General features: G+C 34.7%; 1 protein-coding gene across 1 annotated transcript; it reads right to left on the bottom strand.

The window, feature by feature from the left end:
- Positions 1-26,507: 26,507 nt before the first annotated feature.
- LOC124356769 (elongation of very long chain fatty acids protein 6) lies at positions 26,508-36,404 on the bottom strand. Its single transcript, XM_046807958.1, has 2 exons — positions 35,677-36,404; positions 26,508-28,945 (listed from the first exon to the last, which is right to left on the bottom strand). Exons 1-2 carry the CDS (start codon positions 35,997-35,999, stop codon positions 28,393-28,395), a joined length of 876 nt encoding a protein of 291 aa, XP_046663914.1. The 5' UTR covers positions 36,000-36,404; the 3' UTR covers positions 26,508-28,392.
- Between the last annotated feature and the right edge of the window lie 35,685 nt (positions 36,405-72,089).

Here is a 72,089-nt window from a genome sequence, read left to right as displayed (position 1 = left end):
CTCCCCCCTGATAACTTTCTTATGAATATAAATGGAGTGATTTACTTTGAGGGATGATTATATGACTAACTAAGGAGTTTTTTGAAGTATGAATTTTTTGAACTCCCCTCCCCCAAATACCCCATTTCTAGAGTGTCAAACATTTTAAACAGGAACCCCTAGCAAGTGACATCTCATTTTAAAGGTATTATAAAAAGAACAAGAATGGCGCAAACTAAACGACTATAATGTTACTCTATCAAACTTTGTGACCAGTTAAAGTTTTTTAATAAAACCACTATAGTTTAAATTACATTTAAAGTTATTGTACGGCAAATAACATTCACGTTATTGTTTACCAGTTAGTATGTTAAACGCAATCAGACCACTTTGACACAGTAACTGGACTAAATGTGTATACAATAACAGTAAGAGATGACATAGCAACATCAGCTACTGGTATTCCCAGGACTTCCTAATGGCTTCGGCTAGACCAAACAAAACATAATAAATCTATGTTAATCTTAGTTGTTAATGTTTGTTGATTCTTGTAATAACTTGTTTTATGATTTTGTGTCCTCAGTTTATAAAATAACTAGTGAGTGAGTGTTTTATCTGCTTTACAATAACTTTAAATGTAACTTAAAATGTGGGAGTTTTGTAAATAATGCAAACAAAATTTGATTGAGTAACATTACAGACCTCTAGTTTGTGTTATTATTCTTCTTTTTTTAATACCTTTAAAACGAGGTGTCACTTGTTAGAGATTCATATTTAAACATTTTGGCTTGCCCCAAAATACCCCATTGGGGGAGGAGGGGGGAGTATGAATATTTATGAAGTATTTCATGTACGACATTTTTACAATTCTCATACATAAAAAGTTTCCTCAGTTGGTCATATGAAGATTCCCCAAAGTAAATCACTCCATCATTTCTATTCATAAGAAAGTTAATAGGGGTGGGTGGTACTTTAAAGACACCCGTTATACCTGTTGACTGAAGTGAATAACACAAGAGAAGGAAAACACGAATTAAGTTTTTCGTTATTTACGTAATATTAGGTTACGTTATTTATTGTCCTCTCATTACACATAAGGTATTAATATTCTCTATTTACAAACTATATTTATTTTGTCTTGGGCATTTTTTATGCTATCGTCAGTTTTATTAAATTTTGATTAGCAAATTTTGAAAGGCCACAATTTTGAAACTATTAGGGATAGATAAATTTCTTTTAGCAAAAAGTAACATCCTAATTACAAAATACAAATGTGGAAATTATAACGCCTAATTATATTTTTCATTAAAAACACACACATAATAAATACGTAACATAAAAAACACGACTGTGAATTAGCCAATTTAAAACAATACAATTTGTTTCCCTGCCGTAATTTACTTGAAAGCCTCGTTAATCAGCGAGTTTTCCAGAATACTGAGAGGTTCACACTTAATATGACATGATTATATCCATTATGTCAGAATTTTACCCGCAAACCCCATGCGAGTCATGTTAAAGGTGTACAAAAACACGACAATAGCCGCCCTGTATTTGCATAATAAAAGCCACAATTTGCATGTAACCGGTATAATTTTGACTTAATTTGACACTTTTTGACACGTGAAATTGATGTATCACTCGGCCTTCGCGAACGGGAAGAGCTCGGGTGGGTCACCCACCTAGACCGTACAAGGACTGCGACTGTTGGATATCAATGCCGTTCAGTGCTACGTTGATAAGGCCACGGCAAGTTTCGTTCGCTCTTTAGATTCTTTCCGCATTCACTACGACAAGTCCTATTAAATGGCAACTTACAGATGGGTTACATAAGCGTTCTATTTGGTACAAACAAGTACTAACGTAAGTAGCCTTGAAGAATTACGTCTAACAAAATAGGGATAGAGCAGATAATACAATGAGAATGAGGGCCTGTGTTAGAAGTTGTATTGTATTATTAACTCGTGCGGTACAATCCGGAATTTTTGTGCTTACTTTGAACAGCACAATAGTGTGAAAGTATACCATAGATGTCGCGACCATCGTGCGTTCTATAGCACCTGCATGCGCAGCGTTCTGCGATTCCCGGAAGTCTGCAAGACACCGTCTCCTCTAAATATAATAATCCAACATAAAAATTAAGAAAGAAAGAAAGAATTTATTTTCTCACTCCAACACAATACAAAGATAAGAGTATTAATATATCACACATATGATTGTTGTACATTACACTAACAATGACTAGACTAAATATCCATAATTATAAACAATTAACATAAATATTTATTTAAAACTGAAAAATACAACATATAATAAAACTAAAAGATTATCACTATATTTAACCTATTTTCACAGTTAGATGAGACAATTTAGGGCCTAAAAGGCTAAGTCTGATTTGAGGTTCGGTATATAACCATTAGGTTTAAAAAAATATATTAGCGCTCAAAATGGAAGTTATTATACAAATTTGATAATTAATACGCTACTTTAACAGTTCTAGCCAAACAAAAGGTGTTACCCATTTTATGATGATTTAATAGGATTAATCAAATAATACAAATTAACTTAAAAATGTGAAGTGCAAATCAAAAAAGAAAAAGAAAAATTAAATATTATATGAGTAGTGCTTGAACCAAATATATGACATATCAGTCTTAGGACTCAATGGCAACATATTCCAAATCTTCAACTTGTAAAAGTCAAAATTTTTTACGCATTCTACAAAATTTTGATGGTATATTGTTTGTGCATTTGAGGTGATCAGGCAGTTTATTGTAAATTTAAGCGCTAAGAAGTTAACGAGAGGTAATTTAAATTTATTGTTGGAATAGATATTAATTGGCTACATCTACTACGAATAATCCGTGACTTGATGATATCCACGGATGGTATAGTTATAGGCTAGGAAGAAAAGGTTACTTACACAAATAAACAATTGACAGTTCCTACAGTGCTATTTGCCATAATGTTCGTAATAGTTCTCTTTCTTCAAGGTCATATGTGGATTTATTCTAGTTTTTCCAACATGCGCATTACTATTATGTGATTTCTGTTCTGCTATTCTGCGAGTCCTGATGACCACAAGATCATCAGCGTAGCAGGATTGTAATCACGCAAAAGGTCAAAACTAAGCGGATGTTTTGTACCAGATGTTTTGTTAATTCTACTTCCATTAGGTAAACCCACTGCTATCCGTACCAACAGAAGTCGGACTTGCAAGATTTTTCGGCTGCAGTATAATAAGCGGCCACCGCCACAATCGAATCAAATCAGATTTTTATTGCTGGAACATTATATAAAGCAAGGCAAAAGTCAACATTATACTTTTACTTACTAACATTTTTGTCATACACACCACAAGAAATCTCGTTCAAACATACAGTTTGCAAACTTACATACATCCATTTATTTACCAATTATTCCCACTTCCAGCGACGAATTCAGTCTGTCTTGCTCGTCTACATTATAAAATGTTTGTGACAATAAAAGCGTTTCAAACGGGTTTTTAACATATTGAGCGTTGGAGTGTGTTTTATTGAATCTGGTAATTTGTTGACGAAATGAGCACCTGCCTATGAAGACGCAAGCGTTCATAAACCACCGTTCTGTGTCTACCAGTTCGGTAGTTATCTCTGCCTCTAGTCTCCTACACATGTATGTCTCGGCCATTCGTCATGGCACATGCTTATTATCACCATTTTAACTATCAATACTATCGAATACAACTTTGACCCATAGATTCTAGCCTATTGTAATTTTATTGTATTAATAATTTGTATTGTAATTATTTAATGTAAGTTTAATGCCTTATTCTTCTTGACTTTCTTATAAATATTGTATTTGTATATTTTAAGTAACAATAATGTACCACTGACGTTTGTCATACATGTAATACATGTCTACGACAGTAAAAAGATTGAAATTGAAGGTATTCATAATTAATCATTGCCGCTCATTTAGTGAGTAGGTCAGTGAAAACGATAAGATCAACGATAAGACCTGCGACAAACCCAACATCGCTCGGCTATGGCGGGTGGACTGCCTCAAAATTCAGGGGCTAGGTTTTTTGGAAGCTCCTCAGTCATTTAAAAATATAACAAAAAAAACAATTCTTAAAAAAACAACTAAAAGAATACCTATTAGAGGGTTGTTTTTATTCGGTTGAGGAGTTTCTAGCCTAAACTCTATCTTATTAATCATTTGTATTCTTTTATTATTTAATGTAAAATTAGTTCTTACTCAGATTGACTTTCATACAAATATTGTATTTTATATGTTAATTATTAATAATGTAGGTACTACTGACTTTTGTCATACATATAATACATGTCTATGACAATAAAAAGATTGAAATTGAAATTGAAATCAACGGCGATGAATGCGTAGATGTTGGCCCAAAAATGTATTTTTAAACATTGAACAATGCTTTAAATACAAACCCTTTACATCCACTAACTTCTGCAAACACTCAAACTATAGAATTTAATCAGAGAGCTACAAAGAAATCCTTTAAAACTGGTGTCAGAAGTGACTAGATTACTGATCATATCGACCAGAAGTAAAGATTATTGGTGGTGATCCATTCAAGGATTTTTAATGCCATCACACATGTCTACCCTACGGTTACTGAAGTAATCGTAAGTACTTCAGTTAGTAACTTACCTTACCCTGTAGCGCTACGTGATACATGTTGCTTTCTAGCGCGACTTGCCGCCAGTTTTCTCTGTCAGACATTCTTTGTCTTCAGTTTCAACTGCTCTCAGGATGTTGGTAATATTTATTTTACGGTTTATACAGTGAAACTGTTGTTTATTATAAATAATTTGAAATACAGTCGCCTCTGATTATGGTTTATTTGAGTAAAAATATGTACGGTACCTAAATAAAAAGTAAAATTTTATACACACTTCGTTAATTAAAGAAACGAAAAATTAATAAGACAGTTTTAGGATCAGCTTGAGATAACACAATAACTAGCTGTATGGACCCAGGTAAATGTTCTAATTGTTATGTTCTAAAGATATGTTTTATCCTAGGAGAAGGTAACGGTATTATAGTTTGTGAGTGCATTGAACACGATACACAAAAGAAAAAAACAAATATAAAAAAGAAGTTAACAGACAAGTATCTTCTGTAAAGTATGCGAAAGAAGATTTGAACGCTATACGCGCGTTCAACAGAAATGATACTGTTAATAAAATATAATGGCAGTGTAGGCCGACAATCATTTACATTAATTAAGAAATTTCAAATTGGAAGAAAAGGCAATCGTAATTTTTGCGATAAAAACAATGGTTAAAATGTTAAACTAAAGACAATGAAGATTAAATATGACCTTGCTGTTGTTGACCAAGCTTCTCCCGTCTGTAAATATTTTACCTAGTGCTATTGATTATGATGACGCGGATGCAATGTTTGCAGTACTAATGCTGTCACAAGGATCTTTCCTCCAAGCCTTCTGTAAACTGTGTTGTAGACCTTGAGAACGGAGGTTAAATTGTGCTTTAAATTCTGACGGATTTCCAAATAGTGCTGATACATGTGCTAGTACAGTGTTCCGTACTAATTATTGATCTGTAAATGTTCTATGTACGCCTGTCCAAAATTATATTTAGTTTCTTTCAATTACTCTATATTTACACATATGTACCAGATCACACGTCAGCTATTTATATAAGAACAGTATGATCTACAACCTACAAGTACATTTATACCCACAAAATAAAGTATTGGCTATCCCATAAAACTAAGTTTATTTTTGACGATAAAAGGTTGCGAAGGAAACAGGAATTCGTCTGCATTCGTCTACCAACCACCTACGACCTATCAGTGGTTGGTAGACGAATACAGACGTATTCAAACCTGTATTCAATAGTTCAGTTTAATGATTAGTGTTCTGTATAGTTTTTTATTAAGTGCTTGTTTTAGAGATAGTGAAGTTGACACACAACATGGTGGTTGTGATTCCTGACTTAGGCGCGTCACAACGTTTTGTTATCATTTGTTTATTTTAAACTGGTTTGTAATTATGTAGTAGGTTAGTTATTTACCTGAAGAAGAGATCAGGTTGCAGATCTCGAAACGTAGTGTTACTGATTTTTGTTTCACTGAACGATGGAAAATGTCCGGAAAAAATCCTGTTTCCTCCATAACACTAGTTTGAACTGTTTCAGTTTACATGGAGTTCTTGAAACAGAGTTCGAATGTGAAAAGTTCAAATATATCTAACCAAATCGGTTAATTGCAGTCAACAATACATTCACCTTGCATATTGACGTGGCATAGCAAACGGCAATACATTGTTAAAGCTAAAATTGTTGTACTCATCCCACATCAAGGCCACATTCAAATTTACAACATTGAAACATTCGCTATTCATTCCATGCCAATTACATCCACATCCAGCGCTGGAGTCAGTTTCCTTATTGCGTGGTCTCCTAGTTGAATGCCAGAAACTAATCAACAATGTAAAAAGCGTTTGACGTCAGATAGAGTTTACATAGGAGTTTTAACACCTTGGGCGATAAGGCATTTTGGTATCAATTTACAAAATCGTGACCATGGAAAGGTATGTTAATTTTTTTTTTCCTGAAAACTACAATTTTTCCTGAAAACAATAGTGAAGAAAAAATTCGTCGGCAACGAAAATCAAAGGAGTTACAATTTTTTGAAATCCTCTGAAAACTCTGTTTTTGACAGTACCTCTGGCAATTTTACTGAAATGATGACGTTAATCCTGTCAACGATGCCTGCCCGCTGCGCAGTGCTTCGCACTGCTTGCTCTTTTAGAAAAAAAATTAACTCGAGCTTGCAAAAGTCGAATCCCAGATCACGTGATGCCCCTGATCCTTAACCCTCCAAGTGTTGTTCGACAAAATTTTGTCGGTTATTTACCATCCTTAATGCAATAATGGCCGAAAGGCATCAATATAATACAATGATATACTTTCCCCCCAGTTTATATGCACCTGTGATAATAATACTTGGCTATAAATGCCCAACCCATGAAAAAAAGTCCATTTTTCATGGTCACGGTATTGTAAATAAATACCGGCATTTTTAACTGAGTTTGGCAATTTTTAAAAAAAATAACACCTGACTGTGAAGGCAAATGTTCATAAACCACCGATCTGTGCTTTCCGGATCGGTAGGCCTAATGATCTCTGGTCTCTTGTCTCATATTCGTGTATTCTGTCTCGTCCTTTGTCCCTTGTCTCGTCCTCTGGTTAAGATACATTTAAAAAACAAAATAAGGTTGTTTCTAAGATGTAGAGACATGGCAGTGACCTATATCAAACATATATGTAAATATAGGTCAAGTGATGCATAATTTAATTAAAACACGTTTTAAGCAAAACATTTTAAGACTAGTATTACGCATTTGTTTTTATGCGTTTCAAAATGACTGCCAAAAAATAACGTTTTTTACTTTAAAAATCCTTAAATTATTGTGGACTTACTATTATAATAACTCACAAGGCAGGATTATCAAACGGTCCAGACTCAGTCCCATAACCAAATTTTGAAAAGCCTGAATTTATGTAATACATGTAAATTGAAACAGTCAAAACCAATTTTATCGGACCGCCAATCGTTCACGCAAATATAATATTTATTATTTAGTGGTTCATAGTAGCTCATACCGTTCTCCTTAACTAAAGACGAGTGATTTGGGATATTGTATATGTATACATACATATCCAGTTAGATTGCTGTTGAATGATTCAGAAACAACCATGGATACTCTACAAAAACTAGCCTAATATCAGAGTAGCAATCGTCTACTAAAACTATCGAACGGAAACAGATACATTTTACGGGTACAATGGCTCAGAACCGGAAATATGTCATATATCTTCACGAGGTCACTTCCAGAAGAACTTAACTAATCATGTGATAATGTCGTGCTGACCTCAGATGGATTTTCATATAACTTTGTGATTATTCAATATAAACGTCGGTTATGAGTAAGCTGACTTACTCAAGTAAGCAACCAAATCCATCACCCCAGTTGAGTACACATGCTTGTTTGCTCCGTAAATAACTGAATTGGCACAAATGTTTTGCAGGAAGTATACTCGCTCATAAATTATTGTCAGGTGAATAATTAATTGCCAGGCAGCTGTTAGTAGTTTCCACGTTATTAATTTATAACCTTGAAACCTTCTAGGCTATATTATTAAATAGACTGTGTCAGAAGTAGACATAACATTATATATTCCACGAGCTATTAAATATTAGTTTATTTAAACGTGACTGTCGGGGCCTTTGGTATTCTATTGTATCAGTTTATTTAGTATACGTCTTTAGTTTCCAGATGTCTCTATTTCTGAAAAGTGTTGTTAGTTTGGCGTGGATATCAAAATCGAGTCGGGATAAAATAGGGTGGGCACGGTGTGGATATCAAGGTCTAATATGGACCAAATAGGGTGGGATCGGTGTGGATATCGAGGTCTAATATAGGCCAAATAGGGCGCGCTCGATGTGGATATCAAGGTCTAATATGGACTAAATAGGGTGAACCCAGTGCGGATATCAAGGTCTAATATGGACCAAATAGGATGAGATCGGCGTGGATATCTAGGTCTAATATAGGCCAAATAGGGCGCGCTCGATGTGGATATCAAGGTCTAATATGGACTAAATAGGGTGAACCCGGTGCGGATATCAAGGTCTAATATGGACCAAATAGGATGAGATCGGCGTGGATATCGAGGTCTAATATAGGCCAAATAGGGCGCGCTCGATGTGGATATCAAGGTCTAATATGGACTAAATAGGGTGAACCCGGTGCGGATATCAAGGTCTAATATGGACCTAATAGGATGGGTTCGGCGTGGAGATCAAGTCTAGTCAGGACTATATAAGGTGTGTGGAAACATTCACTTATATCTTGAATAATGAAGGTTCTATTTATATCCTGGCAGCGCAGGAAATGACGCCTTCTTTTTTCAGTACCGACTGGGATAAGAAAACATACTATACCAAACAAAAACATTATTTATCGTTTTGTACATACTTCACTTCTTCAACGTCTATCACTGGCAAAGACTACGACATTGGGCTATATGCCCTTCTCTAGCTTTCACCATTGCAGGTTGGATGATTGACAAGCTTCATAACTCTGTTAATCTTCCTCCCCGTACGTTACAGTGACAGTGAATCTCGTAAAATGTTGGTGTTGAGATATTTACCTCTAATTTCCACCGTGATTCCTAGGATGGTTCATTTCTGGATGGGTTATATCTCCCAGTTGAACCTACACTGGATACGGGAAAACCCGAGTTGTCACTTACATCTGGGCAAGCCGATGCCCAGGAGTGGCACACCACTGTCATGTATTAGAGTAAAAGGATTGATTGATAGGAGCAGTTCACAGGGAAGGATGACGGTTAGAGTGGGCGAAGAACACTTAGTGTTCAAGGTATTTGGAAGGTTAAACATAAGGAAGTACCTTTCCCTGTCCAATTTGATCAGATGGGGCTAGAACATAGCTAGCCTCCCTTTCTTTGAAGGGGACATGACAGATCACTAACCTACCACAATGTGGATGTAAAAGGATCTCGATAAGAGGCGACCACTACCCCAATCCTTATTTACTCATCCTGAATATCCTGTCACTCCGTAAGCATCGTAAATTTCCTTTGAAGACCAGGTGCAGGAAGGTGTCATCTCATCTCAGCTTCTTGTCCTAAGTAAAACCATATTCTCAGAAACAGCCTGTGATTATTTAAGCGTGTACACTCAAATAACGTTTCTTCCCAAACAGTATAAAATTTGGTTTTCTCATAAAACGAATCTGTTCACTGTGAAAAATGTTACCCGAAGTATAGAATTTTTAAGGTACAAACATTGTAGTGTTAATTTAGGATATGAAAAATCTTTAAAAAAACTTCACTTGTACACAATTAAACCGAATTTGAATTAGTGTACAACATGCATGTTCACGCAGTTGCAAATAGTCTATAAAAATAAATTGATAACGACAAATACAAGTTTATTCCACATTTATTGGATGAATCGGCCAACTAGTTTCAAGACGGCAGTGGAAACATTTTCCAATTTCCTGGATCTTTCATAAACTTGCAATAGTCACAGAAAGATTCAGAGATTATTGTCGATGGTAGGCCATTATCGACAGTTTTAGGATGCCAAGGGGAACAATGATATAAAACAATAATATTAATTTATTATTTTACCTTTAATGAAAAAACGTGACACAGATACAAATCTGATTAAATTAAAATTAACAAACTATATACAGTGTGTTTGAAAAGTATGGGTACGGCTTAATATTTTAAAAACCATAGGAGATAACATCTATAAACTTTGCACAGTGTCATATGAATATGTAAATGATTTTTTTCTTGCTATTACCATGACATGCCAACCATGGGGGGACGGCCCACAGAGGAAAACATGGAAATCTTAAATTGAAGCATGGGTCGAGTGATACCTCAATTGAAAGAGCTCACTTAGTAGAGTTGAATGCCGCAAACCGCATCTCAAAAGGTTTATCCAATCAGAAATGGCGGGTTGTTTTAGGTACATATTGTGAAGTACATTATGCGCTGCCATTTCTGACTGGATCGTCGTATTCTGATGCGGTAGGCGGCGTTTCACTCTACTAACCAATGTGTTTTCACTAACTTTTTTCAACTAGCAAATTATGTCATAAATTTATAACACACAATAAATAAAACACAATAAATACCGATGTTTTTTAGTTTTAGTGAATAGCAAGAAAAAATCATTTACATAGCCATATGACACTGTGCAAAGTTTATAGATGTTATATCCTATGGTTTTTAAAATATTAAGCCGTACCCATACTTTTCAAACACCCTGTATACTAATTAATTTGAAAACAAACACTCCAATAATACACTTTTTATTTTTTTTGAGGCCTTTAGTGTTGAAGGAACACATCATCAGACCCATCACCGTGTTCCTTGAATACGAAAGGACTCACAAAAATAAAAAGTGTATTTTTGGAGAGTCTGTTCTCAAATTAATTAGTATATAGGTTGTTAATTTTAATGTACTCAGACTTTTATCTGTGCTACGCCTTTATTAAAGGTAAAATTTTAAACTTTAGTTTTAATTTTTCCGCTTGACATCCAATAATAGTTGATAGTGGCCTACCATCTACACCAATCGCTGCGACTATTGTAAGTTTATAAAGAATTCAGGAAATTGGAAAATGTTTCCACTGCCGTCTTGAAACTTGTTGACTGATTCATCAAATAAATGTGGAATAAAAGTTTTTAAATTTATTAAGAGTTCCGATAAGAAGAGAGCTTCAAGAATGTAACCTATGTAATGTATACTTTCAATTTGGAACATGACTTAGAAATTTAAAAAACGGTATACCTTTCATATAAAGTTAAAGAACTTCTAGTTCTAAACGACCTTTGAGTTACAAACACTCATAAACCATCTCTTGTTACTTGGAAAATGCAGTAAAGAAGATGACGTTGAATTGATTGTAATGGGTTTTCCAATAATTACACCCAGTTGACCTTAGTTGACTTCCACAATTTGTTGCAAGATATGAACCTCGCCTTGTGACGGTCGGCCGCAGGAGACAAGAAGGTACGCACGGGGACTGCTGGACTGGTTGTTGTGAAGCACTTGCCAAGGCAGTCTACACGTCCATCACGAGAACGTGTGAAGTGGTGGGATTGGACCATGCTCGACGGTTCCATTACATCTAATTGCGCATTTTTGCCGTCGACATCACCGAATTACAGGTCTTGGTCATTTATCTGAAGGCCTCCATTTAATGAATGTTTATTGCTTTGAGGATCGCACGAACATTGGCGTTACATCGTAGCTACAATGTTATACGGTCATGGGACATCCTAATCTTCTCCTGTGTGTGTGCGTGTGTGCGTGTGCGTGTGCGTGTGCGTGTGCGTGTGCGTGTGCGTGTGCGTGTGCGTGTGCGTGTGTGTGTGTGTGTGTGTGTGTGTGTGTGTGTGTGTGTGTGTGTGTGTGTGTGTGTGTGTGTGTGTGTGTGTGTGTACATATATAGTATGTACATACATACATATTATATAAATAAATAAATAAATATTATAAAAAAGTACTTGTTTCGACGGGACTTGAACTCGGATCTTTCACTTGCCGGGTGAGTGCGCTACCACTACACCACAGAGTCCTTACTTTTACGATTCAATACAAGAGAATTCACGTTTTTAATGTTCATTTTTTACGTTTTTGACGTAGAATACTTCTAGTGCGATTTTGAACACATTAAGAATTGTTGAAACTTTAATATTGCCACTAGGGTCTCACACATAAGTCCTATAGTTACGCAAAAGACAGGTTTTTTGTGTTTTCAAAAAAAATATCCGCATTACTTTTAAAGACAATTTTTATAATCACGAAATCTCAGAAATTACACAACGGATTTTCGACTTTGCACAGTTGTTAGTCTTATCTCCTTGCGCGCTAAGAATCGGATTTGAAAATATCGCAATATCATTGACATATTATAATGACTAACAAAGATTTTAGCGATGCTGATGTTTAGGAACATGCTGACGCCGATGTAAAGGTCCCTGCCAATCCTACATTTGGAACCGAATAATTATGCCTCTAATCCAGTTAATTGTAAAACGTAATTATTAATACTTAGATGCGGTAAGTGGCTATTATGTGCGTAAATACTTGTGCAAGTCTCTTACAACTCATTGTACCATTGTCATCGTTTGTGGATTATATAGAGCAGACTGGAGAGAGATTCTTCAGTTAGTAATCAAACAATTTCACGAATTTGGCTAAGAATGTCATATATGTATATAATAATTTTCAATCTAATTGTTATAATCCTTGCAAAAAACACTTCCGACACTAATACCTTACAGGGATATATGTATACAAATTAATTCGTCTTTAAACATGGGAAAGAAATTATCTTAAAATACTTTAGCTACACAACTTCTGACGTAATAGTCTTTGCCGAGTAAGTATATAACTTATTTTGGCTAACAGACAGATAGACAAACAATCAGACAGGAAAGAAATGTTTACATTTAATGGCAGACAAAAGAGAAATTGTGTCAACGTACTCAATGATAGGCTTCAATGACGCTCAGCCAAATCCCACGGATACACATACACTATCGTATAACTCATTCTTGCCTATGTAGAAATGAGGTTTCATGCCAAATTTAAAGCCTACAAATAAAATATTTCTCGAGATAGACTATTTTACGAAAAGAGGCTACACTAATATATAACAGGTAAAAATATACTAAATTCTCTTTACACACTTATTCTGCGATTTTCTCGTTACCATCATGGTTACCCATAAGACCAATGTCAAGTTGTTCGCTAACGCTCAGCCAAATCCCATGGAGTGTCAAGCACCATCATTGAACTCGATGTCGCATTTATAAAAATTTCAAGTTTATAGGTAAATTCGTCAGTCAACACATATAGCTTATGCGTAAAAGATGAATGCAATAGCCTACTCAAGAACGTAGGCAGGAAAAATTTGGGGGCTCTAGACAACAGATATTTTCCCGTAATGGACAGAGTTAATCTCCATTTTGTTCCTTAAAAAGTTCTTGACCCTATTTTTGTTGAGAATGACCATTCAGTAGGATATGTCAGTAATACTAAACTTTTTAAAATAATAATTATCATTTACTAATAAAGTAATTGAACAAAATTTTAATTTTGGGGGGTCCGGACCCCTTGCCCCCCCCGCTGGCTACGTCCTTGGTAGTACTGTGTTTGCTAACGTTTTTGTTCAACACATTTAAACTGAAAAAGTCATCAGGATTGGAGTCAACAGGAAGGAAATGCTAGCGTTATGGTTAGTCAGACTTGATGACACAGGCCCTATGTTCAGTGACATATACATACAAGAATGGCGTGATCAGTGAAATTGGTTGCAACTTTAATAAGTCGATCGAGATGTACTAAAAATAAACAAATATTACAGTAATATAACTGTAAATTTTATACAGTAACTATTTGTATTATTAAAACATAGAATGGAATAATATTTTTTCGACCGCGTCCGTTTCAAGGTTTCAGTGTTATACTATAAGTCGTGTAGTAATAAACAACATTGTCAAGAAGAAAAAAACCGTTAACACAACAGGTTTGGCGTTATTTATTATGATTCGGCAAGGACTATCCGGCAAAATGCATTTAACTATATTCATTTTGATCTATCTATCCTTTTTATACAAAAAATGTAGCTATTTCATTACTCATTTTTCATATAACGATAACAAAAGTCACTCGCAAGTATAATAGGGGTTGGGACATTTGCTATCATTAATACGTTAAAAATGTGTAAAGCAAATATTCGGACATAGGCCATCGTTATATGTTACAAAATGTGTAACAATAATAGGGTTTCGGACATTTGCCATCGTTATATGTTACAAAATGTATAACAATAATAGGGTTTCGGACATTTTCCATCGTTATATGCTTCAAAATGTACAACACTAGGGTAACATATAACGATTCCAATTGTCTGAAACGCTATTATTATTTTATATATTGTAACATACAACGATGGCAAATGTCCGTAGCCCTATTATCCTTTCAATCCTTCCATCGTCATTAACAAACTTTTTAGCACAACCATATACTTATCTAGATATATGGTTCGTGGTCTTGTTTAAATGGTCATATTTCTAAGTGAAATTCTTCAGAAACAATGGTATGAGAGAAATAGCAATGGGAAATTACAAATATTTAAGCCTATTTACACAGATTTTGAGTTAAGAGAGTTTAAACAGAAAACACAAATACGCAAAAGCTGAACATAACCGAGGCAGGAAACATATATAACATCGTATATGTATGTGGTACATGTAAGCGAAATAACGACCAAGATACTGGGTAAGGATAATTCATTTCACCACTTTGCGGTAGTAGGCTACCAACGTCCGCAGAGGCAATACTACGTTTTCTGCACCGTATCAAGTAGGAGGGGATATAGAATTACCTGGGTGGCGAGTGGTTTTTGCGGTTTGGTGGCAGGCAAAAAGAAGCACAGACAAACTTGAAGCAGCGCGTGCAAATTTAAATATCCGTGGTCGTTATTTGCAAGTAATTTATTATTTGTTAGTTATAGTTAGCGATTAAAATTTTATACTGTTTAAACATTATGCAAAACTTCCCAGACGCCACATGTTGGAACTCCGTAGACCTTTTCGCCTTCCACGAGAGATGTAAAGGAATATTCCCTGTTAGAGTCAACAGTGAGCCAAGTGTAATAAATATTTGAACCTCGAACAAATTTTGTACGCTGCACTTATTGTTACATTTTTAGCCTACATAACATTTAATGTTTCCTCTTTGTTTCTTTCCCTCACAGAGAAAAAGCAGTTTCTTCGCAGTAGCGTAGGGGCAAGACATTGTCTCTTTAAGAGGGAGGTCACAGGGTACTACTCATTGCAAGTGGGGTTGACCGTTTTCCCATAAGCGTTTAGTACCACCACTCGAAATGGCATTGATCTTGAAACCCCCTTGGGAAAAAACAAAAAAAATGTCGTAAATACTGGCGGGAATCGATTTTAATCCCTTAAGATCAATGTTAAACTTAAAACACTGATACACCCTTATCTACAGTCGCAGATTTATGTGAAGTGTCTCACTTTTAAGATATAATTCATACGCATCAAAACACTATTTGTTTTGACATTTTTATCGTTTACTCAGAAAGAATTTGAAAACTATATGTAATTCATTGTATATTCAAAAAGTTAACAGTTAATACAATTTTCTAAACGGATCTCCCATAAATCTTGGACCAAAATAATGTCGTAAAGCTGTTTTAAAATTTAACACTGTTATTATGGGTAAAACTCAAGTACTGTAGCTTATAATTTATGAATATAAAGAACAGACTAAGAACGAACTGTAGAACTTCTATGCATACGAACACTCAATGCGAAATATTTCACCAAGGTCAAAATCGTATGATCATAAGGAATCCAAGACTAATCACCGTTTCAAATGGTTGTGTCGTCGATGACGAAGGGAACAAGGCCACGTTATCAACACAGCTGGTAATTGGCGAGATTCATCTCGATATACGATTACACCCATAATCTCATTTGGCGTAGATTTTATGTATTCGCGGAACTAGGTTAAAACGACAGGTTATCGTGTTCTAGGGAGAGAAAATGTGAGAAGTCAATTGTGTTCTTGGAACTGCAACTGCACAGTGCCGCGTGGGCTAATGACGTCACGACCGCCGACTCCATATTTCATTCGGCCGGCGAGGCGCGGTGGAATGATGACGCGGGTGGAAATTTGCGGACACCGGACGGTGGAGAGCGAGCAAGTCACAATAAACACTCGGAGAGTCCTTGACTGCGACACTCGGCTCTCGGCAGTCGGTCATTATTGCGAGAGGTCAGGTGATCGACCTCTTCGTCACTCTACAACGCGACGCGCCCACGAGATAAGCCATGACAGATCTGTTTGGCTTTTATCGTATTTTAACAAATCATGTTGGAGTGGAATGCTTGATCTCAGCATTATCGTATTTACGATACTTGATTACGAGCCTCGGTTTTAGAGGTCTTCATTAAATTCAGGGTCTCACACTCCTCCTCCCTTTCAAACATTAGCACAGTGCACAATACATCATTCAAATACTTTCAAATTTATCGAAATGTCAATTATATACAATTGATTGTACATTAAATTAGTATTCTATCCATACCAGTTTTTCGAATCTGTCGAAATAAATCATTAAAAGAATTAATTGCAGTCGTAGTAAAATGCTAGAAAGCTGGTTATTATTGTAAATACGAGAACTATTGAAAATACGTAATTTCTCTACACGCCCTACAGGAATTACAGGCATTGGCGTTAAGTAATTTTGTAATCAGATAAAAAGAGGCTTAGGATTAAAATGTAAACTGTTGTACGGTATGTATAAACGTATACGTTCAGGAAGTGACACGCTTTAAATTGATTTATGACTTAAGGAAAGATTGTTGAAATTAAATGTAATGTTTTTGCACCATTACTACGGAATTTTATTTACATAAAGAAACACGTCATTCCCTTCATTCATTATTCATACACATATTATACAAAAATCCATGTCCTTGACTTTTACAGTTTTTTATGGTCTGACTAGAAGATGCTCGTGAAAACTACTTGACCATGCCATGACAACTTTAAATGGTTTCAACTCCTCTTGGTAAGGTCAAAATAGTGTTCCACTGTCTCTGTCTCCAGGAGAGGCCTCTATGGAGTTGTGACAAAATCCTTTTCGAAAAAGTATCCTAGCTGAACACCGACTGTACCATCGCAAATTTCGTGATCCCGCTCACGAATTACCGGTGGTAAACTCACGAGAGTTTCCTCCTTGTATAACCACCCATTTCCTGTGTTACGAGGAAGATGTTGCAGAGTACAATTAGTAACATAGCTCAGCAATTCTTATCTCCGCTGGGGAAAATTATTCTTAGGCACGATAGATTGTAAAAACTGGAGATAATTTCATTTAAGATTACAAAAGCGAAATTTTCTTACCGAGAATCTTTTACATGACAGTAAAATGAAGACTATTTTGAAAGTTATTGAAATCGAAGTCATTGGTACTCAATTGCTTAACAACAAATAAGTACATAAAGATTGTATAACAATGTCCGCGGCTAAATAAATGGATCTGGAAACCCTAATTAAACTGAAAAATAAAATCTTCATTGCAAAGATTCGATTAAAACCCCTTTTAGATGATTAAAAATTGCACAAGATTGTTTTAAAAGGGTGTACCAAGGCTTATGACATTGTTACTAAGTCTAATTCATTGAGGTTCTAGCTTCTCAATGGTTTTAATTTGTTTTCATAATTGTAAAAATTTGGAAAGATCGCCATATCTTTTTTAGAAAACTGTACATAATAGCTATATGAAAAATAACCAATTGTTTAGAAAAACAACATCATTAGTGATTTTACAACAAAGTGAACGTTATCACATATAACATTTAATACGAAACTAAGAAAATTGCTATATTACAAGAAGATTTACTGTGACAAGACATGGCCCACATTGAGAACTACCCTTTATTCAGTTTTTGTATTGTTGGCTATTCCCTGAGAACTTCAATGTGCGCCATATCACAGTAAATCTGCTCTAAATCAGTTATTTATTATCCGATTTAAATAGTTTTGGTGTCATTAGATTTGTGACAAAATCCTCTAAAAACTGCCAGTCTTGTAATTCTTGAGGAAAATTCCTGGTTTCTAAGATATTCAAAGTTTAAAAGAGTTAATGGCCGCCATTTTGAGATATCGGCCATTACCTTTTAGGTAATTTAGTGTTATGTTTTTCAGTAACTGGCCTTGTTATCATAAACATTTGAGCCAAATTTGCTATAATTTAATTTATTAGTTTTTAAATATTAATTTTTTATAAAAAACACATACAGACAGATAGATGGGACACTGAGCATCGGAAACACATGTTCATATGGTGAAATATGTTTGTCTTGACCTGAGCAATAACGTGGTATACCTTTGTCCAGAAAGTTACGGGACACTCTATGTAATGTTATCTTATCAATTGGCTATTTAATTTTTAAGCTAATCTAATTTTTCTGTACAAAGTAAAGCATTTGATATCAATATACGAATGTTAAACCAGAGTGGTCAGCAAAACAAAGCAACAAAACGTGATACACTCTTGCTAAAGAAAGAGCACAGCGGTGATTAGCACTGATGAAAAATAGCAGCCAATCACTTGAGTGCTTATTGCGAGCAGGTCAACTTGTCCGGCTGTATCACTGCTATCACTTATCCGTGTTATCACTCAAGTGTCATGTTATCAGCTGACCCGTGCATGTCAAGTGAAGGTTATAAACCTGCTAATGTTTATTCTATCTTTAGCGAAAGATAAAAAACTGTTTAGCTCAGCAAAAATAACGTAAAGGCTGCACACCGATAAGGACTGTTTGTTTTATGCATGTACATTTCCATTCATCAGCATTCTCTTAGATGTGCAGTTGTAGCATGAGTGCCTATAAAAAGAACTGACAAAACACAGGTGTTTTGTTTTTTGTATCTTATGACTACAAGAATCGCAATATTAGAATTTAACATGGCACAACACTAATAATCACGAGCAAACATAACTTAGTTTGTTAATACAGCACAATGTTTAAAACTACACATTTTACACATCGTTTTCGAAGAGAGTAAAATGTTGATGAAGACTCATTAAAATTTACTAACCCGACGTGTACACAAGTGTAAATAAATGCTGAACAATGGTAGATGCTTTGTTTGAAGTTTATTTTTGACGATGGAAGGATTGTGAAGGAAACAGGATTTTTTCCGGACATTGCCATTGTTCAGTGAAAAAATACAAAACAGCAACACTATGTTTCGAGATCTGCAATCTGATCTCTTCTTCAGGTAAAGTCGTATGTGGTTGGTCGCCGAATGCAGACGTATTGTGACCTGTATTCTGTAGTTCAGTTGTAATAATTAATGTTGTGTTTAGTTTTTGATTAATTGCATATTTTAGAGTAAGTGAAGTTGACACACAACATGGTGTTTGTGATTTTTCTGACTTAGGCGTGTCACAACGACCTGGTATGATTTGTTTATTTTAACCCAGTTATGTAATTATGTTTTAGGTTAGTTATTTACCTGAAGAAGAGATCAGATTGCAGATCTCGAAACGTAGTGTTACTGGGTTTTTTGTAACACTGAACGATGGTAAATGTCCGGAAAATCCTGTTTTCTTCACAATGGTAGATACGTCTCACTTAGGAGCATTATGCAATTTTTCCAACTGATGAGTAGGTTGGGTTGTTGTTACTACAGACATGGACATGCACAGGACTCATCGTGTTTAGATACTACATCGATGTTAGAGCCATAGAGAAACAATGTTATATAATACTGTTCCTCCATGGAAGAGCTACAATGAAGGAAGAGAAGACAAGCACAACACGCCACGTCCGTGCGCACGCACTTTCTCAAAATCGCTGTCAAGGCCGGGCCGGGCATTTCAACATAGAAAGCTCTACCTTCTTCACCGTGCCCGACAAGTTCCCTTCTAACACTGGAGTGTCAAGTGACTTGAACTGTATAAACACGCACGGCCACCGAACATTTTTCGGAGTTAAACTACATTGAGTCCGAAAGAGAGCAAAACATAATTTTAAAATACTCCATATTTTTAAAAAATATTTTATTATGTGCAAGTAGAGTTTAGAGTCTGTAAAACGTACAAGAAGGCAAAATATGTAGTTTCCGAAGTGGGTTTTGACATATAATGATGCCAAAATTATCAGGATTCCTTCATCCATCAACAATAATGAACTCTAAATTCAGCCTGCACTCAAAAAGGATTTTCACAACATGAGACAATCTACCACTCCAGCTGGCATGCACATAAGGATTTGTCCTGAGGTTAATAATCTAAGCCATCACATTGTTGACATATTCCCATCTGCCTATGCCATTCAACCGTCACTCAATCAGTTAATTCCGATTGCTCTGTAACCAAGAGGTCCGTATGTCTCTCTACCTCTCTCTCTTGCAGTCCACTACGGAAGACGCATGAATATTTCGTTAAATAAATTGTTTATATGCTTAGGAAAGAATATATTGCTTTACATTATTATACCTAGGCATCCTCAAATAAACCATACACATAAAATTGCAGCTACACATTTTTTCTAGAGAGGACAAGTCATGATATTACCACCATTTTCCACCAATCAACTCCATTACTTAAAAATTACAGTATGTAAATAATCCAAAAGTAATTAATAATAATTATTATGATACAGTTAAAGCTTATACTTTGTTTACTAAAAATATGAGGAAAAGCCAAAACAATTTTATACACGTAACTTTTTGTATCTGCATTTAAATTACGTACTTTTTCGAAATTATAAAATATTGATAATGCCATAATTATATGTTAGGACACTGAAATTAATTACTTACGGCTTACTATTTTAAAATGGTAAAATAGAACCAATAGAAAATATTTTAAAACCAATAGAAAACCCAACTTAAAATTTTCATACAAGGAATAGACAACACTTTTTATAAAAAAGCACTCTTAACTCTACCTGGAAACTTTATCATAAATTAACACATCATGATAAAAAAGAATGAACATTATTTCTGAACATAATACAATTTAACTTTTCAAGATTTTTGGCTGCAAGTATATTGATTATGTTAAATTAAATTTTTAAGCTCTTTGATGGTTTTGTGTCGATTGACATAGTGCTTACATTTTTTAGCTTTTCTAGATATCTAGCTGCAAATATATTGATTACGTCAAATGAGATTTTTATATAAAATACAGTAATACACCTTTTGACACTTTCTTATCGATTTTATTGTGTACAAACAATAAAATCGATCAAAAAGTGTATTATTGTATATTATATATCAAACGCTTTTCGAGGCTACATCTCTAAAAATAAGATTTGTTATACTCTTTAATGTTAAATTTGATACGATACTTAAAAGTTGTTCACCTGTTTCTTAATGCTTCTTAAATAATTTTTAATTAACTTCAGCTTGCTCTCAACCAAACCGACAAAGACTGAAAGAGTAAGTAATACTTGGAATTACGATTAGGTAACCATTTCTAAGTAACGAATAATCATTTTAAACGTCGATTGAGGTGTAACATTTCTTAAATTGTCATTCATTTTAAAGCCATGCCAATTAAAACCTTCTATTTTTTTGCCAGTTTTTCTTTTTTATATCTTCTAGATAACTATCAGCCGATGTCGTTGCTTTGATTTTTAAGCCCTTTCTTTCATTTAAGAGCAGTGACGTAGCTAAACAAAACGTCGAGAATTTCCAAACGCGCGGTCACGAGCGGAAGGATGGAGCTCCTTGTGCTGGACGCACACTGGAGGAACACACCGCAGAGAGCAAGTGTTCAGTCTTCGTCGAAAGCATTTTGCCAGTTAGCTCCTCCAGTGTACTATAGGATGCGACAGAGATACGTTTTGAGTCGAGAGGTAAACTATAACAAGGGTTTTTTCATCTCGTTTAAGCCTCAGCGTCTTAGCTATGCTGGCTTTGATGTGCACTGGTTTTTGTTGTCAAAGTACATGATTGGACCTCCCAGGGATTTGAACCCGTGATCTCTCGGTTAGAGAGCCGAGACTATAACCGTTAGTCTACGGAGGAGGACAGAAATAACTAGTTGCTTGTGAAACCTTCAGCGTAAATAAACAAAAACAGCTTAACGTTACAGAGAGTGCCTATGGCAGTTTGTCCACATGTTGGATGTTTCATCCTGGTTGTGATGATCTTTTCTAGTGATGTCGTATAGCACTAATATTGCTTCTACCATTACCAAAAGTTTGTTCTCGTATTTTGTTCATAAATTCTTCTGACATTTTGTAAAGAACACGTGATAGAAAACAACACAACCCATACGGTGCACGCGACTAAAGTAAGGTTGGGTTAATTTGCCGCATGGGTGAACATTTTCTCTCCGGTGGATGTCGTGAGACATGAAATTTGACTTAGGCGACAGACTGTTTCAAATGGCCCTCTCCGTCCTGTGGTTTAGATTCAGACGATTCTTCCGTGTGAGGCGGCCCATTCGAATACATGAAGAAGTCGGTGTCTGACAAAATTGTACGGGCAAACTGACTTGTTACAATTGCTTCCAACAGTTTGCTCCTCCAATGTGCGTCCAACCCTAGTGTTACAGCCAGTCTAGCTTTAACATAAAAGGAAGAGCACAACTACCCGATTTGGCTGATGCAGAGCTGCAGCCTCCACGTTTCTTGACAGGAGGAAAACGCCTGTATCTCAGAGGTACGCCCCTATCCCCAAGCGTAAGGTCTTTTGGACTAAGAATAATGAGAAGTTTCTTAACTTCTCCTATGATAACATATTTATAGTTAAGGTTAAACATTTTAAGAAACATAAAGAAGTAAACCTAAACTATTTTTAAAATGTTACTCCTTCACTATAAATATGAACACAATATTTTTAATTTACATTCTACGAGCTTCTTCTAATTGATGATACTTAATTTATGTATTTCAGTTATGTGGGTATGACGTTGTGTTCTTTGGACACGAAAGGCTCCACAAAAATAAAAATTTAATAACTAAAAATTAAGTATTTTAAATTTGTTGAAAAATGAATTACACTACTTTTATTTACATTATTTTTTAATATATATTTAAAAAAAATATAATGGACATATTGATGACGGTTAAATAACGAAACACGTGTCAGGAAATAAAATAATTAAAAAAGGGATGTAATTGACTATTTATTATACTGATAAGAGATAACGTGTAATGTAAATTATAATATTAGAGTTAATAATATTACAAAAATAATATCTCAATATTATAGAGTACTAGCGGGCCCGGCGCGCTTTGCTGCGCATTTCAATAATTTTTTGCAAAAGTTGCCCGCGGCTTCGCACGCAATTTCCCGTTGAAAACAGTACACTATATTCACTTATTCTTTTTCTATCACATTCTAAACATTGCTGAGATAATTGATAGTCGTTCCATCGTGAGCCTCTTGGGCGTATTATGAAGGTATGTACCATATTCCTGCCTCTATCTAGCTGTTACCCACGGCTTCGCACGCAAATCTTAAGAACCGAAGTCCTTATATTACTTAGTAAATTTTTTTTTTACTATAATAAATTTTAGATTAAATTAGTTATATCTCCGATGCCACGATTGAGCTTGCTTTGTTGTCTCGATCGAGAGAATATGTACACACGGAGTTTTGAGAACCATACTTCTGTCAAAAAAAACAACTAAGGTTGATTTTATAACATTCTTTATATTTGTAGCCAACGTAAGATAGTAATTATGATATCTGCATTACTCTTCTGATCAAGCATGAGCATGGTTTATATTAAATAAATATTGCAGTTAAAGGTGAATTTTTACGTCAAATTTGAATTGTATTATCTGGATAGTAAAGTCTATGTTTAACAGTGATTGCAAAAACAGTTTAAACAAAATTTGTCGTTTCTCTTAAGCTTACTCTATGCTTTAAAACTATAAGTGTAATATATGTTTACAAAGAACAGCTGATTAAAAATTTGAAAAGACGTTAACATATGTTTGCTGCAATGCATTTCTTATGGGTATTTCTGTAACCAGTGGGGCGGAATCCTGAATCGGGAAAGGGATGGGCATAGCTTATAAACCTTCTCCGTGGAAAAATACATATACGTACAAATTTTCATCATGATCGGTCCAATAGTTCACGATTCCATAAAGGACAAACATACAAACATTCATTTTTATATATATAGATTAGTCATGGAATGAAAAAACTAATGAAAACTACCCTGGGCCTACATTCTTCTAAAATAAACAAAATCTTTAGTACAGAATATTCTTATAACTGTTTTTAAAATATTATTTGTACTATAAAAATATTATGCTTGTAACTTTGTAGAACAGTAATTAACGTATATAGTTGATATTATTATTTTTGTTTATTGTAATTTTATTGTCATGTTGTTGCAGAAAACCAACTTTAGCTTTAAATAGACTACCTCTGAATCTTTTGATTGTTTTTGTGTTTTTGTTTGCTCATGTTTATCATCGTTGATCTTATTTTATTATGTACTTCTTGACAACGTTTCGGAAATTATGGCTCGGGTAAAAAAAGTTACTTCAGCTAGTGGGGGGAATCTAAATAGTGACTAATTAGGAAAACAGCGTACGTCACAAAGTGCTGGTGAATGGTCCGGGCCAGTCCCAGCAACACGGATCAGGAGACAAGTCACTTCGTACAGACTATAGGCCTGCTATAGCACCTATTATAACACTCACATATCATTGCTTTTCTCAATGGGGCTACTACTGAGAGAACTGCATCACTGTAACAATTGTTGCAATTGAATGGAGAGGGAACTGTTTATCTGATACCAATTACGAAATCAGGTAATTTCGGATGAATTGATTCCAAATCGTACACAACTGGACTTCCAAACATCTACTAAATGCGTATGCAAACCGTACATCAAAGTATTCATGAACTGAAGACGTTAAGATGTATGTAGGTCATGCACGGTTACTACGCAACGGAGTGTCCACTGACTTATTTAACGGTTGCGAAATGACAATTGCAAAGCACTGAATTATGTGCTAATGCAGGGTGCACATTGGCAAATTCCATGGAGGTCATGGCCGTTGGACGACCCAGTACTGTTTTGTCTAGGAATAGACGAGCCACCTTACCGAGTTTCCCACAACAAAGACTATTTACATAAGAAAACCATTTCCTCGGCATGGCTGCAGTATTTAAATTATTTTACACCAGCTTGGTACTGTCCATGTAATAATGTATGTGCTAACAACTATAATTACCACTGTCCTTTTTCACAGTACCTTTATTATAATAAAGTTGTGAATATTTAATGGCACGATTTCATACAAAATTAACACCATAATTCAATCAGATTATTTCATGTATTTAAAAATTTACTACCAATATAACATTATTACTGATTCAAACAATGATATAAGTGCTGTTTACCTGAAATTCAAATTAAGTATAACAGATTGTGGAAACAATAATCATTATCCTGACTCATAAGCATTACCTGTGTTTATAATTGGAGAGGGTTATAAATCAAGTCAACCAACAGTAAAGATGCCTTAATCAGATAAAGTTCTGTGCTCTAGCTCATTATTTTAACAGTCTCATTACAAGCCTCTCTATACTCTCATTAGAGTTGAAGATATAGCTATTATTCTTTTGGTTAAAATTCATTTTGTTTCATAGTGTATAAATGCTGAACAGTTGATAGTATTTTTTCCCATACATCTTAGCGATTAATTAACTATATAGAACGTATTGAAAATAAATTATCGGATCGCTTAAATAATTTGTAAAGTTACAAAAATTAAACTATGCTCATCAAATTATCCGGTTTAGATACTTTGGAATGGAAATTTACAATGCATTGCCCCTGTTTTGAAGAACCTTAGTTACCATTTGTTTAAAATTTATGTCAAAGAGGGTTTTATATAATTGTAGTTTTAGAATGACGATTATTTACCTGTATGTCATGACAAGACAACTGAGCCTGTAACTTACAAGAACGCTTACTGAATATAGACTTTATTTATTTATCGATGTAAGGCATACAAAATTATTTTTATGTCCAACAATAAGTCAAGTACTCATTTTTAAATTTTATATTGAGAGAGTCTAATTAAACAGTAACATTTTGTGACCCTAGAAAAAATGGTGGCCATCACAAGTTTTGAACTCTAGAGGTGAAATTTTACATTTTTTTAATGCACTTCCACAATTTTATTTGGAATAGCAAGAGCAGAAACTATTCACACAAGAGAGGGATTCTTATTACCGTTATTTTTCACATTGTAAAAATATGTTAAAGATCTACTCCCATGACGAGAGACATTGATAGTAGTAGTTTCACACCTTATATTTTTCTTCTAAATTTTCTAACAAAAACCGAAACATTATACAATTTTACTAAATAAAGATATATTCAGGGGAATATAAAAAATATCTGAATGTGAAAAAATTTATTTCATCAAACAATAGTAAAATCACAATTTATGCTGTATAGGAGCTTAGTAAAAACATTATATTGTACCTTACAATTGAAAACTCTTACAAACTGTATATAGTATTTGGAATTACATTAATACAAAATTATCAGTGTCACATTTACGTGCTTTCTCCACCCCAAATAACACCGAACACATCAGAATAAGTTTCATAACTTGCTTTAGAGTAATTTTCTATTACATTTCTGAGGGAATGATTCTTTTAAATCTATTTCAACGTTTCTAACCTAGCATCTCTAAATACATTTTGAGCATATTATTACCTGTACAAAATTACTGTGGAAACCACAAACTCAAATAAAAAAAAACTCACTGTTTAACCTGTATTCCAATAAATAAAAGAACACAAATCGTATGCTATACGTTATATGAAATAAAATTTAAACACCTGATTGATACATGAAGAAATCAAGTTGTAACCAAATGCTCGTAGTATTTTTACGATAGAATGTTTTTGAAACAGATTTTCACAGTGTTTTTCAAACGGTACATAATAATTAACATATAGTAACTTTTCTGAACACAACTATTTCTCACAGTATATACTATTTTTGTACAGTGGCTTGTTTGTACTTTTATACAAATCTTAATTATTATATTTTTTCATTAACAATATATTTTATATATTTATAGCTGATAAGTATTAGATTAAATTTCAGAATAAATAATAACTAACAAAATCAAATATAAATTTCTTGACATTTATAAAAGATGTTTTTCAGTACTAAAAGTCTTCAATACTAAATGCAATACCAATGTTGAGATATTGGTTTAAACTTTGTAACACTATACTACTCATATTTCCATTGTTAAAGTTTACATTAATTCACGTGGAAGTAATTTCACTTTATGTTTTTAAACCTTAATCGAGAATGCTAAAAGCTCTATATAAAAATAAATAGCTTAAATTGAACATTATTAATTATTTAACTAAATCTATGGGAACTTAATCGTTTCTATTCATAAGGAGGGTATGAGACTCTACTGTTGTATTGATTTTATTTTTCAGTTAGAATGAATATTTATATAAATTAAATTGTACTTGTATGACATGAAAATCACTTAAAAAGTACAATTAAAATCATAACTTGATGATCAATATTGGTTAATCTCTATCTCTAATAACGTGACAAATTTTTATCGATTAATAATGTGTAAAACTTAGTTTATAACTTAATTACTCATTTTCCCCAAAGAAATAGAAGGAGCTCTATAAATTAATAAACGAAAATGAACTAACACCTGGGAAAGTTTTGTATTCAATATTCTACTTTGAAAAAGACTAAACTGAGGTAAATAATAATCAACTAACAGGAAAAATGTCTAATAAGGATCTGTAGTACTTGATGAGGAAAGATCTTCATTAATAAACTGTCTCATAATAAATAAATTGTGCTTTTATGAGGTGCATCAAAACATACAAAACTAGAATAAATAACACAATTAAATCACAGTAAGGCCCAAAGAAGTGTAACAAGTATGACATTAAAATTAAATACCTTAAGAAATAATCAAATTAAAGTGTAGATGGCATCTCCCGGGTTCATTAATCCTCAAGCTAACATGTAAAAAATTCTATATCTGAATCGCACGAAGATTTAACCGATAAACAAAATTCTGACCTTAGGAACACGTAGTTAATGGTGTTCTTGTGCTGTGTGTGACCGCCGCATTGTACAGATAGGTGATCTAGCGCAGTATACATGGAACTGTTAATCGTAATGACTAGCATACATAAATTTACAATAGGCCTATCAAAAATTTTCCACTGTCAAATGTACGTTACACTCGTTTAGTGTGCACACGATACGTGCTGGCGGGTCCCTTAGTGAGACTTTACTTTGGCGCTGTTGCTGGTGTAGTTGCCGGGGATGTCTCCGACAGCCTTCGTCTTGCCCCGGCTGGGACTCACGTAGGCCTTGTAGAAGAACCGGGCAAACAGAACGAAGTAGCTGAAGTACATGGCAAGTGAAAGCTTGATGTTGAACCAGGAGATGTGACAATCCTGTTTGCCCTCCTGCAAGTACTGAGCTGCCCAGATGTTGACGGCACAACCGACTATCATCTGGGTGAGCTGGCAGGACGTGATCAACATCGCGATCTTCATCCAGGGGTGGTAGCCCATGGAACGCAGGGCGTAGTACGAGTACATGATGGAATGCACACAGTAGTTCATGACGATGTACCAACGAGCTGACGAGGTGTACTCTGTATACGAGAACCAGGAATAGAGCAGGACGGTGATATGATGGTACCAGTGGAGAAATATCAGGGGCTGTTTGCGCAGAACGATGAATATGGTATCTCCAAGCTCGGGTAGTTTGGAGAGTACAAACAGGAACGACCAACATCCAGCCACTCTGTCGTGTTCAATGAAGCTGAAACAAACATTTATGCATTCCGCTTCTGCTTGTATAATTGTACATGATGTATGTCTGAGACTTTAAACACAAGAATTACGGCTATATATTGCAATACCTATTATAAAACTATGAGCATATGAAACCTAAAATGGTTACTTCATTTTACGTAAGTGTATGGAGGTTTTGTTAATTTGACAAAGAAGAAATCAAACAAAAAATCAGTCTCTCTTTTTTTCTTTCATGACACAATATGCTTCACTATTAATTTTGAAAATAAAATAATTGTAAGAAACTTCTTGTTTTTAATTTGAATGAAATGGATTATATAAAACGATTTTGAAAAAAGTAGGACACGTTTTGAGCCGCTTTTAATTTTTTTAGAAAAAATAAGGCATGTTCCGTTATGTGTTAGGTAATAATATTACATCACTGCTATTTTCTACTTTCCACTTATTCTACTTTTAATTTACTGCCTACATTAGAAACTATTAAAAGCCGGCTAAGAAACAACCTTGAGTTTTCTCTGTAATGTCTTGAGAATACAGCATAGACAATTCTGATACTTATGAGACAAACTTTCATAAACTAGATAAAGTTTAAATCATTATCGAAAATGAATAATAAGAACAATCACAACTATAATTAGCGTTATAAAAAAATATTTCAATTATACTGGGAATCTTCATTTGCCATGACCTCCACACGTAACAATTTTACAAATGATAACTCTGAAAAATCAAACCTTGGTATTTCGAATTACTCAATCATTATATTGAATTTTCATTGTTCAACACCAGATTCAATACATTGAGGTGCAACTATATAACTATATTACCATATATACTGAGTCCTGTAAAAGGCATTGCTGAGATTTTCCTTTCATTTATTCCAAGATTTTAGTCCACATATGCAAAACTAATTTAGGCCTATAACATGTTTTTATTTTAAGTTTTGATATTATAAAATGAGGCGCAAATTCATAACAAAAATAGTTTACTGACAAGAGACAAAACAGTAAACATGGACAACTTTTCACGAATAGACAGCAAAATGCGCTAATGTGTAACGTACAGTTGCGTAATATGTGTATGTCTCATCACGTGATAACACGTCACCTGAGTTGGATGTGTTAACAGATGTCCTAAATACAAGTAAATGCATAGGATGCTTGACTACCAATATACTTGATACAGTAATTTACAAAGCGGAAATCAGTTTCAATATTATATTATTACATTTTTGTTATTTTCAACTTATTAAGCATCTAATGACATTTTGACTACTGAAGATATTTGATTTATCCACAAATAAAATAAAAGACTCAATAAAAAATGTGAAAACATTAAATAGTTAAATGATAATAGTAATCTGTTAAATGTCAAAATGTAAATTTAAGTATTGTAACACCAGAAATTAAAAGAAAGATAATACACTGCACCACCTTAAAGGTATGTTATTAGTTGACATATTCAAACATATAAATCAAATTCTTGCATAAAGTCACAATAAAAGTACAAAAACACATTTATATACACCTACTTCATAATTTAATTTTTGCTTGATAAACATACGTTATTTAAGTATGGGAAAAATATAATTTAAATTTCTGTTAAAATACTTGAGATATATAAAAGAAATTAGGGTATACTTTTATTATATACAGAACATCGGCTTTTTAAATGTATACAACGTTTACAAAGACATTATACAAGTAAAAATAACTTATTTTCTTACAGCTTACGCTATATTTTAAGTGCAGAATCCGTTTATAATACATGAGCATACGCAACCAACCAAACCCTGGACAAAGATTGAATACGCTTTTCTGAACTCTTTGATAGTATAAAAAATAGTAAGATGAAATGTTAAATACTGAAGGAAGAAAATATGTGATATATTCTAGTATGAATAAACTAAAGTGGGTTGAGCAGATCCTTTTAATTATTTTAAGTTACTACTACTGAGAAAGTAATACTGTACTGTACTGTACTGAGAAAGAATTTGTTATTATCAAGAAGTAATAACCAAAATCACAACACAGTTGTATTTATATAACAGTAGAAAACTCATCAATAGTTTTAAACTTGTGCAGATTTTCATCGAATCAACTTCTAATAACTAACAGCTGTATGTTACTCACAAGCAGCCACTTTTGCATTGAGGCTTATTTGATAAGATAACTTTGGCACAATAGCAACTGGGTTTCCACTATCACTGATCTTGAGATTTAGTTTTAAACATACATTAACTATACTGTTCCAACACTAATACAGCCCTATTCAATAGGAAAAAAATATTATTTGAAATCTGATAAATGTATAACAGTATATTCAATAAATGAAAAGTATGCCTATTACACAGGACTTAAAACTCAAAATTGTGAAACACAAGATTTTTGGAGATCAGAGAACGAAATTTTTCAACTTAGTTGTTTTATAAGCCTAAGTATAAAAATATAATGAATAATATAAAAGTGCTCTAAAAATACAGACTCATACAGAGAGAAAACTCTTACTTACAGACCACATATTACACAAAAATGTAACATGGAAAACTCAATAAAAATAAAATAACATTAATTTATTTCTCAAATTTAAAAAATATGTTATTTTCACCAACTAAAACATAAAAATATAATTACATAAAAATAAAAAAAGGGAAATAAGTTCAATACTGGCATGCTGTCAGATTAAATGCCTTTAAAAGCTGACGAAACTCATACAAATTTCAACTTCCTTGACCAATTAGTGCTGTCATTTAAAAATTGTTTAACTCGAAAAGAATAGCAGTTTCAGAATTGGGAAATACCTCACTAAACATGTAAGTTACCAATGGGATTGTAACTAATTAATTTTTGTACAAACGTTATGATTCACTAAATTAATTAAAGATCGTGCATTTTAAACTAGCACACTAAAAACAACTACAACCCATTTTACTCTTATTATGAAAAATAATTAAAAAATTTTTTTACAGTCCTACGTGTTACAAAAAGATTTATATCATTTAGTTTATGCTATTTAATCATTTTTAGTACAAATACACAAGTAATTTAGTAATTTAATTTAATATATTTTTCAATCACAAAATCTTTTAGAAATTAATTGTGATTAGCAGCAGTCTGATTTGTTAAACATATTTTTGATTGAGATGGCTTGTAACTATCATTTGTGTAGTAATTTGGGTTAAAACAACTAAATACATTATTAGTTATATTTTACTTAAAAGCTATTGATAAGTTTTCACAAGTTCACGAAACTGTTTTCAAAATAAGTGTACAATATTTGGTTTATTAATGTTCACTGACATTTTCAATATACAAAATAAATCTCTATTATTATTAGTTATTTATTTTTTTTACACATTTTGAAAAATCACTCTCATTATTCATGACATAACATCGGATACAAAATTTCAATCAAACAGAATGGTATCCACTTGTTTGCACAACGCTTAGTTTGGCAGTATTACAGAAATATTTAATTATTTTGGTATACTTAATTAGTATTTTTCCAGTTTATTATTATACTTTTGCTTATTATTACAATTTTCAATATTCGTATAGTTATAAAAATCTGTAATTGAAAATTAAAAATGTCAATTTTTGGCCTACATCATAAACATATGTTAATCACACGAAACTTTAAACGGTTTGTCATATTCAAACTAATATTTAAGAATTACACAAATGATTAAATACTTCTCACAGTTTATTTAACCACGGCTGAGGCAGATTACAGCTCGGTGGGGGGGGAGGGAGGAGAAGAGCAACAACAAATTGATAAACAATAGCCAGACAGTTAACTGAACCACAACCAAGCCCCTTTCATAACACATAAGATGTGACATTCTTTGTCTGACTTTAAGAGAGAATGATATCACGTTGATAACGTTTACTGTTTCCGACTGAACTTTGCTATATTAGTTATAATTTTGAGATTCTGTAACGATCAGGATTTACAGCTGAAATGGAATGGAGAGATTAAGATCAGAGCTTTATAAAATAGTTATACTCCATTGAGACAAGAACTGAAAAAATATGAGCCACCAAATTAAAACATTTTACGGATATTTAAGATACCATTCTATCTATAATGAACGTTAGAATAAATTTTCCTGTGTTCATACATAATTGTTATCACAGCTTCTATATACATTGAGGCCATATTTAAGTTGGTTGGAATTTACTTATGAATCTACTTAACATAATTTATTAGTTGTCTATATAAATTCATTACAATACAATACTGGTATATTAAGATGCTTAACGATATTATTATTACTTGATTTTTTTTTATCAATGGGAGTTTTCAGCTTTTTTCTGAAAAATTGTGGTCTAAAACTAATATTTAAAAATAAATGAATAATGTGAAAAATTAGTATACGTAACTTGATAGCCATTTAATATCTTGAGTGATTAATTAAGTAATCAATAAACATTTTAATTCATACACCAGTCAACAGAAAACTACAAGTCGTGTCTACCTTAACTAGTATTCCACACAAATTAGGGACTCGTCTGAATTAATTGGCAAATTTTACCATTATTCCTCACACTGCTGAAGCTCAAACTGTAGGATAGTCAGCAAAAACACAATAAGGAGTGGATCATTACCACAAAATTTTATTTCTATCCTATGGAGGTATTCTGCTATGTAGTCCGCTTGAGTAAATATTATTGTTTTGAGTGTTTTTGTTGTTTTCTTATATCAATAATTAAACAATGTTCAGAAAGACCTGATAATTAATGACGTTTTTGTATTTTGTACAGCCATTTTCATCAGTTGTGTTTAAGAAATTTATAGAATACAAGCAGATATGAAATTAAATTAATCTGTTTCTTTAATACGGTGTGATAGAAAAACAAATTATTAATTCATTAACTGTAAAGATCAACAACTTTATTTTGATAACAACTCGATTGCTTTGGTGGCCCAATATGGAACTGTCAATTTCAAAAATCGATTTAAAATAATATTTTAGTATTAAAAAACTAAGTTTTTAGTATATTAGGGGTAAAAATCTCTATTTTCAAAAGAAATTTAGGCTAGTGACCACACACCTTTCATTGGAGTGTTATACTTAAAATTGGATACCAATATACTGCCTTGATATTGGGAAGAGAATATACATTTCAAATTTTGCAAGTGACACTTTGAGAGCTTCATTTCTTTTCAATCAAACCAATGGAATGACAATAATGCAATTCAATATGACAACACGTTTACAGGAGTCTGAGTATGAGACAGGATCAGATTCCAGACTCTGCACTAACAGGAAGGTGAACTGAAGTTTAACTCAACAATTCCCTCAAAAATGAAATAAAATGCTGTTTGCGTATAAAGAGCCCTGTTAAAACTAATAAACATCTGAATTTCTTATAAACTAAGATTAAAAACTTTAAGTTTTATCCTAGGCCAACAAATTAAAACCTATTTCAAACAAATCAGCTCATTTCCTTCTGGCTAGTACGGTATTAAACAATAATTATTCAATATCTGCAAAAGTATTGTGGAAATGTTACGTTTTTCTATATGCTACAACAGAAACAAACTATTACTACATATTACATGGATATTATTATTCTGTTCGTGGTAAATACAGTCGTTAATGTGGTTATGTAGAAAATGATATTCAGCCAACTTTGGGTGATATCGATTAGACCGTGCCAACTTAACCGGATTAACAGAAGTTTAATGTATTTTGCCACTTGGCTGCAGTATAATAAGCGGCCACTACCTCAATCGGATCATCGATATTTATGATTATTTAAACTATAAAACCACCGCCATTGTACTTGCAACATTTCTCAAATAGCATTAAGTTTTGCAGTACTAAGTAGTATATAGTAAATATTATCAACAATTTGGATTTAATGTAAATAAATCCAAATACTATGATTATCTGAAAAATGCCTAAGTTAAACAAAATTACGACGAAGTAATAATTACTGAAATGACACTCTTCTATATATACAAATGACATACATTGGCGTTAGTTTGTTCTGAGGTACCTGATAAATCACAACCCTTGTTCTGTGTGAAAAACTTAAAGTTAGGTATAGTAATGCACTGTCAAAAGATAATAAGATATACATAATATATATTTAATGTAGTGTATCAATAGCATCTAGAGTAGGGTACAATAAGCGGACCCGGTTTTTTATATCGAAGAATGTAGCCTAATTATCGATACCTAATATTCACATCTCAAGTCCTAGACTATCAATCGATATAAAAGTATCTATAGTCCTCAATAACAATCATATGTTTTAAATTAAAATATGAATTTAACATTTACAGTGATGAAAAAAATTATTATAGCCTAACCAAAATTAGAAAAACTGAAGACGACCATATTTGCTCCTCTCACAGTTACAGTCGTTTCTTTCCCACAAATTTCACATTATGGATTTTTCGGTAAGAGTCCAACATGTTGAAGCCACGTAAAACATGTCTTATCATCTTTCAAAGCAATGTTGTGTAGTTTTCTAAAATTGACTGCCATTTTTAATAATCAAATGTTACTTATGCAAAATTGAAATATTAGCCTACCTTACGTGTATTATTTGAAAGTGTTTACAGCTGTTGATATGGATTATTTAAGTTACTTGTTCAAAATAATTAATCAGTACAGATTGATTATATCGGTGGTTGTGATTAAGTAATATAGTTTGCCAATTTCGATATAAAAAACCGGGTCTGCTTATCGCACCCTACCCTAGCAACTATTTTAAAATTACATACCTTGGAACACAGATTGAGTGATAAAGACCATAGTTCTTCAAAACATGAATCAGTTCAGGGGCAGTTCTGCAGGCACCAACTATACTGAAAATGGCTAGCATTGTATTCCACACTGAGAGAACTCCACGAAGTTGGAATCTAGGTCTTCCTTGCATATAGTATTGACCTCCAAATATAAGTATCATATATATTGCACAGTATAAAAATCCATACGTCCAGTGGTTTATCATCCATACTCTTGAGTCAAGGTGCTTGAATTCTTCTTCAAAATTGAATAAATAGGAATAATTTCGAAGAGTTAAATCATCATAGTAGCTTTTCATCTTTGTAACAACAGTAATACAGCTTACTTTTAATGGAAATAATGTAATAAACTTTCTACTGGAAATGTTTTGGTTGACAGCTTTAAAATCTATTAGGTTAACATTCCGCAGTTAACTTTCACGTATAAATCTTAAATTTTGACAAAACAAAGGCTAAGAAATTATATGCAAAGATTATTTATCACTTGGTAAACAGTAGAATGCTATATAATTCCTAAATAACCTGTGCTCCAATCCAACCGGCATGCACACCAACACCTCACTACAACCTACAATCCACGGTAACAGACCCGCCCAGCTCAAGCTCTATTGCCTTGTACCTGTCTTCTAGTAAGTTTCGAAAAACGGCTGCGCGGCCTACCACTATGTACTAGTACTACTGCCAGTGCTGCCACACCTACAAATTTGCAAGTGACACTAATAATGATAGCGCCTCTATTCAAGTTAACCAATGAAAACAGCTGGCAATAGCTAAATCGAGTACTGCCAACAGTGAAAAATAAATTCTTGGTGTAATATACTAGTGCTTAAAGTATAAACATGCTGCTTTAATACATTTGGAATCGATAAATTAGAACGCGAAGTTATTTATCAATACAAAGTATAACAATTTTATTATCTTGAAGATTTTACAACGTCTTGTAAATATTAACTCTTGTGTAATGTTCGGGATTAAGAAATGCCCATTACCTAATGTCTAACGAATTTAACTGCGTGCAATCGTGAACAAAATTTTTAATGATATTACGCTTTTTACTTATGATTTAAATAAATGAAACTATTTTGAATAGCTTACATTGATAATGCTATGTTTAACACCTGTATTAATAATGTCATAGAAAGATTAGTTGTAATTCCGCATCAAAGTTTTAATTCCAGTCAGTGTAACTATTAACTCTTTTTGGATGTAGTTCTTACCGTGAAGCTGTACTAAAAAGTGCTTCTGGACAGGATGCAATTGGATTTCAAAAGGATCTATGTAATCCAGGTAATTGTTTGGTACCGATAGAAGAGAATGTCTCTCAGCGTAGACCAACGCGTCTGCATTATTTTCTATTGTCACAGTCACTCTGTCTTACTACTCTTTGAATGGTAGGATGCTCTCTAGATCTATCTTAGTGAAAATTTTTTAAATTACCTTAAAATCGAGGCCATAAACTTTGGTGATTAGTTCCATAATTCTTGCAACAAAGGAATCATCAATCTGTCTTAATAAAAGATAAACCCAACTCTTCACGAGCACTTTCTTAGGATTCTGTAATGTGCTTAAATAGCTGAGAGTTAGTGAAGCCTACCACTTGGGGAACTTTAAAACTTAATGTATGTCTGTACATTGGTCTGCATGGTAACTGAGTACGAATTAAACTATAGACTTGCAATTTTTATGAATGCAATATCGAGTCCAATGATGATGCATGTTACTCCATGGGGTCTGGTGTACTTCACCTTGTTTAAAAACTTATCTGGATCTAGTCATCACGCAATTATTGTACTCAATTGAGGAGACGGAGAAAGTCGAAATAGGTTGGTTGAAGTTCGATTGAATAAAAGGCATTTCTATTTATACACATTTGACTGTTGTGTTTACTTTTGTAAATATACTATCCATATTTGAGTAGTTGTTTTAATTTTACAAGCGTATACGCTACATATTGATGACTACGATTTGAACCAGTCTTCTACTTTATTATCTTATTGCAGTATAAAATACAACTTAACTTATATGTGTCCTTAGTTCCTTAATTGAGAACAATAAGGCATTCCGAAAGTAGCGTATTGAAAAAAGTCCTGTAGTTATTGAGTTTATACGGGTTATGTATTTACTACAGCTGCAATGTAAATTTCCGATTCAAGAAGAGTACAATCTTCTTTTCAAGAGCAGTACAATCAGTTCCAAACAGCAGAATGCTGAACTACAAGAGCAACTTCTAGTTCACCGGCAGCAACAATAACTACGATACCCAACACAATCTATGCTTGAACTTTCTCGCATTACTATAAAACCACCACTTTTCTGGTAAGATAAGTCCAGTATATGGTTCACTCATTACATCTAGGTCTCTAACACTCTACCTTCAACGTCTTCCTCCGCACTTTCAAGCAATTCTCCACATACACACTGAAATGGACGAAACAAATAGTGAGATATTTGTATTATTAGCGGATAAAATTGTGGAACCTACTGGTACTAGTAATCACACTATCGCTGTTTGTGTTACGTTTTCTACATCTGCCTCTTTGGCCTCTAATTTGATCACCACCAATGCAGCAAGACAACTGGATTGCGTATCATGGTAGTTGGTTTCTCTACAGATTGAAGTAAAGTCGCTCGGTAGTCATAGCCTATCGTGCATTTGTTGTTGTTCACGGAACAACAACACGGTAACAGCCTCGGGCCTGTTCTCTGGTACATTTAGCTGGTATCATGAGACGTACGGCACAAGTCCCTTGGACCTTGTTCTTTCCAGGTAAACTCCACCGACAAACAGTAGTGGTGGCATTTGTCTTTTTTTTAATAAAGGGAACCACTTCTTCGTAACGAACTTAGTTGGAAATCATAGGTTCCTCATTGACACTGGCTCAGACGTCATTTGTTTTCCATGACACCTTTTGCCGGGATGTCGTCAGTCCATCGATTACACTCTTTTTTCAAAATAGGCTCGATCACACATATGGTGATTTATATCTTTCTTTCTTTCTTTCTTCTTGTTTGCTGAATTTCAGCAGGTTCTGCTTACTTTGAGCATGGAACCTCAATAAACATTCTTGTATGTATGACCAGTTTTTTTTTTTATATTACCTTATTTATAAATTTAAGAAAACTTACAATTTCCAGTATTATTTCCATATCAAAGCTCGTTAAAAGATCTTTCAATATATAAGGTGGATCTATTTTCTTCGCTTTCAGTTTAGTGAGCAATTCATGTCTGAATTCGTTATATTGCACACAATCAAAGATTAAGTGTTGAAGACTTTCTATGGAACCTGCATTGCATTTGAGGCATAACGGAGTGAAATAACAATTTATCTTAAATAGGGTTTCATTAACCCAAGCATGTCCAATTCTTAGTCTATTTATCGTTACTATTTTATTTCTACTCAGTTTGTAATTATTATACCATGGGGAGGGGCTATCAGGGGCAAGTAGTGATTGTTTAATTGCGCCAACAAAATCTTCCAATGACACTTTAAAATCTGTAGGTTCTTCACCTGCTTGGGTTGCCTCTTTTGCCAGCCTATCTACATGTTCATTGGGACCTATCCCCACATGACTTGGTACCCATTGAAAAGTGAAGTATTTATTACCTCTCATCATGCAGATTGTAATGGCTGATGCCAGATTTTCTTCATAATCTGCTGAACATGCTGCCTTTATGGTTTATGATTTATATCTTCACCTAGATTTAGGCATACGTTATAAATTCGATGGACTTTTAATTTAACTGATCGACACTAATTTTCTTGCAAACTTTTGTCAGACTGTGCTAACCATAGTCTCATTGATAACACGACAGTTTTCATAGCTACCCGTTCTGTCACAAATGTCAATCAGCATAACATCAAGGTTATTTTTTCTCTCTTTTATCAGTTGTTCCTGAACTCACATGGGCCAGAAGAACCCGCCGCATTCACTATAACACGAATCACATATCAAGAAGAGTGACCCCAAATGAACTATTTCGTGTGGTATCGCCAAAGCATCTTGCTCCTGATCGTTTCGTGATATCCAAGACTGAATTCAAATTAATGGTCCATGAATTTAGCTAGCCTTACATTTTGATACTTTTGTCATTCAAATCCCACACCAGTATTGAGCGTCTAACAAATTATTAATTGCATGCTCATAAGTGTATAAAAGAGAAAAATGTGTCAGCAGCAAGTCAGTTTTCTTTTCTTGAGCTGCTTCCTTCGTTACTAAATTTTTCCAAACCGATGACTGAAAGGAGTTCGCCGTTTCCTCGGTATACTAAACTTTTACCAATGTTTCTTAGCCTAAAGCTGGTGAGCACCACTCCGTTCTTCATGCAACCGTTCGATACCTTAGATGATCATCGTTTCCCCTGGGCAAGATATCTTGTATATCAACAGCCATTTCAAGAGTATAAAGACAATCTTACACAATATTCATTTTTATGACATCATTAAGCACGACGTCCTCTGATAAGTTCACTAATGACCCATCCCATACTATCGGCTCCTGTCTTCAACATTTGGTTTATAGTGATTTGAGTGAATCCTTGGAGTTCTACTCTCTAAAACTATCTCTACTACAGAGAGTTTTATGAAAATTTGCTTTCGTTAAACACTTAGGTACATCTTTGAGGCACAGCAATGTACAATTATTACTGATCGCAATTCAATAACTTCCATATTTCAGAAGCGTCAGAAAAAACGTCTCCCCGTACAGCTGATGAATCTGCTTTAAGACAGCCTGCACGGTGATTTTTCTGTCTTTCTAGAGCCACAGTCTGTCTTGTTCTTATCTTCCATTTCATGCAAATCCACATTGAACTTATTAAACTTCCTCCAGTGAAATCCTACCTTTACCGTTTGGATGAAATCGATAAATATGCCCCATCTCTTCCGTGCCTTTACCAACACGTACGGAATTAACCGTTGTCGGACTTGTAGTTACCACCCTTCATCTAACGGCATGATCGAGTGCATGGTTACATCAATTTCTGAAATCTGCTCTGATGAGTAACACTGGAGCTTCTTGCCTTGACTCACTTTCCTTGGTTCAATTGGATTGCGCCAACGTCATCAAGAAGGACCTGAAAGAAAGCCTCACATGAGGAACTGCGCTACTAAGAATCCCTTCATCATCCTGTAGAGTTTCTCAGTTCAATCCATAGTACGGAGTGCTCTAAGTCACACCCAGACTAGTTGTTCAGCTGTGCCACTAGATCTAAACCCTGTTTCAGCCTCACAAACACATGGATTTAGCTGGAACCTTTGTGTTTCAGGAACTTTCTACATGTAGGTATAATCAATTTGGCAGACATTTTCCCTTGAAATTAAACATCTTTATTACATTCTTTATCAGCCTTGAAAGTTGTTTTCTTAACATATAAAACACTGATAATTTTAAAAATCTCTCCTATTGTGTATAGTTGTATTATTTGTATATAAATAGTTACTTTTATTTTTTTATTGAATATTACCGTGTTTTAATTATCTTTATTCTGCCCAACCCAATGATCTACATCCATCTGGATGGATGTTATAACAAAATAAGTGGAAGATTCGGTACAGTACAAGGATGATAGTACTGACAGAGAGACAAAATTGCTAACTAACCAGTGCTAACTCAGACCAGAAGCTGAGGCCTTTGACTGTAATAAGACTGGCTCTCCATAACTTTACTTTCTTGATAAACAAGACCTTGAAAATCCATTTGATTCGAAGAAGGAGAACATTCCAGGAATATTTCTCTTCTTAAATTCACTAAAGTTAGAACTAGTTTCACACCACTCAGCCAGCTGATTTGATGTATTCCCTAATTCAACCAGTCAAAAAGCACATTTTCCATTCAATATCATGATTTATAATATGTTTTAGATTATGCACAATAGTAACTAGTAGCGTTATTTCAAGGACACATTTATTGACTTTGAAATACATATACAACTAAATCAATGTTATAATCATGTCAGGTATAGACAATGATTATGGAAATGAACCTAGAAGGAAGAAAGCAGCGTTAATAAGTATAGACAGTGAGAGAAATAGTGAAATTTGCAAGAATTAGGGTTTCATATGATTTGTAATTGATAAAGATACACTAGTCGAGAATAAAAACCTGGACCGGGTTGTTTTTGTAAAATCATGTCAGATATAGACAATGATTATGGAAACGAACCTAGAAGGAAGAAGGCAGCATTAATAGATATCAGCTGTTGAGAAGAAAAACCTGTACTAGGTTGTTTTAGTAAAAGGTTGTATATGGTTGAATTTTTGGAACAACATAAAAATGTACTATTAAAATATTTATAAAGGTATACAAAAATATTAGAAAACCACTTATTGGCTGAGCGCTAGCAAAGCCTGTCACTTGTAGATCTGGAAAAGTTTCATTTCTGTCTGACTGTCTCTTTGCATGATGTATCAAAAACAAAATGACCTGCATAGACTTGAAATATTGCATGAACATTTATTTAAATACGGGCAATACTGTGTAGAGTTAGCAAATACTTTTATATTGGGCTTATGGGTATCCATGATGGCAACGAAAAAATAGTAGAATAAATACATTTATAGACTTGCTGAGTATACTTATAAGAGATTTTATTATGTTAACACATGTGCTTATTCATACATTTAAAAGATCAAATAATAGAGTTAAAGTCTGTGACAAGATATGATTTCAGCATACTCTTTCTTGCATTGTAGTACTCTCCCTACTTCACCAAAACTTTTATTATTTTAACACTGTTTTGAAACTTGATTTCTACATAGACAAGAATGAGTTTTATGAATGTGCATTTCCTACAATGGAATTAAGGTGAATGTTATTGAAGCCTATCACTCAGTAGGTGAAGAACGTAGCCAGATAAAGATTTTGAGCGGGTACAGACAACTGATATTGTGCTGTAGTAGACAGAGATTAAGGCCCTATTTTGTTCCTTAAAAAGTTCTTCATGCATTTCTTTGTTGAGAACGACCTTCCAGCAGTACACAAAAGTATACTGAATTGTTTAAATAATAATAATCGTTTACTGAAAAAGTATTTGAAAAAATAGAAAATTTGGGGGTGGTGCGGATCCCTTGGACCCCCTCGCTGGTTACGCCCCTGCAGTAGGCTGACACAATTTTTGTTTTTTCTGCCAGCGGAATGCAAAAATATCTTTTATATATGATGACTATTTGCAGGAAACTCGAAAATAAAATTAGCTATAGACTTTAAACTTTTGCATACTACTCAGCTAGGCCTGTTACGTGATATGTGGTGTGGTGTACTCCTACCTTGTAAAATGAAATGGAAAAAGGCCTTTATTTACAGAGGCGAAGTTAGGACTTAAAAGTCCTCTCTACCACTTAACCTCCACCTTGTTTAATGGAACTTATTTATTGATGACTGGATCTGGTGTAACATCAGCCAGTTTAAAAAAAAGTCAACTCATAATACTTCTTGTAAGTATTTTGGAATGAAAGCAAGGGCGGATTCACTATTGATTTTCAGAGGGGGCGACCGTTTCCCATTATCTTTACTATAATAGGTGGTTTGACTATTGATACAACAAAAAATACAATTTTAGAAAGAAATTAATTTTGCTTTTATGGTCACAACACAAGAGTAAAAGTTGTTTTCATAAAAACGAATTAATAACTCAATTAATTCATAATTAATTCTATATATTTCTGTATTTCTATATTTTTAAATATACAGAATTATATAAATATGTATATAATAATAATAATTCATTAAAAAGTAATAAAAATGGAAATATGTTGAAATTAGACTACTAGTAGTTTAAAATCTGGTTTTAAAATAGGTTTAAAATAGCCTAATTGATTTACAGCTGTTAACACTCGTATAAAAATTAAAAGTTTAAAATACCAAGCTACTTTGGTTTTGCTTATGAGTCCTTAATATAAAAAAGGAAAACGAGGTTTAGTAACATTTTGATTAAGCCAGGCAGGTCTATTTCTGGCTGGTTATCACCTGCCAGGAAAATCCAAACTGGGTACCCAAAAACCAATGAGTCGTATACATCTGGAAAACCCATTCCAAGTCCAGAGAGGTACAATATTGCTAACCACAAAAGTCAAGACATTGGGTGTAAAAGGATTCACCGATGTGTTTGTTTGCTGTGGAGAATCACTGTTTGAGAGGGTGCGATTTCTTTAGTGTTGTGTCTTTTTTTACATATAGGTACTAAAATGAAAATCAGCTTTTATAACAATTAGCTAAGTTACATTAATATTTCAGAAAAGGACTTCAAACATCTGTTCCTATCTATTTAGTTTTAACTAAACTACTTCTAGAAAATTACTGTATAACAGTGCTATTTTATAATATTTCTCTAGAATATAATAGTGTAAGGTTTAAAAAAAATAGTAATGCAAGGTGCATACGATAGTAATTCATAAAGCATACGATAGCATAATCAGAAAGGAGTTGTGGACACAACTAGATAAATTTGGCATCCCGAGAAAAATTAATAAACTTAGTTAAGATGAGTGTCACAGAGTCAAGAGGCTCAGTAAGAATTAATGGTCGGGACTGTGTACCTTTTGGGATAAACTCAGGAGTCAGGCAAGGAGATGGTCTTTCTCCAATCTTATTTAATATTGCCATGGAAGAAGCACTTCAGAGTGTAGCAGAGAGGGATTTAGGGGTGGAAGTTGGAGCTAAACTAAACATCCTGGCTTTTGCAGATGATGTTGTCATATTTGCAGAAAATGTAGATGATTTGAGGTCACTAACTGGACTATTTATGAGTGAGGCAGAGAAAGTGGGGTTGAAGACGAATGATGCAAAAACTAAATATATGCACTTTAGAAGGAATCAAAATCAAAGAGGAGGACCCCTACAAATTGATGGGCATGTTTTCGAACAAGTGGAGAACTTTAAGTACCTTGGGGTCACAATATCAAATAAAAACACAGATGAACCAGAGATACAAAATAGGATCAACTCAGCAAATAGATGTGCATATGCATGCAATAGGATACTTTCAACCAAATCTCTCTCTCACAAAACTAAAACTAGAATACACAAAACAATTATATGTCCAGTGCTTTTGTACGGATCCGAAACGTGGAGGCTAAATAAGAAGGATGAGAAAAAGCTTCTAGTTTTCGAGAATAGAATTTTACGTAAAATTTATGGGCCATCATATGAACAAGGGGTATGGAGAAGAAAACATAATAGAGAAATCAGGGAGCTCTACAATAGTACGGATGTAATAGGAGAAATAAAGTGCAGAAGACTCCGTTGGGCAGGCCATGTTTTGAGAAGAGAAGAGAAATGCAAACTGAGGAGGGTAATGTACGGTAACCCAGAAGGAAGACGACCCCGTGGGAGACCGAAAGTGAGATGGTGGAACCAGGTGAAGGCTGATATGGAGAAGGTGGGCGCTTCAGAGGAGGATGCGGAGGACCGTTCAAGATGGAGGAGCTTTGTTGGTGCGGCTAAATATCACCTCCGATATAAATGGCCCTGGGAGTAAGAGTAAGAGTAAGTAATGCAAGGTGATTCACGAAGATATGCAGAACAGTGGGAGCTCATTCTATATGTAAAAATAATGAAAAAAGTGTATATAAACATAGGTTTGGAAATGCTTTGTTAATGAGTTATGGCTTATTACAAATTTTGATCTGTTTCTTGGTGAAATAACAAAGTTATTATTGCCCAAATATAAAATGTGTTTTTTCACTCCATGTTTTGAATTTGACACTAGTGTTTTCAAAAACTATTTAATATTACAGTTTTGGGACCTGTTTTATTCAATTTATCAGTTAAAAATCATGGAAACATTGGAATTCGTCCCTTAATCTACCTTACTATAATTTCAGGAAAACCTCGTTTTACACAGTGAGATGAAATCTCTGTGAAATATTTCGCTAGCCGTAACTAGTTAACAAAGCATTTCCAAACCCATGTTTATATAAACTTTTTCATTATTTTTACATGTAGAATGAGCTCTCAAAGTTTCTTTATATCTTCGTGAATCACCCTTTATAAAGCTTCTAAAGCCACAAATGTAAGACTCCAGTAGCGATAGTAGCAAATCACAATACTTACAGAATACAGTAGAAGAATTAATGTACTTATGCAGAATATTATCATTCATACATTTAAAAAACAAAATAATAGCTCTCTAGGCCCATACAGTATTATTAGATCTCAACATCAAAGTTTCTTATCATAAAAGTAAAAAAGTCTTTTCTATTGGAAAAAATGGTTTGTATTAAAATTTATGTATATACAAAAATTACAGATTTTCTCAAAGAATTACACTATAAAAATATAAAAATCCTAAAATATGTGAATTTAAAATGTAAATCATAACACAAATTTAAGACAAAAAGGATACAGTGAACAGATACGAATGAACGCTGTTAACTAATCACCAGCTTTGTTTTTAGAAAACATTTCTTCGTGGGCTTCTTTAAGATCCATAGAAGAAGAAATTGCACTGCTCTTCGAGTGCCTGCAAAGTACAAGCGACAGAATCAATACGAGAGTGAGTATAAACTTCCATCTTCATTTTGAAGGCGTTGGATGTAATCCACCTTAAATACTAGTTCAGTTGTACCATAGATAAAAAAGATGAGTATGTTTGATCTATGGTTATACATTATATTCTCAATATAGAAAAAATATAAACGAGATATTTTTACTCAGAAAACACTGTTGGAAGTATAGAAAAATTATGGACACAGCTTCTTCCTTTGCAGAGAAAATGGCGTTTTTGCAAGTATTTTAAATTAATTTTTAAATAACGTTCCTATAACAAAGGATAATTAAATAGGTCTATAAGATAATACAGATGATATGTCATCTTAGTTGTTTGTTTTGACACATTTACAAATTTCTTTTATGAGTCTGGGCTGATGGGTTATCACTGATAATACTCGAAAATTAAAAAAAAAAATAGTATTAGAGCCTTTAACCTTCTCCCGTAGTGCCAATGCGCCTGTAGCGACACCTATTTATCTAGCCGCTCAAGCAAAAAACGCAGTGATTAACTTCATACAAAAGTTGTCCTTTAAGATAAAATTATGTCCCGTTTTAATGCTTAGAACCGTACCTAAAAACTAATACTGACCAAAGTACCACCATGCGTTTTAAACTGATTTATTAAGGCAATAGATAAAATATTTTTAGGTTTTCGTCTCCGTTTGTGTAGTACTTATAACATTGACTTATGTCGAAGATGTATAATTCACGACTGATTACGCTGCAACTAAAGTTACGACTTGAACTCGCCCAGTTCGGGACAGTACTAAATATAACAGCAAATAACCAATTGCCGAAAGTATACAAGCAAGAGAAAAATATAAAAAGAACTGGAGAATGTTCTCCAACTACCAAGTAGTCGAAATAGTTTTCAGTATCACATCTAGGGCGCAGCACTTGTCAAGGAACAACGCGTAGTAGTTATGAATGGCGGGCCGATTCAGACCACTTATACGGGAAGCTGCGCTTAGTCAGCGAGTCGATTTGGCCTTCTTTCACTGGAAGGGCTAAGGCAATGAAATAACTTATACCATGGATTTAAATTTTCCAATGTTAACCTTACTGGTAAAATTGGACTAAGAAGACTCCTCTTCGACTTCCTCATGGTCTTAAGCGGCCCATACACTAGACGTGCATTGCACGCCGTGCAGTTTTTTATACTGGCACGCCGTGCTTGGCATGGCACTTTGTGCCCCACACACTGACAGTTTAGTCAGTCCCGTGACGTGCTAGAAGTTGGTTGTGGTATTGTGATATTTTACTACTATGCCTCTTGTAACTAAACATAAAGTGTTAACAGTATTGTTGATTGGTGCGATTCATGACGATAGCAAAGTGAAGAAGAGAAGAAGACAATTATGGACGAAAATTGGTTAAAAGAGAGAGAAATGTATTCTGATATGAGATTTCTGAAAGACTTGCGTGAAAATCATGAAAATGATTACAGGAACTACTTGCGAATGGATGACGAAACATTTAGTTATGTGTTGGAAAAGGTTAGGCCACGCATCGAAAGACAAGACACTAATCTGAGAAAAGCTATAACGGCGGAACAACGGTTAGTTGCCACGCTTAGATATTTAGCCACTGGAAGATCACTGGAGGACATGAAGTATTCAACAATAATATCACCTCCTTGGCCACATCATACCGGAAACATGTCAAGCTATTTTTGAAGTCAAATCAATTTTATTCTTCACATAATCAACTGTACAATCAGGCACCACAGTTTTGCACAGTTCCACAAGGTCTAAATACGTATTTTGTTTTAGACTTTTATTTGAGTACTCTTTACACTTCACTCGCCACAAACATTGGTGATTTCTGTACGAATCTATAAATAATGGTAAGAAATTAGGAGAGAGAAAAATTTGTGTGTCAGCAGTCGACATGGTAAATATAGGAGAGAATTTGCCGCGAGAGAACGAAAAATAACCTCAAAAGACACTCCACTCTCAGCACGTGGCGCGGGACTGGTCCACACACTTGCAGGATGGCACGGCGGCAGGTGGCACGGCACGCCGAAAATCAAACCTATCTTGATCTTGATTGCCATCGTGCCATGCAATGCACGGCGTGCTTAGCACGGAGACCTCCACACATTGGCACGTTTCTTCCAATTTTGGCACGTCGTGCTTGCAATTATATAGGAATGCAATAGGTCTGTAAAAGTTTGAAAATCTGTTCATTTCCATGGAATAATGTGATTCATATAAAAAACAAATATTATTAACAACTTTACAGAACAGCTTCATTACCTCATTGTGGTCTGAGGTTACGCTTACGTCACGTTATGGCGGGGAAAACGGCGTAAAAAGTGCCTGTGAGAGAAGTGGAGAGCTACCACAGTGGTACTCCTGTATCTGCACTGGTTAGATTACTTATCAGGTCGAGAATATTTTCAGTTCGTTTACGTTTGAATTGAATACAAACCTAATAATTCCTCTACTAAAATACGCATAAGAGAGGCGTAACATTTGGATGTCTACAGCTGAGCCGGTTTCCAAAGTGATTTGTTCTCACGTGATCAAATCCAAAAATAACGGTGACGTTTGTCAAAAGTTACACGTTTCAGAAATCGGTCCGTCATCGGATACAAGATAAAATATGATCCGCCGGTTGGCTTCGTTCTTGTAGTTAAAATCATACAACATATAATCATACAAACATATCATACAAATCATACAACATATCACATAACAAAAGCAAACACTAATGTCGCAAAAAAACATTAAGAATTTGCATTTATAGGCTATGTTACAGGACATGAACAATTTCTCGTCAGGTTACATAATCCCATACTCCTGCATTATTATAGACCCGGGTTTTTCAGGAGTCGTGGACAGTAGGAACAGCCAGGTTTGTTCCCACGGAGGATCGGACTAAACGTTACATTGGAATGAAGATTTAATTATTTATTAAAATATTATCTTTTGCGTCTTTGCTATTAAATGCATTGTATATTTCACATTCTTCTTATGTGTTTAACGCATTTCCTTTTCCACAGGTGTGTAGCACATTTATTCCCTGGTTTATTTCGTGCATATTATCATGGTGTGTAGTCTATGATATAGGTGTTTAGGAAAACACCTGGCATTTTGCTTTACACAACTTGTAAAGTTCGGAACGGTACAGTCCTATATATGTTTTAGGACAATTTTAATAATAAAATTTAGTTTTTTTATTTTTCGGTTCCCTATACTTTGAATGGTTGGTATTATGTGTAAGAATATAATAGGTGTGATCATTTACTCAAGTTCAAGGAACACGAATCCCGGGATCAGTTAGAATCACGTTTCAGAGCTAATCATTTGGATAGAGCAATTAAGTTAATACCTGTTTGGAGGAGAATGAAGTAGCTCGGACCAGATGACGTCATCCGAGATGGTCGGAACAGAGCAGGTCAAATAAACGGATCATTCTATTGTTTTGGCCTAATGAATTATTTCTAAGTATGCTGATGTCATTAGCATGAATGGATTGATAACGTGTTCGATATTAATTAATACAGCGTATTGTTTTAATTATCATTTATTTGATTACAATCATGATTAAGGTATAACATAATTATTCATACCACAATGAGTTTAATGTAACCTTTGTTAGAATTAAAAAAAAAAAACATTAATATATAGTTCTGCATGGAGTATAACATAAAAAGAGTGTGTTTGTAATCTATTCTTATAATAAATGTACTATTCTTACTTTTGTTTACATTTTATCTTTAATACAAGGACGTAGGCAGGAAAAACTTGCGGGGGAGGGGGGTCCAGACAACTGATATTTTCCCGGAATGGACAGAGAGCAAGGCCCCATTTTGTTCCTTAAAAGGTTCTTACAGTACAAGTAAGTAATTCTGAATAATTTTAAAAATAATTATCGTTTACTAAAAATTAGTTGAAAAATGGGGGAGGGGGTTCCGGACCCCTTGGATCCCTCGCTGGCTACGTCCTTGCTTTAATATAAAAACACTGAAACTCTTTCACATCCAATTGTACTGTAGAGGGTCTTTAGAGCAGAAGACAGACGTAACAGCAACTAAAACGTGGATTAGTCTCAACTTGAGTTGAAACTGAGTGCTGACATGGTCAATTAATTAATCTAGACTTAAACTAAACGTAGTTTAAACTAGGTTCAAAGTTTGGGGACGACACTCGTCAGTTACCCAGTTTGACTTGGTGATTTAACTACGTTTGGCAAAACCTTACAGCTTGAAGTTAACCACTTCCTCCTTTCTCATTGGATGGTGTGACTGTTGCATCACACTTGTTTATGACCTCTACTTGACACGCACCTGGAAGAAAAGGTTTATTAGTAGAGCTCCTTGCAGTTTTTAAAATGTAGGAATGAGCACATTTCTCGCAAAATCAATTGAATCAGAATAATTCAATTTTCAATGAAGCCACTAGTTGTCTGTTATGTGTTTTTTAATGGATTTAAATCACCAATTCCATGAAAACAAATAATAATTTTTTATTGTTTTGAAATTTCATTGAGCCTACTGTGCAGTCTGATCAAGTATAACTTGTTTATCCGACCTCCTCATAATTCTATTTGGTTTTACAGAGGTAAGGGAGTAAAATGTTTTAAGGAATAACAATTTTTTATGAATTTCAACCGCAATTTGTTTTTACATTTTAAACACGTGTTCAGCGTTCAGAAAAAGTATAAAACAACAATGTTGTAAGATGTTTAAAATTGTAAATTTAAAAAATTGGCTTCGGACCGAAAATAAATAACATCTGATGTAATAAATAAGGACTGATGTATAAAATGTATCAGCAGCTTGTTCTACAACTGGAGGACAGAGAAAACTATTCTGACAACGAATTCTAAAGCTGTCATCAACTCATTTTGATGACACGGCACTGTAGAACCAGCTGCTTGAAGGTTTGTTTTGATAACTGACAATCCGACACTTCGTTGGCAGAAATTATGGCTTTGAAACTTCAGCGTGATCGTAACTAATTTCTGCTATATAAGATAAAAGAGCTCTCTTTAACTGTTGTATATTTAAAATGCATTATTATCTATAACATAATCCGTTTTTCCTATTCCGGATTTTCGTTTAACCTGATCACTTCAGGCCCCAACTAATCCGGATTGACGAGGTTGAACTGAACAGTACAAGGCTAGTGAGGGTAGCGTTATGAGGTAAGTATGAGGGTTGGCCGATGACCTCACATGTAGCTATCTCACTCTCTCCAGCCCTCACGTAACATTACCGCTGACTCAAAGCGTTGCCAACTGGACGAAAACAAATTACTCAATACTTATTTTTTTACCTCCAAAACTGATACGGTATTTCAACTAATAACAGGAACTCTTATTACATATAGGAATTCCCGCGGAGGAGAGTAATATTAGGCGATCATCAGAATTGTGTAACAGTGTAATGAAAAATACTTTTACCATAATATTTTATGTACTAGTGAAAACATTTTAGAGAATTCACTAATACTGATTTACACCATACAATTAATAGATGTAAGTATTTAAGGAACCATAAATTCGTTCTGAAATTGTAGATAGTATGGGTTCGTTTCCATAACTATTAATAATAAATAATAAAAATAGTGAAAACCCGGTATGTTCCGTTTTAAAATATATTCAATTCCATTAGACACCAATTTTGTATTGGTGACGTAAAAATGTAAGCTTTAGTTCATAAACAAAGAGCTACATCAATGCAGATGTTTTTTCGCTTCAAGAGACACTCTAAAGTTGCTTTTGAAAGTACAAAAACAAGCTGTACTAAGCGCCTTGAGCCGTTACAAATACAATTAACGTATAGCTACAAAACCATTCCGTTACTAATCATTGCTTTGTCTCAGTCACGAATATTGTCAACCAATGACGTAACGCTGTACCGTACCACCTGTTTGATAAAACAGAGTTCCGTTATTATTACTGCATGTGCATAGCGTGACCTAATTGTAAATATAACGTATCAGGTATTTCAGTTATTATGGTTATTCTGAAACTTTCAAAGGAAAGTCTTTAAAATTTCTCTTGTTCTCTTAACGCATTTTTTATGTTATTCTTTTATAGCAAGTTATTTTTCAAATAAAAATTAATCAAACCGATTACAATTGATTGATATCTGTGCAGGACACAACGAATTAAAATTTCATGAATATTTGACGGATTATTAATGAAAATAACAGGTTTACCTATATCCTATACTTGGAAACCCCAAGCATTCTTCAAAAGTGTACTTTTTCTCTACATTTGGAGATTCATATTGCAGACATAGATCTTAGTAGGGTTTGACTTATTGTGATTATGTAAGAATATCGTAGTTTTGTAAATAATAACAGGTAAATCTAGTATTTTTAATAAGGATGAAACGTACCAGATGAATCTATCAGCCGATAGCCAACTTACAGTGTATAAGCACTTAGTCTGATTTTTCTTGAAATCGATAAAGGAATTTGTCGTAAGAAAGAAATCGATCGTCAGCGCGATAGTTTGACGGATCTTGAAATGAACGGTATCAAAAGGGTTAAAATATTAATAATAATAATAAATAATTATTGTTTATTAACTGGAACCAGCAGTGGTCATACAGGTGCAAAACCTACGAAATTGCGTGCGAAACCGTGGATAACTGCTATTTATTTTATAATTTCATAAAGCGAAATATTAGTTTTTACTACCCTATTTGTTACAATTTTGTTGTGATATATCATTTTCCCAAAATATAAACTGAATATTAGAACAAAATATTATTTCCACTCCTTAATTACATTTACGATGCTAATATTGAGTTTGTCTTGTTGACACGATCAAGAAAACATGCCAGAAAGTTTATAAATTATAGCCATTGTAATTTACTTAGTTCGTAGTATGGTTTTTTCCATAGTTGATTTTGTTTTGTTTCTCGATCAAGAAAATATATATCACAGATCAGATATATATATATATATATCTGATCTGTGATATCTATTTTCTTGATCGAGAAACAAAACAAAATCAACTATGGAAAAAATCATACTACGAACAAAGTAAATTACAATGGCTATAATTAATAAACGTATATATATATATATATATACTTGTTTTTTATCTCATTTCAGCCTCTTCTTTCAGCCCTTCATTTCAGCCACTTCTGTCAAAAGAGAAATAAGATGGTTTTTATATCAGTCTTTAAATTTATAGTAAACGTTTTACAAAATATAGAGCTGAAATTGGTACATTAGTTCAAATTTTCCAGCGAAATGCCATCTAACATAGTTCTTGTCGACTGCTTCAAAGGGAGTGTTCGGAATCAAATTCTGACCTCCTTACGTTTATGACATTTTCTAAGGTAGATTAGTACTTACTGTTCAGCAGACAATGTACTCACTATAAATGTAAAGAAATAGAAAACAATGAACAATGTTTAAGTCCTCCTCTGTAGACTAATGGTTATAGTCTCGGCTCCCTAACCGAGAGATCACGGGTTCAAATCCCGGGGAGGTCCAATCATGTACTTTGTACTTTGAAAATAAAAACCAGTGCACTTCGAAGCCGGCATAGCTGACTCTGAGGCTGAAATGAGATAAAAAACAATGTTTACACAGAACAGTTGATTACATTATTGATAGGCTCGTTCACAATAATTAATGTTACACGTCTTTAGAGACCAAGATGGGATTTTTTGTTACTGTAAAGACCACTGGGGCGTAGCCCGGAGGGATTTTAGAAATAATAATAATAATAATAATAAGTTATTTATTGCGTAGAACATAAAAACAATGTTATAGCAATCGTCACGTATATCGAGCTAAATTTTCCATTCGTTCTACCATCGAAGTCCCTTCCATACATACAATTTTTGCGTTCACTCTCTCTCACTCATTCGAATTGATCCACCACTTCCCCGGTCAGTCAGCCAATTCAGAGGTCTCCCAATTGTGTGCCATAAACTCGTCTATACTGTAGAACGCATGTGTAATCAATGTTGTTTTTAGACGAGCTTTGAATGCCTTCAGCAAGGGGACACATTTAATCGAGTTCGGCAAGTTGTTGACAATTCGAACTCCTGCCTGAGAAGGCAAACGCTCGTGAGCTACCGTCCTGTGTCTTCCAGTTCGGTAGTCATCCCTGCCTCTAGTTGCATAAGAGTGTAAATCACTACCTCTTCTGTGTTCGCATTTGGATTTGAAAAAAAGACACGTTTCCAAGACGTAGAGGCAAGGTAATGTCAACAATTTTAGATTTTTGAAAGCTGGCCTGCACGACTCTCTCCATTGCAGTTTTGCAATTGTTCGAACTGCTTTTTTTTGAAGGATGAAAAAAGATAAGAATAGAATAAGAATAGGCCTATATTTATCCCAAGTTTCGTAAGAAGGTCCCTGTAAAATTTCGGTACAAACAAAGGTACTCTCGCATTAATACTGTTACTAGGGTTAATATAGTTCCGTATACCTGAACATGAGTGCTAAAGCGACTGCAACACAAGAACATATATTAACAACATAATATCGTTGCTAGGCCCGAGTCGGCCACCTCATGATGGACGCACAGCGCCGCGGTGCTGGACAGACAGTTCGTGGACCATAACTCAACCATGGCGTCGGCCCAAATAATGGGTGGCCGTAGGCCCTTCCCACCCGGCTGGCGGACAATTCACTCTGGAAACGCGATATAATTAGCATGTTCCTGTTCTAAGACGGTATACGGCGGAAATTAGACGTAATGGCGAGATTTGCATAATGTATCGTGCGTGTGCGTGTGAGCGCGAGTGTGAGGGTCGGTTACTGTACTGCATGTTACAACTACAAGGCACGTTCCTCCGCCGAGGATGTTCCTTGAGTAATTTTATTTTGCATAATGAGAGTAATTATATAGACCCCTTCCAAGAGTTGTGAAATTGTGGAGGAAAAGTTTTATTAAAGCTTGAAACTTGCGTTATGAGGTTAGTGTTAGTGCCGTTGTGAATGTTGAGCGCTTATACTTTCACTCAACAGCCACCTCACAGAGGTCAATTGTCAATAAATTAGTTTCATGTTAGGTATATGAAAAATCAATTAGAGTTTAAGATAAGTTGCTTAGTTAAAGTAATACCCCTAACTCTTAGTTTTGCTGGTTTTTATAGACATTTGTAAATTGTAATCACTTTTATGACGGAATTTCCGGGATTTTATTTGGTTTTTTTCGCTGATTTGTTGTATATATATATATATATATATATATATATATATATATATATACTACATATATATATATATATAAAATTTGTATAAGTGGTAATAGCCTAATTTAATTTCAATACACATTGAATCACAAAAAGTACTTGCTCCGCCGGGACTCGAACCCGGATGTCTCAATTGCCGGGTGAATGTGCTACCATTACACCACAGAGCCCTCACTTTTTACGATTCAATTGTTTTGTATTTGGCCGTTTCTTTCACATATGTGTTTAAATAACCAAACTAACATATGATCGGAAGACCAAATACCTGTCAACTGACTTTTATTTACCATTAAATTTGTATATATAAACACTAGAATATTCTTTCACTCCTAAATGACTCAATATGATTATAACTGGTATTTGGTTAAAACACACAAACAAATAAAGAGCAATGTAAAGAATAGTTAGACAAAACAACATCTGCTGAATCCTAACAAATGTTTTTAAGTGCGCAAATTCATTGGAGAGTTCGGAACTACGAGTATATCGTAATTATCTGAAGCTCAATCGACATCGATCCAAATGGCTACTTTATCGCGGACTGCCAGATTCTTGATTTTACGCTTTTTTTGCGATTTGTTTTTGCAATCTTTGTATTGTTCATTAAACTTATTTTCTTTCTCGACCATTTCTAAGTGTCTCTTACTATCCTTGGTTACTGACTAGTATCCAATTAACTACATGTTTAATCTCGTTTACGCATTTACAGTGGATATTATATTTCTAGTATCCGGCAAGACGTAGGCCTAACTCTGAAACCTCAATTGGACGCAATATGAAAAGAGTTAACACTCAATATAATAATGTCTAAGAACTGTTATTTAGATTGGTATTTTTGTACGATTACCCCAAAGAAAGAAAATATTGTCATTGTGCTTTTCTAAATGTGCCTTAACACGGGGCCGAGACATAGTCACAACACCAGAGACAGGAATAATCTCCATACTGGTGGGCAAAGGACGGTAGCCTTCGAGCACTTGCCCTAGCAAGCAGGTGTTGTTCTATTCAATAATCTGCCAAACTCACTCAAAATTATAGAAATGTCCAAGGCATCTAAGACTCTCCTCAAACGGCTTCTGGCCTTAAAGGCATTTTATAGCGTGGGTGGGTTCCTGGCACATAACTGGGAAACTAATGATTTCGGAGAAAGATATAAACCTGGTGTGTCGAAGAGGGAAACATTGGCGAGCAGATGGAAGCTGAAAGAATGCACCTTTGTATGTTTGACTGAATGATGAATTTTAGCTTATTTAAAATTAATAATTGACCTTTGTTGTTATACAATTAATGCTATTTGTCTGGCAGCAATAACATTTATTATTATCATTATTGTTGTTTCCTGATGTCACTTTAAACTTAATACTTGTAAGTGACTACTATTTCTCTGGTAAAGACAACAAAGATAACGAACTATTAAAATTATGTTAACAGAGGCAGAGGGATGTCGTAAAGTCTAATCTATAACGAGATGTTTACAGATGAACAGCGCAGAACCCATCTGGCCAGTGGAGAGACTCGAGTATTGCTGCCATATGGTCCATGTCCGGGCGTGCGTCCAGATCTTCCGCGCCTGTTGATTTTGGCTCAAGGCCTCTGATATACGACCCAAACAGACACACAGCACATGTCCGTATTTTTGTTGTTTTACCAAGCAGTTTGTGTCCGTTATGTATTTCCGTCGGATGTTGTGGGATATGTAAAAGTCCTTCTTCCGGTTTCGACTGATCCACTAATAGGCCTATCAAGGCATTCGGTATCAGATCGCTACTAGATTTTCGAACCAACTTGGAACGAATTTAACGATTTTAGTCAGTAGCTGACACATAATCTATTAAAATAAAGAAGCAATATATTAATTGTCCAATAATGGTGAAATGAAATGAAATATCGTTTTACATCCGTAAAATAAACAAATAAAGGCTTACGTTCATTTATTGCTGTTGTTTATCTTTTGTTGTTAATGTTATATATTTATAAAAGTTTATTGGTGATTTATAATATGATATCTTTGAGCCAATGTTATTATTGGGCCTTTTTGTTATTATTGAAATTGCATGTTTACGTACCTGTTGGTTGTGATGCTATTGTTTTGTTAGGTTATGGTCGAGCATTATCGGTTCATGTGATTTTTTAATTAGTGTATTGTTTGCTTTTTTTTTTTTGCCAAAACTTAACAATGTGAAGTTCCAGTTGTTGTGCAGTGAATCATTTTGTTTTTCTGTTAATCCACAACCACCGTTGTAAAAAATAGCTGAGTTGTTGCCATATATAAATAAAAATACATTTAACAATTTTTCTGATACAGCTTAATAACTAGACACATTCAATTGTTGAGCACTGACTAAAGCAAAGTACACTTCATAGTCCTGAAGCATAAACGTTAATATAGAAATGATCCTACATGGAAAGGCAAGCCTGTGCGCAGGTTCGAGTTACTCAACTTTACTGATATGTTATTAGGACGAACCAGGAGGGTGCACTTCTGATTGGTATATGCCTTCCAGTTGAACCTACATGGGGTACAGCAAAACCGATGAGTTACTCTGGGCAATAAATACTATGGCTGTCCGGGAGCGGCACATCACTGACAGGAAATGTTGAAATTGGGTAAACCGTTAGGTCTAGTCTACTGCGGGAGATGACTAGGAGTTAGTGGGGCTTCCTAGGTGTTAAATGTTGTTGCTAGCTAGACATAAGGGCGTGCCATCCTGCCTGCTTGGTCTGAAGAGACTGGTACATAACTGGTTTCTCCTTCTTCTAAGGAGACATGACTGAGATTAATGCTCAAAATCATTCCTCAAAGATCTCGACATGAGGCGGCTCTATTCCCAAAATTCAGAAAATCCTGTCACTCTGGAAGGAGCGCAAAGGTCCTTTTAAGACTAAGTGCAATATACCAGCTTCTTGTACTAAGAGAGCAAAAGACTGAACCAAAATTGTTATTAGGACCCAATAGGTCCTTGTTAAAAGGGTGTTTTCTGCCAGTCATTTTGTGCGATAACCCTTGATAGAAAAATCCTAGAGACTAGATTTGATTGATTGAATATATGGGTAGCTCTTAGGTTGAGTCACGTCAACCTTACAACTCATTGTGCCAACCAAACATGATTATTAGATCCTAAGCCGGATTCTTTAATGAACTGAGAATGAGCTTCTAGTCCGGGCATCTTCTAGCAATTCTACTTTTGGATGCCACCGCTACACAGCCAATAAACTTACATGCCACTTGAGCAATAAACTTACCTCAGTGTGATTACGAGTTTTTTCTTCTGGTGAAATACAATCCCTTACAAAGTTTTCACAAGGTGCCAGATCATCCTGAATTATTGCCAATAACTCGTCAAATGACGCAATAGACATTCTTAGATAGTTAAAAAAATTTAGGTTCATATTTCCTCAGATTTGGGTAAAGGGTTACAAAAGAACCGTGAGTTAACCGGTCACGTGAAATTGGATGAATCCAGTATTTCCTTTGTCTTCGTCTTCGTTGTTTATATCTACGATACAGAACCCAAAGACATACAGCTTCTTCAACTTCCATGGCTATACTGGAACATTCTATAAATTTACACTAAAAGGCGCTTCAACGCGCGACGCAACGCTCTCATGTGTACACTAGTATTTTCTGACGCGCGATTGAACGCGCGATGCAACGCTGCCATGTGTACGTAGCCAAAGACAATATACTCAGCAGTTTAGTTTCTTGGCTTCAAAGACAACATTAGGGTTCGTCTTTATAGAAAACCTAATCCATAGGATTCTCTCTATTGATGTTGGGGTTTGACGGTCCTGGAAGGTACGGAAAGTTCTGTACGGTCGTTTAATATTTCGTTGTATATAAACCCTGTTTATTATATGGGTTTATTATGCGGTGAATAATGCAATGCAAACATAATGCAAACTATGGACAGCGATATGAAACATCATACATATCAATGAAATAGTACACAATGGATATGTTCATACTTGTCAGAACACATCTGTGGTAAATCTATGACAGAGAGTTTGGTTGTTGTAGGGGGGGGGGGTTGTTATCAAATTCAAACAGCTAATTCAAAGCCTCTAAACTGTGCAAATCAATGATTTTATGAGCAAAGTTTGAAGTTATTCTTGTATCAGCAAAATAAAACAAGCCAGGAGGAATTAATTTACGATCGTGTGATAGTTGTCAGTAAAAAATGAGATCTGGAAACAAACAGGTCTCGTGAAAAAGACCTGTATCGTTTTTTAAAATAAAAAGTTTCCTTCCGATACTACGTTATGTATGAAAAAAAAAAAACAACTAGCTACATTATGCACTTGAATTTATTGTTTTTCATGACAATTTTTTATGTGTATCAAAGGATAAATACAATTTTAGATACTTCATCATAAATATGTAAAACTTTTGTAGTTTTATGCATCTTGCAGAGATACAGCTACATGCGTAATCTGTGGGACAAATCGTTCTAACCTGCATCTTTATTGTGTTATACCGTGTGTTCCAAATTTATGCACACCGAAGGGATCTTGGAAACCGTAAAAAATAAATCCAAGATTAAATGGACAAAGTAGTGCGTAATAACAAGACTAATAAATTTAATGTAGCCAAGTTGATTATTGGTTATGTCGTTCACTTAATGCCCTCAAAAAACTGATTGTGGTCAAAATTTTCGATCTGTCACAGTTTTATGATTTATAAAATTAATAAATCGCGATACAATTTTAAACTAACATGCTAATTTGCCAATCAATTAAAAAAATGTAACAGTCATTTTTATACTTAAATTGTCTGGTAATTTCTATGTTTTACTAAACATCTGATGCAAACACTATGTGCAATGAAACATCAATCAGGTATACCAACTATCCGAGTATTAGAATAAAAATCCCCTTGACACAACCATACAAAAGCGGGTTTTATGAGTTATTACATTAAAACCACAAGGAAAGTATACCATACATGGCATTTTTGAAATCAGTAAAACATATGCTTTCTTTAGATTCAGTAAAAAATGGTCTGCTTGCTGATCTTGAAAGAATTTTCATTTTAATAGTTTAGGTACTAATAAGAGAGAAAATGTTGGCCAAAAACGGTTTTTTGAGCGCAGCAAGTGAACGACGCGACGCCACTAATAATCAACTTCATTATCACATAATTTTTTGTGCCTTCTTATTACGTACAAATTTGCCCATTTATTCTTGGCTGTATCACTTACAATGTCCAAGATCTCTTCCGTGTGCATAAAATGTGGAACACAGTATACTGTTTATATATCAACGCTATGATTGAGTTGATCTCATACTAACAGCCCTGTGCACCAGCTAGCAAGCAACGTTAGAGGAACGTCCTGACACGTCCGGAGACGTTCCGGCCAAACAGTACCAGGTACTGGTAACGTTTCTCGTGTTTGTTTCTACCACTGAATCCTTTGCCAGGTCGGATTTGTACTAATTACTTCCAAGATGGCCACGGCAGGCGCGCGTACCAGACGTTTCCGGCACTAAATCCAGCCTAACGAACATCGAGGTGGGAGGCCCGGGGTAGACCCGCCTTGTTTATAAACCAATTAAACAGGGTTAATGGTGATGAGCCGGGAGACAGCACCTAGAGCGCCACAGGTCTGTTGCCACCGGTAGTCGGGAGGATCCTTGCCGGTGAGGTGTGCGTACGCAGGCCATACTAGCCTAATAGGGGTTGTCACAAGCTGGAAGTTCGTTACATTTGAACTTCTTAAATTTTACCTGTGAAGTGCCACTTTGTAGGGTATTTAAATACCCTACCTCTAACCTCTTAAATAATTACCTGAAAATTCTCGTTTTAAACTCTGTTAACGTGTAGGCTACAGTACGCAAACATTTGTAGGCTATAGACCCTACTCTCATTTACCGTATTGGGTTCTCAGAACATTTATACAACTAATTAGATAAGCATTTGGCTGCATGCTAAAATTTTACTTCTCTCTGACTAATAAATGTTGTCTTTTACAATCAGTTGTGTTATTATTAAGATAATAATATTTGTGTGTGTGTGTGTGTGTGTGTGTGTGTGTGTGTGTGTGTGTGTGTGTGTGTGTGTGCGTGCGTGCGTGTGTGTGTGTGTGTGCGTGCGTGTGTGCGTGTGCGTGCGCGCGCGCGCGCGCGTGTGTGTGTGTGAAGGAATGGCAATTGTTTACGACATTTAAAGTAAATAACCTATGAGGGACATGTATTTACAATTCTTCCTCCCAGTTATTAAATTGTAATTTAATAATTTATGATTGATTGCAGCTTAAAACTTACAATAGGCAATGTTTTGACCAAAACAATGTGTTAAGGGTCTCTAAGTGTGTGTTTACTTGAATATTACTTACTGAGTAAGAGTGAGTTATTCTTACCATTTTGTCCAAAAGTAGAATGTTCAGTTATTAAAATTTAAATATTCTTGATTTAAATCGCTTATATTGCTTTGAAAAATAAAAGAGGAGTTATTTTTAGCTGTAGTATTAAAACAAATAAACATTAAATAGTGTACACGTAGGTATGTTGGGGGTTGATTCTAAGCGAATGTTGAATTCAACTCTTCTTCACCTTCGGCTTAGTGCAGCGTCTGAAATATATCGCAAAATTATCGGCCAGCGATGACTTAGGCCTAATCTTGTGTAATCTGTACAAAACTCTAATTGATCAATTTCATAAATTTAAGAATGTCCTGATTTTTTACTGATTTTATTTTACTTTCATTCAAGTTTTTAAGGCCAGTTGGTTGGTGGCTTTAAATAATAGCAATTTCTTAAGCTCTTTTCTGAGGTAGCATAAACTTTTTTTACAAAATTTCATGACATTCATTTCATTAATTTATGAGATTTCAGTAGTTTAACTACTTTAACGCTTATCAGCCGCGATAACGAAGTGAGAGTACCACACAAGTGAGTAAATACTGTATAATACTCATGTGTCTATATTTCACCAACAGGCTGTTACGGTTATTGGATTATGAAATCAGAGAGCACAACCGTTTCTAAGTACATGTTATACGGTATATTAACTGTTATAAAATGTTTTGTATTTTAATTTTTGAAGTGACTACTTCTTTTGGCGGGCCATGGATGTATGTTTTACACGGGGGGTGGGAGGGGGGACTTTCGTTTTGTGTCATGTAATGTCACAACACACTTGTTCGCTATGTAGCCGCTAGGGGCGGGAAAATTTGTATTTCTTATTTCGGAAATACAAAATTGTAGTGAAAATGATAATGATCAAAAATGGAAAGGCAGAAATAATTACTACATTTCCATTGCCATTATATTCTAAAAATGAAATGATGTGTTTATAATAGCTGAGATAAGAAATAAACATTCTCGAATAAAATCTTACTAAACATCTTGTTGTTCCATATCTAGTTGTATTTTTTTTATCGTTTGACATTGTTTAATTTAATTTATCTTTTAAAAGGTCAATTAATGGTTTTGACGTTTCTTCAGCAAATTTGTATTAAAATCCGGATTTATGTAATTTATTTTTAAGTGAATCTAGGTTAAGGCCCAATATAATTGTGTAAAGGTTATAATTATAATCAATAGAAAGACTAATTTTCCTCCACGATTAATTTACACTACGGCTTTGTTAGTTAGAAAAGATCTAATCTAAATTTATTTTAAATTCTTTTTTAAATCTCGTCAGGACGAAACTAATTGTGAACTGGAATAGAAATTAACATTAACCATGCTGAAATTCCATTTGGAATCAGATGAGCTTTAAAGTACTACTATTAAATGATGCAGTAAGCTAATCAAGTTTGCGTAGATTTCATAATAGATAAATTAGAAGTACGTAGATTTATTCAAACCATTATTTTACCATATATTATTTTAGTTTATGTTTTTTTTATTTTATTCACAGCCCGTTGTAAGATGATATCAACTTCTGTCGGTCAGTCCCGCTATTGCCTTTCCCTAGCCTATTGTTTTAGTTCTGAGATTTCAATAATTTCTATTAAAAATTAAAAGGCCATTGGGATGAAATTGTGAAATCGGCGTTCTTGTCATTAACTTAAGGGTTTATAGCTTTTCAAAAGCTTATAGGTTGCAGTAATAAGACATACAAAACAACTTGAATATTCTTTGTTTGAAGTTTGTTTTTGGCAACGTAAGTATTGTGAAGGAAACAGCATTTTTCCGGACATTTTCTATCGTTCAGTGATACAATACAATCACTATCACTAAGTTTCGAGATCTGCAATCTGATCTCTTCTTCGGGAAAATGACTAAACTAATGCGTGACTACAATATAGGTTAATGTAAACAAAACAAATCAACGCATAGTCAGTTGAGTTTAGTCATTTACCTGAAGAAGAGATCAGATGGCAAATCTCGAAACGTAGTGTTACTGATTGTATTGTATCACTGAACGATGGCAAATGTCTGGAAAAGTTGTTTTCCTTCACAACTTGTATATGGTTTTTTATTTTGCTAGTCACACCATCTGTGTTGATGACAATCAAAACTTGTAACATTGCTAATGCTAATTTTTCTTGTGAAGTGTATACTTTGAAAATCGTAAATGAAATAACAATGTAAATTGTACAGGTATGTACATCTGTGGATGAAATGTGCAATAAAATATACGAGTAATACTTAAGGGGAGATGAAGGGTCTATAATCAAATAATAGTTTCTTCTTACTAAAATATGTTCTCCACTTGTTTTTGCACAGTTTGATACCAAAAATATTCAATAAAACTTCTTCTAAGCACTTTTTACGTAATTAAAAAAATAGTCTGCACGCCTTTTTCACAGTCAGATTAGTGTTTATGAATCGTTAGTGTTTATAATTTAGTTTATAATCGTATGGTATTTACATGCATTTTGTACTGTACTGAGTGGAATAGTAAACAGTGGGGAATCAGTGTTGGTAGCACTGTTTCTTGGTAGTACATGCTTCAAGCATTAGTTCAACCAAGTCTTCTGGGAAGTGCCTCCATGGTAAGACTCAAAATGTAAATGAGTCATTGAATAATATACTTTGGAGTAGGATTTCTAAAAGTTTGTTTGTTGGGAGAAGAACTTCAGATATAGGAGTGTTTGATGCCATCTTGACATTAAGTGATGGTAATTTAGGGAGAAAGCAAGTTTTGAAAGAATTAGGAATTAGTGAATGTGACATAAACACTATTGAAGCACTAAAAATCAATAACAAATGAAATTCGTCTTCGCAAAGCTCGTCGAGCAGCATAAGATGCAACTAAAAAAAGCCAGGATTGCCAGAAAAAGAAATATACTATAAGTAGATGAATTAGACGAATCCCAGTAATTCCCAGGAGGGTTAAGACAAGTTACACACTTCTTTAGAATCAGCTACATTTTTTTGTTTTTTTGCTGTTTTCCGAAAGTACGCTTTTTTAGGTTTAGGTACATTTTACTGAGATTCTAACTGAGATATTGCTATGTTGCATTTTTACAGATGTCATTTATGTATACATAATGTACAAAATATACTAGAATAATTAAACTATTTCTAAAGCCAAAAATATTAAAAAATAAAAACTCATAACAAAAAAATTTTGTCTTTTGAAATTTTTTAACATTTTTATATTTATGTGATCTATGAGGAAGATCCAACTCCATTTCATAAAAAATATGTAATACACAAAATTGATACAATATGAAGTTACTAATGTTATCATGGCCGAGGTAGGGGCCTTCAACCCTTAATATTTGTCATGTAAACTAGGTGAAGAGACTGAAAGTGGCCACGCAAACCAGGAAAGTTTTATAACACTGTAAATGTTTGCCATGCCCATATTCCCCGTTCTACGTGTCTTCCTGCTCAAGTATGTTTATCACCCACACATGTGCCAGCCGCGCCGCGCCGCGCCAGCCCGCTCTGCGCATGCTCACAATATACGGTCTGTCACTACACATGTGTAATTTGTACACATGCGCACTCCGGGTTATTGTTTACTGTAGCGTGCCGGAGCGCTGTTTAGTCCACTACGGGCCCATAAACTCGCCCAGCCGTTTACTAAATTTCTGACAACAACTTGTGATTTCTCTTGTCTTCTGATCATAATGGGGATGGTCGGTCGGTCGGCCTGCTGCCTTAGCCCGGCTAATCGCAGAGAGTTGCCCACAGTAAGTCTTCTGTTCCTATAGTATAAGCGTGGGATCCGGGACAGAAATCATCCTCGCCGGACCACTCGTCATCCGAAAAGTCTTTGAATCAGATTTGAATTTACAAAATGAGACCTGATCTCTGCTATATCATATAGGAAAATATCAACTGCCTTGTAACCGTCGTGATATTTGTTTAGTGTTCTTTCTTTTCATATATTACCAAGAAACTGTTATCTGTACAAGGCACATATCCCTTTGCGGTGCCATAAATGGTTGAAATCATAGACTAATATATTATTAGGCGCTGTAAAATGTTGCAACTACGGAAGATTTAAAAAATATTACGATTGTGTAAAAATATGTGTTTTATTAGATGAATAACTTCAGACCACTTCATTCACTTTTAAGAACTCCTTCTAATTGTTGCTTATTAATTCGTTATAAACGAAAAAAAATTCTTGAAAGTATTAATATTTTTTAACCAGGCACTTATGTTGCACTCACGTGACAAGTAACTGTAACTCAGTAAATACAACACTATATGCGCAACATGTTGAATGCTGCAACTTGATCCAGATTGATTGCATGTTGCTCCCTTTCACTACGGTGTTAGCGAAATTAATTCTGCGTAACTGACAAAATATCTGTTGACAAACGAAGTAGGTAACAATGTTATTGCGTCTTTTCCAAGGAACGCTTTGGCAATGGAAAAGGCTTCATTGATGCACACCCTAACGTTGATAAGTAAAACATAAACAGTTTCAGGCAAGAACGTAGCCAGGAAAATTTGTTGTCGGGGGGGGGGGGGGGTCCAAACAACTGATATTTTCCCGTAGAGGACAGAGAGTAAAGCCCCACGTTGTTCCTTAAAAAGTTCTTGATCCGCTTCTTTGTTGAGAACGATATTTCAGTAGTACATTTCAGTAATACTGAAACATATAAATAGTAATAATCGTTTACTAAAAAAGTAATTGAAAAAATGGAAAATGTGGGGAAGGGGTTCGGACCCCTTGAACCCCCTCGCATGGCTACGTCCTTGCTTTAATATAAACAACACTGAACTCTTTCACATCCAATTGTAGAGGGTCTATAGTGCAGACGACAGACGTAACAGAAACTAGCGTCGTAACCTGAGTAAGTTAATAGAAATTGTAAACATTTGGGGGATCCGCACCTTTTGGACCCCCTCGCTGGATACGTTCTTGGTTTCAGGTAACCATGTTAACCAATAGCCAAATTAACAGTTTCATATTACAGGCTATTGAACAATTCAGAGAGTTTACTGATGTACAAGTGGATTTTTAAAACGATTTCAACGATGGTAACAATCCGTTTCTTCCATTTAGTAACCAAAGTTTTGTTATATATTTGTTACTTTCATCTGTTAAAATGATGTTTCTTGAGTATATTTTCAGCCGTTGTATGCAAACACAAAAGACACAACACAGGTTAAATATGTGTGTTACGACACCGGCTCGGGGAGCTACTCACCCACTGCACATCGTGCCATTACAGTGTTTGGCTAGGGGCGAGGGAGGCACTCAGCTACTCAGCCTCTATACCCGAGCCTACTTATACGGCAGCCAAATGGCGGGTGACAGGGGGCCGCTTGCCTTCTGACTGCTACTCTACATTATTAATTCATTTTTGCATCAAGACAAGCTAAGCGTACCTTCCCGTCCATGATGCGAAGTGTAGAGATAAGCTAAGAGTGCCCCTCACCACATGTCGCGGAACAGGCTTAACTGAGGCTACATGCAGAATTTCATATCTGTAGCTGTTACTATATACAGGGTGCTTCCGATAAAAGTAGGCATATTTTCAGGGTTGATAAGAATGTGAATAGAAACATTTTTGTTCAGTTCTCGTGGGGTCGCAAATGTTTCGTTCTCAAGAAAATTTGAGAATTTGTGAAACGCCTCCTTGTAGGCAACCCGTAGTGTTCCCTTTCAGATTCGACCAGAAAAACGTAAAGCTACTGAGACTGAATATGGTTTCCTTTTCAAGTACAAATAAAAGTACCACTTCATGCAAACAAGAATGTAAAAAAGTATTATTAAGCAGAAGTGGGAGTAAGACAGTCGATGTCACGAAGATCTCAACTTTGCATCCACACAAATGAGAGAAATTATGAACATTTGCTGAAATAATAATTTTTGAACATTCTTGTTCACATTATGTGGTTTTGATGTGTTATTCAATGGGAATAAAGTTTTTTTTCAGCAACTTTGCGTTTCCGGCCGAATCTCAAACGGAACATAATGTGTTGCCCACAAGGAGGCGTTTCACAATTTTTTAATTTTCTCGGGAAAGAAACATTTGAGACCTCATGTGTACTGCACAAAAAAGTTTCTATTCACATCCACTATCAACCCTGAAAATATGCACACTTTTACTGGAATCACCCTGTTTATATGTTACTAAGTCACATGTGAAAATGTCAAATGATTGAGCTCAGTCTATTTACAAATTAATTTATTCTGTGGTTTTATCTATGTGTCATAATTACCCATAAGGCCAATGTAAAAATGTTCACTAACGCTCAGCCAAAGCACATGGAGTAACGTGCACCATAATCGAACTCAGTGTTCCTTATATAGAAAAGTCTTCAGGTCGGTCTGTTTTAGTTCGCCATATCGAGTGGATAGACAGATAGATAGAGAAATGGAATTTTATCCAACCCCTAAATTGATTTGCTTCTCTAACGCTCACCCAATAACTAATTCTTAAAGCGGTATATGTTAGAAGTACTGTTGAGGCCAGTCCTATCGTGCACGATCACTTATAACAGCTTCTGATCGTGTAAAGTGTGATAATTGTGATCACGGATCCCCCCCAGATTGCGTTTCACCTCTAGAGTTCTCCGAAGTAGGCTTTTCTGGCAGTGGTGAATATGATGGACCATAACAAGACCAATAAGATATCAGAATTTTGATTCCAGAGTTGATCCTATCGGATCTTACCTGACCTAATTATATAAGTTTTGATCTTCGAATCTGTTTTTGACACTAACAGCGTCCAAAAATGCACGGACACAGAGTTATTCCCTTTATTGAATCATCTTTAGCCAAACTGTGTGAAACATTCCATTCATTAGATGACGTATTTGATTTTCTGTGACAAATTTGTACCGAATGGACGAAACACATGGGTTTGGATACCGTTGAGGTCGTAGTAATGAATACTCGATTTTCAAAGTGTACTTATTTGTTTAACTGTGGAAAATAAAAAAAAAAACACCACTTATAGATTTTAAAAATAAAATAATGTTTTGCCACGTTGCTGCCAAATAGAGTGATATTGAATCAAATGATATCATGGGGGTGAGCATAATGGTTCCAATGTTCTATGGGAATTTTGCATACGAACTTAATAATTATTACAACTTCATGATTGAAGTTCTTTCACGTTGATGTCGACTCACAAGCGCGGGCGTCAGCATCTTGGCTCGATATTGCAGCTGTAGTCGGAAAAAGTGAAGATTATTAAACTAGTAGTCTAAAAGCATTCTAAGTTGTAATAAGAGACTTGAAGTTGAAATCAGAGACTCGGTTGAACTCGCGGACAAGGCGCGCGAGATGTTACTCGGCAGCAGGAACGGCAGCTACAAAGTGCACTAGAGAAAAAATTAATACGCGTACTAATTATGTTATTATTCCGCCAATAATTTAGTTCCAAGAGCATCGGTTGTAACTTATATTAACCAGTAACGAGTAACAGGGTAGCGTAAATATGTATTATATAAAATACAACTAAATAACGGCACAAATTAGTGTTGTAACTTACTGGTGATAGTGTTTGGATAGGTTTTGTATTGAAATGTGATAATCTATACTCCATCCCAGAAGGATGGGGTCTGTAAGCTATAAGAAATTCGTCGATTGCATCACAATGACTTCATATACTAAAGTGATGTGATGGAGATGTGTAACAGAATATTCGATTAAACATTCCGGAACGTTTTGGTTGTTAATGGGTGTTAATTTGTATCCTGGAAGTTCCTGGAAAATTCCAGGACCTTGCGCGATAAGGTCTGTCTTTGATCGGACAACATCGTTGTCATCTCCAGGACCTCTAATCGCGCCCGGACCGGTCCTCCGGGTCACCGTAAAACCCGGATTAATGAAGTATTTACACACACACCGCCTGCTAATGAGTCGTTACACGGTATATTGACCGGTGTGCATGTGCCGGACGACCGTAAACTGAACCGGGTAATTAACCAGATAATAGACCGGCGACCGCGACCGCGACCGCCTCTCTATCATTGCATCCTCCATAAAACCTGCGCCGTGCCACGATATAGATGTGATAGATAACGCCTGCGAGTTTACTAGTGTTGGTTTTATCGAGTGGGCTAAATTAGTTCTTTAAAATCACACATTTTGTTATCGGGAGGTGCATTTAAGTGTCGACTCTTACAACGCAATCGATTGCGATCGACCTGGTGATGCAATCGATTTTGGTTTTGGAAAACAATTGTTACTGTTATAGCCCTTACAACATAACCCTTACAATCGATTTCGATAGATCGGGTGGTGCAACCGATTTTAGATTTGGAAAACAATTGTTACAGTTATAGCCCTTACAACACAACCCTTACAATCGATTTGGATCGATCGGTTGGTGCATCTGATTTTGGTTTTGGAAAACAATTGTTACAGTTATAGCCCTTACAACACAACCCTTACGATCGATTCGGATCGATCGGGTGGTGCAACCGATTTTGGTTTTGGAAAACAATTGTTACAGTTATAGCCCTTACAACACAACCCTTACAATCGATTTGGATCGATCGGGTGGTGCAACTGATTTTGGTTTTGGAAAACAATTAATTGTTACAGTTATAGCCCTTACAACACAACCCTTACAATGGATTTGGATTGATCGGGTGGTGCAACCGATTTTGGTTTTGGAAAACAATTATTGTTACAGTTATAGCCCTTACAACACAACCCTTACAATCGATTCGGATTGATCGGGTGGTGCAACCGATTTTGGTTTTGGAAAACAATTGTTACAGTTATAGCCCTTACAACACAACCCTTACAATCGATTTGGATAGATCGGGTGGTGCAACCGATTTTAGATTTGGAAAACAATTGTTACAGTTATAGCCCTTACAACACTACCCTTACAATCGATTTGGATTGAATCGGGTTGGTGCATCTGATTTTGGTTTTGGAAAACAATTGTTACAGTTATAGCCCTTACAACACAACCCTTACGAATGGATTCGGATTGATCGGGTGGTGCAACTGATTTTGGTTTTGGAAAACAATTGTTACAGTTATAGCCCTTACAACACAACCCTTACAATGGATTTGGATTGATCGGGTGGTGCAACCGATTTTGGTTTTGGAAAACAATTGTTACAGTTATAGCCCTTACAACACAACCCTTACGATGGATTTGGATCGATCGGGTGGTGCAACCGATTTTGGTTTTGGAAAACAATTGTTACAGTTATAGCCCTTACAACACAACCCTTACAATCGATTTCGGATCGATCGGGTGGTGCAACCGATTTTGGTTTTGGAAAACAATTGTTACATTTATAACCTTTTAAAATAACTTCCCAGAATGAAAAAAATGTTGGCAGTTTTTTAATCCCTACACTTGTAATCACAAGTATTTAAAGTGGAATATTCAGACTGTTTTTGAAATTCAGACTCAAATACAGACGACTGAAACTAAAAATGTGAAATTTTAAAAATATTTGCATAGTTTCAGAGCCATATCTTCAAGAAGTGACATGATTATATTATTCAGTTATGACTTATGGGAATTAATTTTTTAAATATAATTTTAGAATGTGACATGGTTTTGATATTTCTTCACACGGCATATAAAAACACACGGGACACTTAACGATGGCAGATGTTCACATTTCTTTTATCGTTAAAATAATTTATCGTAAGTAATGAACCCAAAAAAAGAGCACTCATTTACTGCAATTAGTATCACAAAATAGTCTAAAGCGTAATATTTTATGTATATTTAGAGCCCAATAAAAACTACTAAATAAGTAATTCTTTTTGTGTTATTGGTTATTTTCTGTGAAACGGTGATACCTTCTAAATTAAAGTTTTCCTTAAACAATGTTTACGCGTAGCATTATTTCCAGTTGGATTTTACCGAGGCGAAGCGTACAAAATAGAATTTAAAGCTGCCAGTAGCGATTTGTGTTTGCTAATGTCCAAGAACAAAACTTAAAATGAATTCGGCCACTGATGCGACTCACTGGGAGGTAGACGATTTCCAGCATCACAGGTTTACGATGGTCCTACCTAATTTATACCTGCACATTCGGTCGGGCAAACAAAGCCATTCCGATTCTGTGGGGACTGTGGGATCGCACTAAACAGTCTTTTTAAATGCAAATTCTCTACTCGCTCGTTTAACAGTTGATTTCGTTTTTGGGGGAAAACTGACTACTGGATACACAATACAAGTCATCCATAAACAGTGGGCCTATATCATGGTGTGGGTTTCATTTACGAGTCTACAGTTTCACTCGATATTAGAGAACGTTTCGTTGAAATAATCGATGTTCGAGAGGGAAATTATCCTGCTTTGTTCATGGAGGCGAAATAAAATAACGGTTTACTAGACTAAGCGAGCCCTTGAGGGCCCTTGAGAAGTGCA

The sequence above is a fragment of the Homalodisca vitripennis genome, chromosome 3 (assembly GCF_021130785.1).
Source record: "Homalodisca vitripennis isolate AUS2020 chromosome 3, UT_GWSS_2.1, whole genome shotgun sequence".
NCBI classification, from domain to species: Eukaryota; Metazoa; Arthropoda; class Insecta; order Hemiptera; family Cicadellidae; genus Homalodisca; species Homalodisca vitripennis.
The sequence above is the reverse complement of the archived record's forward strand: the minus strand, read 5'-3'. Positions and strand labels throughout refer to the sequence as shown.

Excerpts from the sequence above, each read along its gene's own strand:
- LOC124356769 (XM_046807958.1), bottom strand. The coding sequence starts at position 35,999 with ATGAAAAGCTACTATGATGATTTAACTCTTCGAAATTATTCCTATTTA. Across the intron at positions 28,946-35,676 it reads CACTCAATCTGTGTTCCAAG|CTTCATTGAACACGACAGAG; the intron begins GTATGTAATTTT and ends TGTTTGTTTCAG.